Raw genomic sequence first — 60948 nt, 5'->3', positions numbered from 1 at the left:
AAGGATGACTCCAAGGTTCTTGGCCTAAGCAACTGGAAACATGGCATTGCAATCTACTGAGTTGGGAAGACTGGAGAAGCAAGTTTGGGAGGGAAGATCAGGAATTCAGTTTTGGTTATGCTCTGAGTTTTATTAGATTTCTAGGTAGAGATGTCAAACAGGCAGTTTTTCACAAGTTAGACTCAAAGTCTGGAGTTCTGGGATGGCTAGATATTAAATTCAGGAGTTCACAGAGATAGCTGATAATTAAAGCCATGAAACTGGATAATCATGGGAAGTAAGCACACATAAGAAAGAGGTCAAAGGAAAAATCTTCACCTTAAAAACCATAAAAGCAATTTTAGAGGTCTAGATTTAATAGTCCACAATGTAGAGAACCTCCCATACCCTGAAAGTTCACTTCAACTGCCTTCTGTCCAACTTAGCATTTTAAAGAAGTTTTGATTTACATATAAATGTAAGAAACTCCAAGAAGCCTCAGAAAACCCCTTAGGGGTCCCCTTGGCCCATGGGCCTCAAAAATAATACAGAATTTATTTTTCCAATGACATAGCCATTACAGGTTTTACCTTAAATTTGCTTCAAAGCAAATATCAGTTAATTCATTTAACTAAGAATACATTAATACATTATAAAAAGTATAAACGCATATTTGGGAAAACTGGAGCTTTGCTCTAATATTCTCAGAGTCCATCCTGAGAAATGTGGTGGGACACACCACACATGGTATCAGTCACGTGTTTCAAAAGAAGAAACAGTAAAGTCCTTTTAGGTTTCTATTACTGAATTTTCTTTTTACAAAAGCTTTTAATTTTGTATTCTATATACCCAAAGTTTTATACTTTTCTCTGTAAAAGAAATTTTTGGACTATCACCTCTCAAACACAAAACAAAAACAAACCAAAACCCTTTGAGTATCTGACTATATTATCATCTCAGTCAAATATAAAATGCTGCATCCTAATAGGTAATACAAAAATGACTAAAAACATGTAAAAGGATTTAATATTTAAAAGTATTCATATGCATATGAGTCACTCAACTGCTCATTTTGCATAGTGCCAATACTTGAATATTGACTACTTTGAACAAAACTATGATCGTTTGAATTAGTACTGTTTGATGGTCCTGACTCATTTATCATGCTGTTATCTGCACAACTGAAGGCTGATCCCTCAAATGCATCAGACTGTGAAACAAATGCAGCAGTATTGGAACTGGAGCCTGCTGACATACTGGAAGAGGACATCGGATGAAGCTGTCTTAAGTCTCCTGGCTCTAACAATGAATTACATGAGGAATTTTCCAGATTCATGCTCACAAGTCTCGAATTATCAGTCTCCCTCATGCTGTCATCACTGGGTGTTATCATATTCACAGGGCAATTAAGCAGCATATTGGCATCAGAAATACTATATAAGTCAGCTGGTGACATGGATGAGGATTCCATTCTGCCTATTTCATTAGTATTGTTATAAATGCAAGCATTAGAAGCATTTAGGTCACGCATAGGTATTTCTAGGAATGGTGAAATACCTTGTGAGTTAGAGGAAAGTGTCCCTGTTGAAAAACTATTCAGTGGATTTGTATTGCCTGAGTGTGAGGTGGAGTGGGCCACTGACGACCAGCTTGAAGAAGTCTGAGCTACCACTGCGGGTGTGACTGAAGCATGATGTGACAATGCCCTTGAGAAGGACACAGGTGGGGAAAAGTAGGATTCTGCTTGACTTGAAATCCCTGAAGGCCTGGATGTTTCTGTCAAAACAGCACCATGAGAAAACAAGTTTGATTCTGTGGAGAGAAAAATGTATTTTCATAAAACTAAAAGGAATAAAATGATAAAAAACCATTATTTCTACATTAAAATGGTATGAACATAGTAATAAAGAAGAATTTCAAGGAAACTGATATAAAATTTTCAAATAAAATTCTGAATAGCATTAAATTTAGTACATAGGTTCAAAACTGCATTCTGTATCACATACTATTTTACAAATACATGTAAAGTAATTTAGGTAAGTTATTATATGTCACTCTAGTTAATATAAATGTCTAGCATCTGAGGCCCTTTAAAGGTATTTTTGAAAAGTTAAAGATAAATATCAGAATTTCAATTAATAGGAATCCAAATAGCCAAAATAATTTAATATTCTCTACTTTTTACAAGAAAATGGAGGGATGGAAGAAACACTCATTAGGAAAGATCTAAAAATCCACATAAATTTTTAGATATATTAGGGAATAGCACTAAGGTACTACAAAATCTCCAGTCAAAAAAAAATAAGTATCCTGCGTATTTATTTACATATTACATGACTACATTTACAATGATTGTATGTTATATACATATATGATTTATATGCGTAACAAATGATTATATTAAATGACTATAAGTGAGGCAAAAGCACTACTTTTAAGAATGTAAGGAGAAAAAAATATTTCTAATAAATTCTTAGTTGAATTATATAAACCAGAGGTTGGCAAACCTTTTCTGTAAAGGGCCAGATAGTAACTATTTTAGGTTTTGTGGGCCATACAGCCTCTGTAGCAACCTCTCAACTACAGACAATATGTAATCAAATGAGTATGACTGTGCTCCAGTAAAACTATTTATAAAAATAGGCAGCCAGGCCAGATATAAACCATTTCTTCCATAACACATTGTAATTAGTAAAACTGCATTATATGACGAAAACATAATTTCTCAAACAGTAAATCCCAAGAACATAATAAGTTTCCAACATGACCCTGGAAGCTGACCTCAACTCATTCAATACTGAAAGCATGAAAATATTATAGGAGCAGAAAATACCACAGAAGCAGTTATTTATTCCTAAAAGAAGCAGTTATTTATTCTCTATTTCGTGCAAAGCACTAGTCTTTCTGACCACAAGGAATACACTGTAGGGCAAAAATAAATAAATAAATAAATAATATATATGTATACGTGTGTATATATACCTTTTTTGATGAATCGTCCTTCTCCAGGTCTTGGTCTTTCAGGAAAATTAACTGCTATGATAAAGTTATTCCATTATAAAATGTAATTTGAAAAGTAATATCAGTTAAAATTCGAAGAAACTGAATAAAGCAAATAAAACAAAATTATTTAAATAAGAATCAATCCATGATATTCTTACCACAATCCTGCCACAGTTTCTGGAAGAGCAGAGTTGTTTTTTGTTTCTTAGCTTTATTTCCATAGGTATCTAGTTAGAAAGGAACAAAGAAAGTTTGTGAATTAACATAAATTATGCTTCCCCTCCATTAATGTGTTTTTCATACTTAGAAAATACTGTAAATAAATATATGTGAAACAGACTTAAATGTTGTAGTGTATGTTCCAAGTCATTACTAAAGAGGATTCTTCTCTTAGTAAATAAGTAAAAATATTCATTGTTTTCTTATAATACCTAAAAGTTAACAATGTCAACTAATATGGTGAGGTCAGATAAGATTAGGACCAAGATAGAGACCACACTCTGCATAATAAGTTTCCCATCTACAAAAAGGGTACAACAAAGACCAAAATAGGCCCATAAAAATAAAATAGAAATTGTTAATAAACATTGTAGATTCTTTAAAATTATTCTAGATTAACTGAATCTCTTTCCTAAGAGAAATACGCAAAAAAAGTATAAAGATCAACCAGTTGGTCAAAAACCAACTGAAAATTTCCAGAAAAAGAACTATAAATTATGAATATACACAATTGTATTCAAATGTATCTTACAAGAAAATGTTATTAGCAGGACCAAATTTAAAACATACATAAAATCTTACCACCAAAAAGTCGTACCTTTTTCATCTGGCAGATATCTAAAATCCATAGATTCACTAACTTCCTGGTCAGATGGTCTCCGTAGCTGCATTTTTACTGTTACCGGTTCCATTATAGTTTTGCAATATGGTGGGGTCTTGAAAACAATGGCTACTTGGCGATGTACATCAGCTTGCGAAAAGATGCCTTTGGCTTCCCAATTGTTCAACACAAAACGAACTTCTATGTCATCTAGTGAATGAGAAACCAAAGAAATAACAACTGGGAAACAAAGTAAAATGCATCTATTAATTTAAAATTTTGTCTTAAAAAATATGTTTTTATTGAAAAATCTTCACACACACAGTCCATCCCCAGTATATAACCAATGGTTTACATAAAATATAGTCTTAATTCAATGAAACAAAACAAATAAAAATACCTTTCTGAACTTTGTCACAGAGTAGAAATATTTCATCTCCTCCTCTGACACTTCCACAGTTCTTGTTTACACGACAAATCCTTAATTCTGCAGTATTAGGAGCACCTAAATATAAAGGAATTTTTTAATGGGTTGCTACCCTAGTAATATATCGTATTCCTTTTTAAAGGGGAGAATTTTAAGAAACAATTTACAGAATAGATAAAAATCCTATTATACAGCTAAGTTAAAGACACTAAATACATTAATTATCCACATCTGTTCCTTTCCATTCTAACTGCATGGCCCCACCTGATCTTATTTATAGGCAATGACCAACCCCCTAATTAAATCTTCCTGCTTCTAGATTCTGATTCTTCTCATCTTTCCTACACAATATCCCCAGATGAATTTTCTTCTTAAGCGATGATCATATCCTTATGGCAGAATGCAATTTTCATGCTTACTATTATATGGCCAATAAGATTCCAACAACCCTCCCTGGAATTCCAACCTCTCCCTGATGAGAGTAATCAGATTTACTTTTTACTGTATGACAGCCTATGTCATACTATCCTCCTACATGCAAAACTGGCACACCCATACACCACTAGTGGAAGTAGATATATAAGTGTATATATACACACACACACACAACGTTTTGTAGGGCTATCTCATAATCTATGAAAAGTATAAAATTCATATCCTTTAATCTAGCATTTGCCAGCACTTCCACTTCTGGAAATTCACTCTAGAGAAATATCTACACAAGATGTGCACATACAAGAATATTTATTGCAGGATCATTCTCAAAGATAGACCATATGCTGGGTCACAAAGCAAGTCTCAACAAATTTAAAAAGATTGAAATCATACACAACACTTTCTCAGATCATAAAGGAATGAAGTTGGAAATCAATAATAGGCAGAGTGCCAGAAAATTCACAAATACATGGAGGCTCAACAACACACTCTTAAACAACCAGTGGGTCAAGGAAGAAATTACAAGAGAAATTAGTAAATACCTAGAGGCAAATGAAAATGAAAACACAACATATCAAAATCTATGGGATGCAGCAAAGGCAGTGCTAAGAGGGAAATTTATTGCCCTAAATGCCTATATCAAAAAAGAAGGGCAAAAATTTGGGAATTAACTGTCCACTTGGAAGAACTGGAGAAAGAACAGCAAACTAAACCCAAAGCAAGCAAAAGGAAAGAAATAACAAAGATTAGAGCAGAAATAAATGAAATTGAGAACATGAAAACAATAGAGAAAATCAATAAGACCAGAAGTTGGTTCTATGAGAAAATCAACAAGATTGATGGGCCCTTAGCAAGATTGACAAAAAGAAGAAGAGAGAGGACACAAATAAATAAGATCAGAAATGGAAGAGGAGACATAACCACTGACCTCACAGAAATAAAGGAGGTAAAAACAGGATACTATGAACAACTTTACACTAATAAATACAACAATGTAGATGAAATGGACAAGTTCCTAGAAAGGCATGAACAACCAACTTTGACTCAAGAAGAAATAGATGACCTCAACAAACCAATCACAAGTAAAGAAACTGAATCAGTCATTCAAAAGCTCCCCCAAAAGAAAAGTCCAGGACCAGACGGCTTCACATGTGAATTCTACCAAACATTCCAGAAAGAATTAGTACCAACCCTGCTCAAACTCTTCAAAAAAACTGAAGTGGAGGGAAAGCTACCTAATTCATTCTATGAAGCCAACATCACCCTCATACCAAACCCAGGCAAAGATATTACAAAAAAAGAAAACTACAGATCAATCTCTCTAATGAATATAGATGCAAAAATCCTCAATAAAATTCTAGCAAATCGAATCCAGCAACACATTAAAAGAATTATACATCATGACCAAGTAGGATTCATCCCAGGTATGCAAGGATGGTTCAACATAAGAAAATCAAGTAATGTAATACACCATATCAACAAATCAAAGCAGAAAAATCACATGATCATCTCAATTGATGCAGAGAAGGCATTTGGCAAGATTCAACATCCTTTCCTGCTGAAAACATTTCAAAGGATAGGAATACAAGGGAACTTCCTTAAAATGATAGAGGGAATATATGAAAAACCCACAGCTAATATCATCCTCAATGGGAAAAAATTGAAAACCTTCCCCCTAAGATCAGGAACAAGACAAGGATGTCCACTGTCACCACTGTTATTCAACATCGTGTTGGAGGTTCTAGCCAGAGCAATTAGACAAGAAAAAGAAATACAAGGCATCAAAATTGGAAAGGAAGAAGTAAAACTATCACTGTTTGCAGACAATATGATACTATACGTCGAAAACCCGGAAAAATCCACAACAAAACTACTAGAGCTAATGAGTACAGCAAAGTAGCAGGTTACAAGATCAACATTCAAAAATCTGTAGTGTTTCTATACACTAGCAGTGAACAAGCTGAGGGGGAAATCAAGAAACGAATTCCATTTACAATTGCAACTAACAGAATAAAATACTTAGGAATAAATTTAACTAAAGAGACAAAAGACCTATACAAAGAAAACTACAAAAAACTGTTAAAAGAAATCACAGAAGACCTAAATAGATGGAAGGGCATACCGTGTTCATGGACTGGAAGACTAAATATAGTTAAGATGTCAATTCTACCTAAATTGATTTACAGATTCAATGCAATACCAATCAAAATCCCAACAACTTATTTTTCAGAAATAGAAAAACCAATAAGCAAATTTATCTGGAAGGGCAGGGTGCCCCAAATTGCTAAAAGTATCTTGAGGAAAAAAAACGAAGCTGGAGGTCTCATGCTGCCAGAGTTAAAGCATATTATGAAACCACAGTGGTCAAAACAGCATGGTATTGGCATAAAGATAGATATATCGACCAATGGAATCCAATAGAGTGCTCAGATATAGACCCTCTCATCTATGGACATTTGATCTTTGATAAGGCAGTCAAGCCAACTCACCTGGGACAGAACAGTCTCTGCAATAAATGGTGCCTAGAGAACTGGATATCCATATGCAAAAGAATGAAAGAGGACCTGTATCTCACACCCTATACAAAAGTTAACTCAAAATGGATCAAAGATCTAAACATTAGGTCTAAGGCCATAAAACAGTTAGAGGAAAATGTAGGGAGATATCTTATGAATCTTACAATTGGAGGCGGTTTTATGGACCTTAAACCTAAAGCAAGAGCACTGAAGAAAGAAAGAAATAAATGGGAGCTCCTCAAAATCAAACACTTTTGTGTATCAAAGAACTTCATCAAGAAAGTAGAAAGCCTACACAATGGGAGACAATATTTGGAAATGACATATCAGATAAAGGTCTAGTATCCAGAATTTATAAAGAGATTGTTCAACTCAACAACAAAAAGACAGCCAACCCAATTACAAAATGGGAAAAACACTTGAACAGAGACCTCTCAGAATAGGAAATACAAATGGCCAAAAGGCACATGAAGAGATGCTCAATGCCCCTGGCCATTAGAGAAATGCAAATCAAAACCACAATGAGATATCATCTCACACCCACCAGAATGGCCATTATCAACAAAACAAGAAATGACAAGTGCTGGAGAGGATGTGGAGAAAGAGGCACACTTATCCACTGTTGGTGGGAATGTCAAATGGTGCAACCACTGTGGAAGGCAGTTTGGCAGTTCCTCAAAAAGCTGAATATAGAACTGCCATACGACCCAGCAATACCATTGCTAGGTATCTACTCAAAGGACTTAAGGGCAAAGACACAAACGGACATTTGCACACCAATGTTTATAGTAGCATTATTTACAATTGCAAAGAGATGGAAACAGCCAAAATGTCCAACAGACGAGTGGCTAAACAAACTGTGGTATATACATACAATGGAATATTATGCAGCTTTAAGACAGAATAAACTTATGAAGCATGTAATAACATGGATGGACCTAGAGAACATTATGCTGAATGAGACTAGCCAAAAACTAGAGGACAAATACTGTATGGTCCCACTGATGTGAACCGACATTAGAGAATAAACTTGGAATATGTCATTGGTAACAGAGACCATCAGGAGTTAGAAACAGGGTAAGATAATGGGTAATTGGAGCTGAAGGGATACAGATTGTGCAACAGGACTGGATACAAAAACTCAAAAATGGACAGCACAATACTACCTAATTGTAATATAATTATGTTAAAACACTGAATGAAGCTGCATCTGAGCTATAGTTTTTTTTTTAATATATTTTTTTATTTTTTATTTTTATTTTTCTCTATAATTTTATCTTTTTCTGTTGTCTTGCTATTTCTTTTTCTTAATTGATGCAAATGTACTAAGAAATGATGATCATACATCTATGTGATGATATTAAGAATTACTGATTGCATATGTAGAATGGAATGATTTCTAAATGTTGTGTTAGTTTATTTTTTTTTAATTAATAAAAGAAGAATATTTACTGCAGTACAGTTTGTTAGAGTGAAAAGAAAAAATGAGAAAGAAAGAAACAAAGTATCTTTTAGTAAGGTAATGATTTCATAAAATTATGATATAACCATATAATGAAATACACAGACAATGGAAAGAATAAGGTGAATGAAAGAGAAAGAGGTTCAAGATAAATTACTAAAAGAAAAAGTTTAAAAACAAGACCGGTGATTATTCTTCAAATAGCTGTCAAAAATATATTCTGTGAATAATGATAATGATAACATATTGCATAAATATGAAGAAAGTGGCAAAATATGCACCTGAGGACAGTGATTATCTTTGAAGAATAAGATAATGGTAGATTTGTTCTGTTATATATTTCTGCACTGTTTGAATTTCTCCTGAAATGAATATATTTTTTCTAATTACCAAACTAGTTTTTTAAAAATTAAGCTTTTAAAAAAAACTAAAGCTACAAATAGAAGAAATACTTACGGTTGTCATAAATTGGGTTAGAGACAACAGGAGGAAGAGCAGTTGTCAAATTACCATGTCCATCAGGGAGGAAAACTTGAAAACAGAGTCTCACCACATTGAGATCACAATCTTCAATATCAAGCAGCTGTTGTTCAGGTACTGAATAACAGAATATAAAATAATCACATAGAACTAAATCCCTGCTAAATTCTCCTACCTGTGGTTATATCCAATAGCCTTGAGAAGCATCCACCTCTGTACTAACAAAAACAGAATGAGATGCAATTTCAAGAATGCTATTTGTCATCATCATCAAGTGTCCACTACATAACAGTATTTATTAAGTTCTGGCCATGTTCAAGAAGTAACTATCCCTGTAATCTGGGATTGAGAATAGAATCTCAAACTGATAGTAAGAACAAATCAAATTTCAAAAAATGAATGCAGGTTGTATACAATGAGAATAGGCATGAATTTATTAATTCAACAAATATGCATTTGGTTCAGTTACTGTGCTAAGACCTCTCTGTAAATTATCTCCTAAATCTGTATATGAATTATCACCCCCATTTTACAAGTGAAGAACTGATTTTAAAGAGATTAAATTATTTGTCCAAAAATTATTTGTCAGTTTAACAGGTGACAAACGGTATGATGGGGATTCAAACACAGGTTACTGAATCTAAAGTCCAGGCTCTTAAAAACTGAACTCCACTAAAGAATTTTATACATGTTATGTATAAAATTGACATACACAGGAATAGTTACTAAAATCTAGATCAGCATCTTAGGGATGAAATACCAAGAGGATATTAAATGATGTAAGGTGGCTAGTTTCCATTAATGAATTTCAAGTGCAAATTAAGTTTGCTTTAAAAAAATCCTATCACAGGAAAATTCTGCAGTTCTGACGAAATAAAAAACCCATTTTCCACAACAAAATACAGGATAATGACAGTTTGTTAAATTGATATTTGAAAAGAAACCTAGTTCCAAAGGAAAATATTATTGCCTTTTTTCAAAATATCTTAAGCTGTAGTAATAAATATAACACAACCATATTTTTAAAACATGAAATACACATATTTAAATTACATACAAATTTTTATTATACAGAATACTAAAATGTGGAATATTAAATTTGAAAACACATGTTAAAACCTAAATTCCTCAGTATTATAGGCAATAGCTAGGAAGTGACAAAAAATTTGGATGGTTTTTCTTTAAAGTACATTCACACAGCCTCAGTAGCTATTACAACATTTAAAATTATCCCAGTATCAGAATTTCTAAGGCTAGCATTGAAAGAGTCTACAAGAACATATTTGTACATTAAAAGGTCAAAATGTTAGGCTACCAATACTTGCATCATAGCAGCATACTCTATTGGCATGATTACATAAGCAATGAGAGGCCTACCCCTTAAAAATAAATTTTTAAGCATTATAATTTTAGAATTCAAGATATTAACATGTCTCTCAATTCCAAAGATGATTAATCAATAGACAAAAAGAAGTAAGTAGCAGGGGGAGGGGGTCTACAATAAGTTTAAAAACAAACCTAGGTGAATAGATAAATTATGGTACAGTCATACAATGGAACAATACTTGACAACAAAAATGAACAAACCATGAATATAGCCCAACATCAATGTATCTCAAAAACATTAAGCTAAGAAAAAAAAAGCCAGAAACAAAAGAATATATGTTGCATGCTTTCATTTATATGATATCTCAGAAAAGAGTAATCTATAGTGATGGAGGGCAGATTATTGATCAACCAGAACCAGAAGCAAGAGAGGGATTAACAGGGAAGAGGCACAAGGAGAATTTTTTTTAGGGCGATGGAAATGTTCCCCATCTTGACTGTAGTGGTCACATCTTAACCACCATACCTAGTGGTGGTACACGGGGGTATACACATTTGGGTCCCTCTTATTGTATATAAAATATACTTCAATAAAAGTTTATTTAAACTCTTTTTAAATGGTGTGCTGGTTTGAAAGGAAGTATGCCCCCTAAGAAAAGCCATGTTTTAATATAAATCCCATTTCATAAGGTAGAATAATCCCTATTCAATGCTGTATGTTTGAAACTGTAATGAGATGTGATTTAGTCAAGAATGGTTGTTAAACTGGATTAAGGGACGACATGTCTCCACCCATTTGGGTGGGTCTTGATTGGTTCATTGGAGTCCTATAAAAGAGGAAACATTTTGGAGAGGGAGATTCAGAGAGAGCAGAACAATGTAGCCATGAGATGCAGAGAGTTCACAAGCCAGCAACCTTTGGAGATGAAAAAGGAAAACACCTCCTGGGGAGCTTCATGGAACCAGAAGCCAGGAGAGAAAACTAGCAGATGATGATGCCATGTTCGCCATGTGCCCTTCCAGCTGAGAGAGAAGCCCTGATTGTGTTCGCCACATGCCTTCTCACTTGAGACAGAGACCCTGAACTTCATCGGCCTTCTTGAACCAAGGTATCTTTCCCTGGATGCCTTAGATTGGACATTTCTATAGACTTGTTTTAACTGGGACATTTTCTCAGCCTTAGAACTATAAACTAGCAACTTATTAAATTTCCCTTTTAAAAAGCCATTCCGTTTTTGGTATATTGCATTCCGGCAGCTAGCAAACTAGAACAAATGGCATGTAAAAGAAAAGTAAATAAACTGGCTAATAGAAGTTTAAAACATTTAGTTATAAAATCTTTCCATAAAACAGAAGAAATTTTACCAGTTCTCCAATAATAACTTTTTAGGGACTTTATTTTGCATTCTCTCAATGTGTGGGAAATACAATTAGTGCTGTATCAGAATTATTTTAATCTCTGTGCAACATGTTTAAAAACCACTGACAGGCAAGAACCATGACTGATACCTGTTTTTACCCAATGCAGGATCCAGTGAAAGAAGGTCTGTATGTATCATTCAAGACCTAGCTCAAATGTTTCCTCTCTTCTGTGAAGCCTAACGTGATCCTCTGAGAGGGAAGGGGTTATCGCCCCTCTCTAAATCAGTATGGCACTTGACCTATACCTCTCTAAGGCATTTAAAGTTTTGTTTTGTTTTTTATCTTACATGAGAATTATTCCCATACACTTCTACCTTATTAGTCTAAGTTTCATGAAGGCAGAATGATGTCTGATGCACCTTTATACCTCTGCTAAGCATGGAACATAGGGGCTTACATACAATGGCTATTTATTAATTATTTCCTCATGTAATGAATGAATAAAGAATTAAAGAAAGGGCTGTGAACAATCAAAGATTTAGATATTTCTATAAGTTGCTGAAGAAAACTGCAAAGTGAAGAAAACTGCAAAGTGAAAACTGACAAAGGGAAGTTCTGCTTTTGGTAATGGCAGACTACAAACGTAACTGGGACCAACTCTACCATGAGAACTTAAAAAGGTAGACAAAATATGAAGCCAAGTCCTCTAAACACATCAGAGAGCTAAATAAAGCAACAGGGAGTCAAGATTTGGGAGGAGGAAACCCAGAGAGGCAAGTTCAGAATAAGAGACCACTTTTATCCTGTATATTTCCTGCTAATTCTGAAAAAGGTGGCTAAGAAGATGTGGCTAAGAAGATCAGAAGTTGAGAAGAACTCTCACTAGACTATATGGGAAAAATTAAGTTCAGGGTCTACACCAAGGATGGGTTATCTGATAAATGCCTGAGTGTGGCCCAGAAGAACTATACCCTAACAGTAAGGGTGAAATTGTAAATATATCAGAACTCACAGGGATGAAAGCACAGCTTCAAATAACCTTAATCACTCACTGAATTTAGGTGATCTGGAAGTACTACTGCACCTAGTGAATTGCTGGAAGAAAATTTTATGTAGATATCATTCTAGACCTTAATTATCTTTATGATTTCTCATATACAATATCTACAATTTTATTTTAAATAACCAGCATATGAGAAAACAAATTAAAGTGATTAAAAAAAAGAGAGGAAGAAAAAAGTGACAAGAAAAACAGACCAAGAATCCAGATAATGATGTTTTCAGACACATGATTTAAAATAAGTATAGTTAATACATCCATGGAGTTAAAAGACACAACTAAGAGTTTAGTGGAGCTTTTGAAACCAAAAAAAAAAGGAACCAAATTATAGAACTGAAAAATACAATGAAATGAAATGAAGAATTTCACCAAATTTATCATTTTATAAAGAAGTCTTACCTTTCTATACCTCAGAACTAAAATATATTTACCAATATTTTCTACCAAGAGATTTTAAAAGTGTTAGTTTACATTAAAGTTTAATCCATCTTCAGCTGCCTTCTTTATATGGTATGATGTAGAAAATTCAACTTAACTAAATAACCATTTTTTCCAGCTTCAATAATCAAACATTTCCTCCTGATCTGACATGTCATCTCACACATTAAAGTCCTATATTTTCCTAAGTCTGTTTCTAGGCTTTCAATTCTACTCTTATCAATTTATCTATCCTTGGTTCAATACTAAACTGTCTTAAATAGAACTTCGTCATAATAAACCCTAATATCTGTTAGGGTCAAATTCTTCTTGCCACTCCTCTTATATAGCAGTATCTTTTCTATTCCTATCTAAATCCATCTGAACATATTTAGTGAAAATTCCTGTTGGTATTTTGTCTGGAATTGCATTAAATCTGTTTATCAATTTGGGAAGAAATAACTCTTTACAGTAGTAAATCTCCATATTCATGAACCTCTCTATTTATTTAGGTGTTCTCTATTATCTCATAATAAAATTTTATAATTTTCCCTAAGGAAATCTTGATCATCATTTAGATTTATTCCTATGTACTTTATATTTTCTAACAATATTTCCTTTAAATGTTTTCTTTTTTGCTGATGTATAAAAATGCAGCTAACTTTTGTATATTATCATATCCATTCACCATACTTATTTCTAATATTGTATTTGTATATCCTTTTGGGTTTTCTCTAGTAAATAATATTTATAGCCTCAAATCATCACAGGTTTATTTCCGCATTTCAAGTCCTTATATCTGATTTCTTTTGTGTGTGTGTCTCACTACCTGGCTAGGGTCTCTACTATAATGCTGAAGAGAAGTGGTAAGAGTAGGCATCCTTTCTTCTTTCTAACTTTAAAGTGCATGCTTCTGATACTTCCCCCTTAAGACTGATGTGTGCTCTATGCTTTTTAATTGATAGATACCCTTTAACCGAACACTCATTTCTTACATGTAATTCTACAATACAAAATGCGATCTTTTTTGCAAGCTCTTTCCACAGTCACATATATTGAGGAGGTGTAACTGTTAATTCGAAATTCTCAGATACTGGGCTGTTTGTATATAACATGGTCTTTCCCTGAAACTTCAGGTGTATGTGTGACACCTGAGACTCAGAGTTAACGCTCTGAAGCTATGAAAGTCAGCATTACCCATACAGGAATGTTTAAAAAGTTGAAAAAGCGATCAAACATCGAGTAGAGATATGACTGAAGCTGATCTGGATAAGACTAAGGTATATCTAAAGAATGGGCAAAAGATGATATCGTCCACATTTTAAAACTTCAATTTCTGTGTGAGACTAAAGGGAGAGATGTTTAATTGGTACAAAATTTATATTTTGGGTAGTGTTATTTTCTAATTTAACTTGTATGATCAGTTAGTTGAACACCATAAGTACATGGAATCTTGAACAGGGCATGAGATTTTGATGGCTTGTCTAGGTTAGTGTGATGCCCCCATATGTCCCAGAGTAATTTTGGCAGTTAATAAAGAAATATTTGCAAAGTCCCCTTGAGGAACTGGGGAGAAAGGAAGAAATATTCAGCCTACCCATCTGAGGAATTCCTATATTCTCACAAGCAGTGGGGACAACGAAATCAATAGGACAAGCCTTTGGTCTTGGGGATTGCCCCTATAAATCTTATTCCTGCAAAGGATAGGCTAAGCCTACTTTTACTTATGCCTAAGAGTCACCCCCAAAGAAACTCTTCAGTTGTTCAGATGTGGCCTCTCTCTCTAAGTCAGCTCAGGAGGTGAACTCACTGCCCTCCCTCCCTACGTGGGACATGACTCCCAGGGGTATAAATCTCCCTGGCAACGTAGGACAGAAATCCCGGGATAAGCCAGGACACAGCATCAAGAGAATGAGAAAGCCTTCTTGACCAAAAGAGGGAAGAGAGAAATGAAACAAAGTTTCATGGCTGAGAGATTTCAGAGTCGAGAGGTTATATTGGAGGTTATTCTTATACATTACACAGATATACCTTTTTAGTTTATGGTGTATTGGAGTGGCTAGAGGGAAGTACCCGAAACTGTTGAGCTGTGTTCTAGTAGCCTTGTTTCTTAAAGATGATTGTATAATGAAACAGCTTTTACAATATGACTGTGTGATCATGAAAACCTTGTGTCTGATGTTCCTTTTATCTAGGGTATGGACAGATGAGTAGAAAATCTGGATAAAAAATAAACAAATAATGGGGGGGACAAAGGTTAAAACTGGGGAGATGGAGATACTAGTGATCAATGAGAGGGAGGAGTAGGGATATGGTATGTATGAGTTTTTTCTTTTTATTTCTTTTTCTGGAGTGACGTAAATGTTCTAAAAAATGATCAGGGTGAGGAATATACAACCATTTGATGATACTGTGAGCCACTGACTGTATACCATGTAAGGAATATTTGTATCTTAAGATTTATCAATAAAAATATTTTAATGCAATCTTTTAATAATGTGAAAAGTGATACTGGTTTGACATGAAATGTAGCAAAAAGCATAAGCCCAATCAATTTCTCTTAAAATGACTTAAAATTTCAGTTTTTAATTGAACAGAAGAATATAAGATAGCACTTGTTCTGTTTCCTTTTGATGTTGACTTTTAAATTCATTTTTAGAAATAAATACATTCCTTAGTCAAAAGAGCAGGATGTGTGTGCAGAAAATAATTAAAACATATTTCTTTTGGTAGTAGAGAGATCGGGTTTTTAAAGTCAATTATAACATCTACTAGCTCTAAATATGTGTGACATTTGTAAAAGTCTAATATTGCTAACATTACTGAAATAAAAGTTAAAAACGGTAAAAATACATAGTATACAGACTGACAATATTAAGAGTTATGTCTTATTTAAATAAAAATGTACAAACAATTCCTATTTATAATGATTATAAAAGTTAATATTTAAGTGCTTATGTTCCAGGCAAAAGGTAAATGGTTCTAGCAGTCTGTCATTAATTTATACATTTTTTCACCAAATTTACTGAAGAACATCTATTCATTATGTGCCAGAAACTAAATTAAGAACTAGTTACAGCTATAAAAAGACAGTGCCTGTCTTTCTAATGGGGAAGAACTAGGAGGGGAAAACAGGATTCCACTACAACTCAAATTATGAGATGATAATTTCCTAAATTAGGGAGATAACAAAAGGACTAGGGAAAGGGGAAAAAAACCAAAAACTAAATAACAACAATAAAAACATAAATATTGTGAAGGATCAATTGGCAGGATTGTTCTATGCCAAATCTACATTCATCTAGGCAGCAGAGAACAACAGTTAAATTCATGAGCTTTGAAGGCTACCTGTGTTCAAATCCCAGCTTCTCTAATCATCAGCTGTGTGACCTCAGCTTAGCTTCTCTGTGCCTCATTTGCTCATTTTTAAAATAGAGATAACGTTACCTATACTTCATAGTTTTTTTTTTTCACAGTAAGGTGATCATTTTTAATTTCACCATACACATACATGCACACAAACACAGACAATGCTTTATCTTTGAAAAATATGGTTTTGAGAATTGAAACTTTTTTCCTTTCAGTAACTACAAAAATACATGACTAGCAATATAATTTCAGATTCAAAATTGAGAAGTTAATTTTGTCAAGATAAAGAAGGTCCCTTTATCAGAAACTTGGAAAGCAGTTTATGGAAGTTTTTTCCTTTTTAAATTATCTTTAAAAACATGATATTCTTTGTTGATTCATTCATAATTCTTTTTTAAAAGGGGGGGAGGGGGCAGCGGGAACATAGAGAAAATTCAGCCCAACAATCTGATAGGCAGAATCATGGATTCTTCAGATTTCCAAGGTAACTGGACTTTAACATCAGAAACTTGTGATTGACTATGACTGAGAATTCAATTATATTAAAAGAAATAATGGGCATATTTCCCTATTTGAGTATTTTTACCAATTTCAAATAATCTCTTTTACTTAAATACATATCACATATGAATTGTCACTTTTTCCTTCTAAGGGATAAAACCCAAAACAATTCCTCTTTAAAAATATATTTAACTCCTGTCTTAATTCATCTATTATTTCTAATTGTTTTCAGTTTTGATATTTTCTCTTGCTGAAATAGTAATGAATGCAGCAAGGTTTCTGGTTCCAATCTTTGAAGAATATTACATAAACACATCTTCAAAGTCTTGCTTTTAAGAAAAAGATCATACAAGTTAGAAGATGATATAATTCTTAATTTTCTCTTCAAAACAGTATCTCTACTAGTATTAGCCATGTGCTGGATTAGCCAAAATGAGAAAAAAATCTATCAACACCTTAGGTCTAGATCTGTGACAACCACTGATGTCATGGATGTATGCTTTGCATTCAGGAGACTTGACATTATGTCTTCCCCCAATTCTTTCAATATTCCCAATTCAAGTGCTTGCTGCTGCTTGGGCTAGAATTTCAGAACATTACATATTGAGAGAGCCTTCACAATAACTTTAAATCTATCACTTGGATCTAAATTTCTACTACTGCTTCCTTTAATGGACCAATTAAATATTTATGAAGATGAATACAAAGAAGGTACCACCCCTTCATTATTGTTCTGGCACACTCATAATTAAACAGAATGACATTCATAGTTCATTTTGATCAAAAACTGTAAAAACACAGAAGCCATGTTTTCTCAGTAACATTGTCAAGAAGAAAATCAAGGTCATAAGATTTTTCCTCAACTGTATTATGAAATTAATCACAACCAACTTACTATCTAGGTTTCTTTGAAACTTACAAGTACAATTTCTACATACATGATTTTGAAAATAATTTGCTAATTTCAACAAAAAACTATATCCTAATATCATTACTTTAAATTAAAAGAAATGGTTCCTTACAAGACTAAAGTAACCTTACCAAGCCATGAGGTTGGTTTTTCCCTTTGTTTGGTGTGTTTAAACAAATGTGTACCACATGTCAATAGGTAAGGCAAATGCCATGAATGTGAAAGCTGTAGTTTGTGATAAATCACTTCTAGATCCTAGGGGATGTGAATTACACAGAAGTGTTATTCTAATTAAACAATCAGGTAACATTATGACAGGTTAGTTTGTAGCATCAAAACTGTCCATTTAAGTTTCTTTTTTCTTAATGATCAGAGGTATCACGTTGTCTCCAGTCTCCTCATTGTGCTCTGTGTGAGAACCATCACAGAGTGGGAACTTTTTGGACCTCCAACAACGATAGTACACAGCTTTACCTCCCAAAGCATGTACTACCTAAGGGTTGTCTTTCTGGATATGAAAGTTTACCACAACTTTGTTGTGATGATCTTTTACATAAAATCTTTTGTAGGCTAGATAACCAATTGCAACTGTTTCAGCAGCAATTATAACTGCTGCAATCCATTCAACTCCCATGCTAGAACTGGAAGTCAGACTCATGGCATCGTTGTTTGCAATGCGTGTGCACAGGATGCCAAGCACAGCCAAGACTAGCGAGGACAACCAGAGTCAAGGTGCAAGAGGCAGAAAAGGGCACGGACACCAGGCTGCTTCTGCACAGGCACCACCCCTCATAGGTTTTTATAAAGATTAAATGAAGAAAAATATTGATAGTACTTACTATGTACCAGGAACTATTCTAAGTGCTATATGAATGTTATTAATATCATGTCTGGTTTTGGACTACTTAAAAAAAATTCCCACAGATGGCCTCATATCTCAAAACCTTCTCTAGAGTCAGAAGACCAGGGTTTGAATTCCAGTTCTGCCACTTACATTTGTTGCATGATTTGACAAAGTTACATAACTAAAGTTTAATTTTCCCTTCTGTAAAGCACTGTTGTTATAACAATAAAATAAAATAACATGCATAAAACATTTAACATTTACTCTCTTTATTACTTTATTAAGAGTGCTTAATAAACAGTAGCTATTATTTATAATCTCCTTATTTCATACTGCATCTAGACCTACATGGCCTCTTTAAAAGTCTGCTCTTTTAATTTGACAATGAATAAAAAATTTAAATGAGCATGCTTGACCCAAATATTTTCCACTTCTGAAATTTATCCTAAGGAAATAATCATATAAGAGCTCAAATTATATAATCAATGGAGCTTTTTTAATAATATGAAAACAAAAATGTTCATTAATAGATAACTGGATAAACAAATTATAGTCTACCCAAACAATGGAATACTGATTACAAGAATAAAACAGATTTATAAGTACTAACATGGAAAGATGCTTAAGATACATTTCTGAATGGGAAAAAAGTAGCAGAAAGAATAGAAAGAATAGCATGATTACATTTAAATTTTAAAATGTATCTACATGAATATACATGTATAAAAATACCTCAAAAATATACATCAAATTTAACAACAGGCAGGTAAGACTGAAAGGGAGGAAGTGACTTCTGCTTTCAATATTATACTAGAAAGTATAAAAAATAAAAACCTTTAGAGAAGAAATGCAGAGCTTATGGTTCACAAAACACAGTACTCATCTGTGATCACATTTCTCAAATTATCATATCCCTTAAATTACTTTTACACTGCAAGGAAAAACACAGACCAACAATATAAGCATGTCTTAAACAGGACAAAGAAATTGACTCTGAAAATCTTACAGTCATTTAATTCCTGAATTTTGCATATTTAAATAGCTGCAGAAAACTTTAGAATGGAAACTCCATTAGCATAGGATACCAGCATACAACTTGGCAGTCATCTGTCTATTCAAACAAGTGCCATATCCCACACCAGAGGGTACCTTAAGTATAAATGCTTAATAAACATTATTTTATGATTCCCCAATAAAATCAACTAAAGAATAACTGACCATTTGCACAAACACACTATAAAAATATTTTGTGTGGCTTCTACTATATTTCTATACTTCTTTTTACACATGGGGATAAATTTTAAGTTTTTGCTGTTGAATAAGCCCTTGAGTTAAAAGCACTCCAGTACCTTATAACCAGAGCACCTATTAAACTTTCAGAAATGTCTTTAGGAAGTGACATTAAGACTACATTCAACAGAAGCAGAACACTTTTTGAGGTTTTCTTATAGAAAAACACTCTCTCTAATAATATCAGATAGCTTTTTGCATAAGAAATGTTTTTCCAACAACTGTGAAAACTTTTAAAAATATTTCATTCCTCAGATATAGATAAAAGTCTACAATTAGAAAAATGAACACAAGTTTTTAAAACTCAAGTTCAACATACAAATAGAAATCACTTACACAATGAGTCACACCTCCACTCCTGTGCCAGCTTGAAAAGATTTATGTACCCTAGAAAAGCCATGTTTTAATCCTAATCAATTTTGCAGGAGCAACCATTTCTTCTAATTCCTATTCAGCACAATAGGGTGGAAACTTGCTTAGATTATCTCCATGGAGCTGTGACTCCTCCCACTGTAGGTTGGTCTGAATTACTTTACTGGACTCCTATAAAAGCAGAAGCATTTTGGAGAAAGCTTGAGAATGACAACAGCAGCAGAGATATAAGAACTACACAGTCCACCAGCCAAAGACCCTTGGGTTTGAAGAAAAGAACGCCCCTAGGGCAGCTTCATGAAGCAAGAGGCCTTGGAGAGGAAGCTAGACGATGAAAGAAACACTGAACTTCATTGGCCTTTCTTGAGTGAAGGTAACCTCTTGTTGGTGCCTTAATTTGGACGTTTTAATAGACTTGCTTTAATTTGGACATTCTCCTGGTCTTAGAACTGCAAACTTAAAAATTAATAAATTAGCCTTTTTAAGTGGCTTTTTAAAAGCCATTCCATTTCTGGTATATAGCATTTTGGTAGCTAACAAACCAGAACAGATTTTGGTACTGAGAGTGGGCTGCTGCTGTGGTTTGCAAATACCAAAGACGTTGAAAGGCTTTTTAAATGGATAAGGTGAAGATTCTGGAAAAGTTGTGAAGAGCGTGACAGAGAAGGCCTAGAATGCTTTGAAGAGACTGTTTGTTAGAAATGTTGACTCTAAACATACATTTGACAAGGCTCTAGATAGAGATGAGGAACATGTTACTGCAAACTGGAAGGAAGGCGATCCTTGTTTTAAAATGGCAGATAATCTGGCAAAATTGACTAGTGGCTTTGGCTGGAAGGCAGATTTTAAAAGCCATGAACTTGGATATTTAGAAGAAAAGATTTCCAAATTAAATGTGGAAAGTGCATCCTGGTGTCTCCTCACAGCTTAAAGTGAAATTCAACAGGAAAGATAAGCTGAGAACTGAACTCTTGGGTACAAAGAAACCAAAAATTGATGATCTGGAAAATTCTGGGCTTCCAGGAAGGGAGACCCCAGAAAATAGTGCTCCTCGTGACGATTTAACCAAATGTGGAACTAGTCAGCCATTTCAGAAAAAGCCAGGATTGGAAATGGAGTTATCCAGGAAGGATTTGTGGAAACTCCTGCTGTCTGATTGGCACAATCCTTGCTTACTACATAAAAAGCCAATAACAGTGTTGTGGGACCTGTATAAACAGAGCTGCTACCAGTCAGGACTGGGGGGCTCAGAAAATGGACAAAGTAAAGGTAAAATAACTGCAGAGGCAAAACTATGGAAGCCAAAGTCTAGAGTCAAGAAACCTCAGACCAGGAGAGCAGACCCACCCAAGCATGTGGAGAGGATGAGTTTGTCCTGAAAACAGAGGATGGGCCTTCCAACTGGTTGCAGTGGAAGAGTCATGCCACCTCAGGCCTTGGAGAGGGTAGAGCACATTCCTTGGGGTTTGGGGAGAGCCTGGCTGCCACCACATGGAAGGGCTGAACATGTGCCCTGCAGATGGCAGAGAGCCCGGGTGCGGCCCTGATGCTTGGAGAGGGTGGAGCCAAGAAAAAGATGGTCTCCCCAATGTCCCCCAAGGTTGTTGCATTTGGAGAGAGGTAGACCTCTGCGTAGGCCCTTGGAAAGGGTGGGACTGCTACTTTCTAAAGCTCCGAAGATAAATGACTCTAAGACTTTAAAATCTAATGGAGTTTACCCTGCAGATTTCCAGAACTGTTTGCGTCCAGTGACCCATGTGTTCCTTCCAATTTCTCCCTATGGAAATGGGAATATTTATCCTATAACTGTCTCTCCTTTATATGTTGACAGCAAATAACCTGTTCTGAGTTTTACAAGTCCAGAGCCAGAGAAGATTTTTGCCTTAGGACAGACTATGCTTATAACTAAATTTGATGAGACTTAGTACTTGTTTTAACCTTATACTATATTTGTATTGTTACTGAAATGCATTAAGGCTTTCTGATGTATTTTGTAAATGAGAAAAACATGTCTTTTTTAGGGTCCAGAGGGTGGAATGTGCCGGTTTGAAAGGATTTATGTATCCTAGAAAAGTCATGTTTTAATCCTAATCAGTCTTGTGGGAACAACCATTTCTTCTAATCCCTATCAGCACTATAGGGTGGAAACTTGATTAGATTATCTCCATGGAGCAGTAACTTGTCCCATTTTGGGTATTAACTTTTGGATGTTAATCCATCCATTTTATATGGGTCTTGACTACTTTACTGGAATCCTTTAAAAGAGGAAGCATTTTGGAGAAAGCTTAAGAATGACGAGAGCAGCAGAGACATGAGAACTACAGAATCCACCAGCCAGTGACCTTTGGGGATGAAGAAGGAGAACGCCCCTGGGGGAGCTTCCTGAAACAAGAGGCCTGGAGAGGAAGCTCGCAGATGTCACCATGTACACCATGTGCCTTTCCAGTTGAGAGAGAAACCATGAACTTCACTGGCCTTTCTTGAGTGAAGGTAACCTCTTGTTGGTGCCTTAATTTGGACATTTTAATAGACTTGCTTTAATTTGGACATTCTCAAGGAAATTAATAAATTTGCCTTTTTACAGGCCATTCTGTTTCTGGTATAATTGCATTCTGGCAGCTAGCAAACTAGAACAACACCCAAATAATAGAAGTGATTATATAAAACATACTTACCATTGAAAGGATTGATTCCTGCCCTTATTCGTGAAACAATAGCTTCTTTTACTTCCTTTTTCTTTACACAACGAATACCCAAATTTTGAAAACTAGAAGAGAAAAACAGAACTTTTGTAAGTGCAGTAGAAACACAAGACATATAAATAAGGTTCTACTAGTGAATACTGTACAAATTGAGCATATACCCACTTCTGCAAAGCCATCATACTGGCAGATGGAAATAAAGCATGAAATATATTTTCAATTGTTACGATAAAAATGTGAGGGTATTTATATTTCTAAAAGGACTGTTAAAATATATCATTTTTACATGCAATATTTTATTATTATATCTTATTAATATGCCTTAATCAAATGTACCAAAGTAGATGAAGAGTAACTGAAAGCAATACCAGTAAACAAAATTTATCTCCCAAATTCATAACCAAATCAATAAAATCTACATATTTGATAATGTAATAAAGATTAAAAAAAAAATGCCCACAGGAAGGTTTCACTAAGCCCACAGAATGTTGCCCACATTCAAAAAAAAAAAAGTGTGTAGGTTGCCTACCAATGTTTAAAAATCAAGTAATTGCATATAAATATTGGGATCTCTGGCTTTTCTAGAGCATTTTAAGGTCTGGCAACACCAGGTTGACCCAAAATAACTGGCTGGAACAGAGGAGTTGCCTCATTTATGCTGGACTCTCCAGTTTGCTGGTCCCTGCCCCTCTCCACTCATTTATGCTGCCTGCTTGGCCTCACAGACTTTTGATTTTTGACTTCTGATTTCACTGCTAGCAATGAAATATAATATAGCTTGTGCCATACTATATGAAGTTATATGAATTTATTATTAGTAAATACTGAAATATGTTTTTATAAAAATTAGGTAGAGGTTTAGTACTAACAATGTTAAAAGTTTCAAAATATCATTTATGGAAAACTTCTTAATAGCTACAAATATAACTAATTTGCATATGTGCAGCACAGCTCATGGTGAGGGGACTCCCCCACCACTACCAGTCATACTTGCTCCCACATGGAAAAACCATGACATCATTAAAGTTAGGTGGGTGTGAATAAGGAAGTAAAACTTGTTTTAATAACATTACTGTTTGTTCAGACTTCACATGGCAATCTGCAACAAGTAGCTGTTTTGTGCACCCCACTTTGTGCTCATGCTATCTTATGTTCAAGCCCGCCCTTCATATGCAGCACATTTGTGATTTTGTTAGCACCTAAAATATCTTTGACATATCTTTCCTCTGCCTTTGATAATTAAAAGTAAATATTGAATTCTTAATCTTTTTTTGAAATCCTGAAACTAAAGTTTTCTTCTTCAAAAGTATTCTACTTCTTTAAAAGATTCCTAAGCTTGGTTCTCACTTTCTGACAAAAGAAGACTTCATTTTATTATTTAACACTACTGATTTTTTTTTTTATTAATTAACGGAAAAAAAGAAATTAACCCAACATTTAGAAATCATACCATTCTACATATGCAATCAGTAATTCTTAACATCATCACATAGATGCATGATCATCGTTTCTTAGTACATTTGCATCGGTTTAGAAGAACTAGCAACACAACCGAAAAAGATATAGAATGTTAATATAGAGAAAAAAATAAAAGTAATAATAGTAAGAACAAAACAAAACAAAACAAAACAAAAACCTATAGCTCGGATGCAGCTTCATTCAGTGTTTTAACATGATTACTTTACAATTAGGTATTACTGTGCTGTCCATTTTTGAGTTTTTGTATCTAGTCCTGTTGCATAGTCTGTATCCCTTCAGCTCCAATTACCCATTATACTGATTTTGTTTTATCTGAATAATCATATGTGACTGCTACTTATAGAATATTAAAAATAGTGGGGAATTTTGAAATTTTGACATGAGGAAACCACGTCTCATAGAGATTAAGTGACTCGTTCAAAAAGAATTTATCAAAGAGCAGCTGAGAATCAGAAACACCCAAAGAATCAATTATTCAGTCATCAATTATTCAATTACTCACAATCATTCAACAAGTTTGGAGCTCCTACTATATGCCAAAAAGTCCAGAAATCACTGGGGAAATACAATCCCTTCCTAGCATGGGGCATATAGTCTAGTACAAACTATAGCTAGGTGGACCAAATCTGGCCCACTGCCTGGTTTTATAATTAAAATTCTATGGAACCAGAGTCATATTCACTTGTTTATATATTGTCTATGACTGCTTTTTGTGCTATAAAACATAGTTGAACAGCTGCAAACATACCTGAAATATTTACTATTGTCCATTTACATAAAAAGTTCACTGACCTAAGATCTAGTGAAAGAGGTAGATATAAAATTACCACACCAGAAAGTGCTAAACTGAAAACATAACAATGTTTGTGAGAGAAATATACATGATGTTATGGGAGCCTTATGATGGGAGGGAGTTAACCACTTCAGGAAGGGCAAACAGGTTTCCTGCAGAGAGCGATACTATGAAAAAATATATATATATGAGGAGGAGAGGAAAGAGACTTTCGGGGAGAAGGAACAGAACACGAAAAGGCTCTACAGAAGAGCCCTGGAGGGGGGCCGCGGTGGCTCAGCGGGCAAAGTGCTTGCCTGCTATGCCGGAGGACCTCGGTTCGATTCCCGGCCCCAGCCCATGTAACAAAAACGGAGAAACAGAATACAATAAAACAAGAAAATGTTTCCCTTTCTTCCTTCCTTCCTTCCTTCTATCCTTCCTTCCTTCTAAAAAAAAAAAAAAAAAAAAAAAAAAGAAGAGCCCTGGAGAGCACAAGAAACAAATGGAGGGCCTGTGTGACCACAGTGTAAAGAAGAGTACTGTACGAGAAGGGTACAAGCACAAGCGGACCACATGGGCCCCACAGGCTGTGTAAGCAATGCTGTTCTCATTCCAAGAACTACATAAACTCATTAAAATGTTTTAAACGGGGGGGGGGGGGGGGGGGATAACAATTCCAATTTCTCTTTGAAAAGATCACTCTGATAAAAGTGGAGGACAGATTAAGGGAGTAGCGGTGGGAGAGGCAAGAAGGCAAGTCAAGAGGTTATTCCAGTATTCCGGATTTAGACCACAGTGGTAATGAGATACTGGTAGAGTTCACAGAGAGAAGCTAACAGAGTCAAGAGCTATTTAGGAGGTATCTATGAGTAGATTCAACGTCTGTGTATTCATGTGACAGATTCTGAGGATGAAACCTGTGTCTGGGGCTTACAGAGCAACGAGTAAGGTAAGGGACATAGAAAGAAGACCAGTGTTGGAGGGAAGAGGTATGCAGAGGATAAGATGATGGTTTGGGTATGTTCTGTTTGAGGTGCTTTAGAGACATCTAACAGAATATGTCAAGAAGACAATAAAATTAAATACTATTCCTCACTGGAGGGAACTAGGGTGCCTTACAAAAAAAACTGATGCTTAGAAGGCTGGGACAGAAAAAGCACAAGTAAGCCTCAAACAATTTGATGTATTACAAAATAAAGCAGTGCACAAAGAAGGATGCAAGCACGTTGAAAGGACACAGGAGAAAGTTGAAAGGGACTTGCATTAGTCAAATTTGGGTTGATTTGAAAAATACAAGAACAATGTCCATGATGGACTATATAATAAGCTAAATTCAAAAATAAAATCCTCGAGGGATGTGTAAGGGTAGTTCAGTGGGAGAATTCTCACCTGGGAGACCCGGGTTTGATTTCTGGCCCATGCATTTCCCAATAAACAAACAAATAAGAAAAGAAAAAAACAAAAAATTCACCAAATGGTGCTACAACAATGGGATACTCACATGGAAAAAGAATGAAATGTGACCCCCACCATACAGCATACAAAAAAAGAGAAAATCCTTGAGTCCATAGTGGTATTTTTTTTAATGGAGAAGGGGAAAAAGGAAAGTTCTTCCTTACAATATACTGTCAAATAACAGATGTAGAAAAAAATTATTTAAAAAAATCATTTTTACAACCACTATTGTAATAGCTGATTCTTGTAGTAGTCATCAATGGATGCCCAAAAGTTACTGGAGAACAGGAGAGGGTATCATTCATGCAGCCTCAAAGTAATAATCCACAGATTATTTATTAATTAAAAAGGACAAAGATAACCTGGTATTAGAGAAATCCACCTTACTCAAGTAATCAAGTTTAATATCACCAAGAAAGAAAAAAACTGGCAACACATGTCTCTTGAAGAGATATTTTGAGAAGGATACAGTATCACCTTTGTATATTTATCACTGAAAATGTTTAACACCATGAGCAACCACTCAGACTATTCCACAGTGAGGGACAATCTCCAAAATAACTAATCTGGATTTTTCAAAAATGTTATCTCGAAAAACTATAAAAGGCTAGAGAACTGTTCTAAATCAAATAACAGGCAAACCAGTCAAATAAAATGTATGATCATTAAGTGGATCCTGGATTAAAGGGACAGCTATAAACAGCATTACTAGGACAATAATTGAGGTCATTAAAATTTAACTATCTATAACCAACACTGAGGAGGAAGAATCAGAAAATCAGGAGCATAACAAGAGAGTGGTCTCACAAAAATCAAGGAATGAAAATGGTTCAAGAAAGGAGTGTTGAAAGTATATACTGCTGTTGGAAGGTCAAATAATACAGATAGGAAAAAAATGTTCATTTCTTACCGTGTGTATTACTAGATGCTTTACGCTGTTGTGACAAAAATATTTTTCAAGTATATGCTCTAAATGGTTACTACTAATATATAAGGAGGCTACTGATTTTTCTTCTATTGAAATTGGTTTCATTTTTTCCCCAAAATGCATATCCATTACAAAAATGAATTATAAAACACACATTAAAAGAAAAACATTAGAAACTCTACAATCCTACCTACCAGAGAAAACCATTAATACCTGTGTGTATATACTACCATGTATATGTACAAATTTACTTTAAACAAAAATAAAATTATTCTCCATATATTCTGTTTTAAAACCTACTTCACTCATTTCATGTTGAGAATAACTTTTTATTTTAATAGATACATACCTGCAGTGCCTTTTTTAAGGCTAATAGGAGTATATCGCATTCATGTACCAATTTATTTAACTAATTCTTTTTGGGTTAGATTACTTCTAACTTTTTGACATTATAACAGAACTACAATGAACATCATTCTAGCTAAACATATGAACATGCTTAATTAATTATTTCCTAGTTGTCAAATTGTCCACCAGAAAAATTTTATTAATTTACACTTTCACTAACATACTGAACATCTACTGGGAGACTGAACAACACGTCACATAAATTTTTTATAGTCTAACATTCATTATATTGATTTTTGTATGTTAAATTTATAACTGGCTTCTTACTAAATAATTTTGTCAGATTTTCTAACATCTAGCAATTTTTAGGTTCACTAAAAATGAAAAGATAAATTGTTCAAACTAAAAAAGAAAATTAACAGCATAAAATAAATTTATATTTACTTTTATTAACAATAAAAAGTACTCCTGGAGCTGAAGGGATACAGACTGTGCAACGGGACTAGATACAAAAACTCAAAAATGGACAGCACAATAATACCTAATTGTACAGTAATCATGTTAAAACACTGAATGAAGCTGCATCTGAGCTATAGGTTTTTTTTGTTGTTGTTTGTTTTTTTTTTACTATTATTATTACTTTTATTTTTTTCTCTATATTAACATTCTATATCTTTTTCTGTTGTGTTGCTAGTTCTTCTAAACTGATGCAAATGTACTAAGAAACGATGATCATGCATCTATGCGATGATGTTAAGAATTACTGATTGCATATGTAGAATGGTATGATTTCTAAATGTTGGGTTAATTTCTTTTTTTCCGTTAATTAATTAAAAAAAAAAAAAAGTACTCCTGGGCCGGCCATGATGGCTCAGCAGGCAGAGTTCTCATCTGTCTGCCTTGCATGCAAAAAAAAAGGACTCCTATTACCATCATGAGCTATGTCTTCCAATGAAGAATGAAAAGGTAGTTTTATATATATACAAATGGTAGTTATGGTACAAATGTTAAGAAAATAAATGTATATACAGTAAACAGAAGTAGAATTAGAAATTATTTTATTCTGCTAAAAAATAACAGCGGTCAGGGATAGGAAACACAGGTACCCATGCTTATCCTATTCTTGAAGGTGTCTATGATTGTATACTCACAACAAAGGTCTACGTTCTTGTCCAAATTCTGCTTCATAGTAGCCGTCTCTGCAGTCTTTTCCAACCAGATCATGAGGATGAGGTTTATATGGGTCATTCTTCGTTACTAATGTGATTCTCACTTTTCCTTTTCCATAATAGTTCATAATCTGAAAACGGGGGAAATGAAATATATGAGCCATAAATGCATCTCATTAAGAACTAATCTACTAAATGTTAGCTAAGTTTATATAATGTAGTTAGTACTGGCTAAATAAAGTTCAAATTACTGGCAGTAGGGATGAAACCTTCCAGAAAACATCAGTAGGGAAGACTTTACCTCTCAGATGATGTGACCTATTGAAGTTAAAGAGAAACTACATGCCAAAGAGCTGAGAGTTTGACATGTCGTTTCTCTCTAACTTCAGTAGGTCACATCATCTGACTCTGCCCATTTTCCTTTTGAAACAAGTAAAATTATTCCAAAATCATATCACAGAGCGATCAGGAAATATTAGATGTTAACTCACTGAATGCCCTGCTCTTAGATGTACTGTCATACCAAATACATTCCTTGAAAGTATTTATTTAAGCCACACTGTGAATGGTAGCATGCCAACATGATCATTTTACTTAAAATGTGTTATTTCATTACACAAAAAATATTTGTTAATCAGTAAGAACATCCAGAGTGTTCAGTGCACAACAGGCAATGAGTCAAGGTGAGTTTTAACAAGATAAAGTTTCATGCAGAAAATATGTGTTGAACATGAAAGTAAAGAGAGTTTAGCGTGGAAGAGGAGGCACTGAGCAGGGGAAGAATTAATGTTTGGTTTGAAAGCTAGCAAATTTGCAAGATCAATGCAGGGAATATAAAAACCAGCATACCACAAGGAAGAAAGGCAGTTAAGTAAGACTGGGAGGCTTAACAGGTGGAAAAAATTCAAACCCATAACTCTGAACTTAAATTTCTTTGAACAGTAACCAGGAAGTACTGCCTTTAGGGATGAAAGAAAGGTATTCAGGAGTATTAGACAGGCTGATCTAGAACTCAACTGTAAAGTGTTTCATACTAACTGGACTGGTAAAGACACAACAGATCTTATATTTTAGAGAATGTATAGAATAAGATGAATTATGGAGAAAACAGATTGAAAGAATTGTGTCTCTTATTCACCTTTTACTAGCATTTCTTCTATTTTAACATTTAAATCAAAGGATATAGATAACCCAAATCTGTATTGCTGCCAAAAATGTGATAAAAATTAGGAATTCAATATATAATTTGCCATTGGCTTATTCTATAATTCAGCAATCCCCTTTATGTTCAATAGAATAACATTTGTAAGTAATCTAACTATAAAATAATGAATTAACATCTGTTGATTAAAGAGTAAGAAAAACATTTTTCAAAATCCACTCTGTCATTCAAGTTTTTAACTGGCATTTAAAGGTTAAAAAGTTCATTAAAAATAAGTCAAATAGTCCCTCATCCAGATCAATCCTGAAATGTAGAGGGGCCAGCCCTTCCAGAACATCAACTAGTTCCATTCCTCTATCCCATATTATCGACAGCCCTTCCAACATGAAAAAGTTAGAATGGGCATAGCCCAAATACCCCTAAAGAGTGGAAGAAAGATCAAAGGTGATGGTGGAGCTACACAAAGAAGGTCGGGTTTAACAAATGCGTAGGAGTGCTGAATCATTATATTGATACTTATTTTAACCTTCAGTACCACAGAACAGCTAGAAATAAAAATCTAAAATTGTGGAATGGCAACACATACCAAACTCTGAAATCTATTCTACAACTAATTGTTGCGATATACTTTAAAATTTATTGCTTTTATGTAAATATATTATTTAAAGAGAAGGAAGATCTAACAGGGAGGATAGGATTTAACAAATGAGTATATCCGCTAATTCATTGTACTGATATTTCTGTTGGTCTCCAGTGTCTTGGAGCAGCTAGAAGAAAAAACAAAAAATCGTGGAACTGTAACCCATTCAAACTTTAAAATGTATTCTGTGACTATTTGTTAAAATGTACTTGGAAATTTTTTACTTTTTTGTATACATGTTGTGTTTCACAATAAAAAAAGTTAAAAAATAAATAAGTCAAATAAATAAAACATACTATATTTTATAAATATATAGTACATGTTACTAAAGTTAAGTTGGTTCATAAACTTCTAAAATTTACGCTAACATTTTTCAAAAAACTGTCTTTAAAGAGTAAAATATTTCAAATTAGTTGTTGCGAAACCTAGAGTATCAGGGACAAACAGTATAGGTAAGGAAAGAGGAGAAAAACATGTCGTTCTCCTTTTCCATAGCCTCTAAACTAAGTAATTACGGAGAAGAGGAGTGCTAACTGAGTTTCCACATTCACATTTTCAGTCTACAGGACAATTTCATTCACCTCTGGAAGGAGAGAATGCTTTTTCTTCATCCCACGAAAGGGGTGACCATCCACAAGCTGCCAATGTGCACTAAGCACTGCGAAGCACTTTACTTAGATTTAATACCCAGCAATGACGGCAATTCATGATTTATCTGCTGAGGCGAAGAATCCATCCTATATTTAAGAAATAGACCTAGGCATCTAGCTATCTAGTATAGGTCAATTTTAAAAAGAGGAAGAAATAAAAGACTTGGAGATTACCATGAAGAAACTAGACCTTTAATGTAACTGTTGTAGCTAAAATATAAAACAACTAAACATGAGATACACACAAGAGAAGGGTCTATTACCTGGATAGATGGGTAGGTTCGGTTGTTGTCTGTGCTGTGCTCTCCTGGAATGCTGCCTGCTGATCGTCCTTCACATTTGTATCTAAAACGCATGCCCCTCTGCCTGGGTTGTTCAATTATCTCTATATATGGGTTATAGCCACCTGAAAATGTTTTTTAAAAGTGGGGGGGGGGGGGGAAGTGGTTTGAGATTAAGATAGCAATAATAATGGATTTTAACCACTTTTTTTTCAAAACAGCAGATTAAAATAAAGATTTTTCCCTCCCAACATGAAGTAACAAGTTTGAAATGCAATTTCCATGATTGGGTAGGAGAGACACTTTTTCCCCCATTCAAAAAGCTCCTACATAGTGTTAACACAAGTCATTCAAACCATATTGATTGGTTAGTACTTTATCACTTAATAGCAATAGCTGATACCAGTATGAAGTTCTGAGATAACCACTTCAGAGATAAACTACTTCCCACATGAGACCAAGTAGAAGGGTTTCCCCCAAGATTTCCCCAGAGGGTTAAGAAGATAGTATTCAGAAGTATAATAATGTACTCTAAAGTGAGTAAAATGTAATTTTACTGCTTGATTTTACATTAGACTCTAAGAATAGACTAAAAGACCATTCACTGAAACTGAAAATCCATTTAAATTCTTGCAGAAGCATATGTAAGCTTTTCACATCTTCACTGGAATCTCAAAAGACTTATACATAGTATATCAGAACAAGTCCTAAGAGATTTCAGGCTCATCAGAATTTTCAAATTAAAGCTTTTCTAAAGTATAAGACACAGGGAAGAAAAATTTTAAAATTGCTTTCTAAATAATTCAAAAATGCACCTTTGGAATGAACTAATACAATATGAATGAATCTCAAAATAATGATGCTGAGGAAAGCCACGCCAAAAAGAACACAAACTATTCTTTTTGTCCATTTTTATAAAAATGTGGAGATAAAATTAAATCTCTTATACTCCTCTGTAAAGTGGGGGTAATATTAGTACTAGCCTCACAGAGGTGTTGTGAGGATCAGAGATGACGTGTTATCTTTTTACCAAGTACCAGGTCTTGGAAAGTGCTGATTTATAGTGATACCACAATGGACAAAGCACAACTGCTACTCTAAAGGACCTTACAGAATAGTAAAGGCAACAGAATACAAATTATTATATGATAAAAGGGAGAAAAATAGTCACAAAATTAAGCATAAAGTGATAAGAACAAAAGAATCAAAAATGCCTCATTATGTCAGATAGGGGGAAAAAAAGAGTTAATTAAGAGGTGGGGAGAGAGATGGGGGAAAAGGCAGAAAGGTAGGGCATTCCAAGGAAGAAAATTGTGTCCGCAGGTATGGCAGCACAGAAGAGAAGATCTGTTTGAGAATCACCACATTTACTCTTAGAAAGAGAAACGAAAGTGGAGCCCACTGGGGGACTTGTATTTCATCCAATTGGCAACAGAGCATCAACAACTCTTGTTAAGCAGGGGAAATCAAGTGATCACTGGATTCTCGATTAACAATTCTGGTGGCCATGAACAGATGTGAGAGAAAAGAGAAAACAGGATTACCAGTTTAGGGACTATTAAAATAATAGCAGCGAGGCAAGTATCTCTGAATATGGTAGAGGTAACAATGATGAAAGGTTATTTAGAAGATAAAATTGATAGTACTTGGTGACTGAGTGAACAATGGTGTTAAAAGAAAGTAAAGGATCATTGAGAGCTTCAAGGTCAATTGACCTTCAGTAACAAAGTAAACTGTTATTACTATTACCTATAGTTTTATTAGGTTTGGTTCAGACCCCTTCTGCTTGAATCTACTACTTATTTGTTCATTCAAAATGCCAGGGAAAACTGACTTTTTCCTAAGCAGTTTCATAATATTTCAATTTTATTGAAAAACAGTAAGACAGACAGACATGCAGATAAACATTTTATACACTCAAATTGCTCTCATCCTTTTATATTCTTGTAGGAATATTTAAGAGAAAGTACATTTTCCTCTAAATAACTGATAAAATCAACAGTATTTCTTACATGACATATAAAACAATTTATGTGGTTGAACTAAAGGTCAAATAAATCCCTGCCCATTACTTATTTAAAGGTGCCTTGATGAGAAATTGATACAGAATGATATCATCAATGGTAAGTGGTTAACATTTTGTGTGTGTGTTGTGAATAAAAGTGCTAGACTCATAGTGAGCATTCAAATAGTTCCTTGGCCACACAGCACATCTTTAAACTAGGTAATGATTTAAGAAAAAGCCTACTTATAAAAGAACAGAAAAGCTGCTGGAAAGATCATTTTAAAAATGTTTAAATTATAAAAACTGGCATAAATATTATCATATAATAGAGTACTTATAAACCCTCCCTTGCAGAAGCTCTTTATTGATAAAAAGTCTAACAACCAACTATCAGTGTTTACTGCTAATATTCTATATTGCCTCAGTTGGAAATAATCTCTCCCTCCTCTAAACGTCCATAGTATTATGTTTAGGACAATTATTACATATAACTATAATATGAGGAAGTCCATCGTTTTATTTCTTTTTGAAATAAAGCTATTTGTTTTATCTCTTCAAGCCACTTGAAGGCAGAAACTGTGTTATTCCTTACCGTCTTGCACATAGGTGTTTACTAAATGTATTACATCCTACTACAATGGGAAAAAAATAGGGCTTTGAAGGTACTAGAATTTTTACACTTCCATACTTCTGCATACCCAGACTTATTCTGATTTATCTGTATTTATGATTTTAAAAATACTTTTGAGTTGTAAATCATTTATCTCATGCCTCAGTACAATGTACCACTTACTTCTTCAGTGCTCCACAATGAAGTGACATTCTTCCTGAATATAAAAAGTACTGAAATAAAGTCATCCATGGAGTAGAACAAGGTAAAATATAAATCAAGAAACTGTAGGGAAAACAAGTATTTCTAAGATTATAGAAATCACTACAGTTTTGAAAAGCACTGAAATGTCTTCAGAATAGGTTCTAAACAAATTGATTACTGTATTTTTTAACATTAGTACTAACCAAAATTGTGATGACCCCTGTATCCTGGACAGTATTTTGAAATGCTACTACAGAACAAAATAACATCTGAGACATAGCAAAAATGTTTGCAAGATATATTTATCTGCACTTGGACAAAAAAGGATGCTATTTTAAAACATAGTGCCTAGCTAAGAAAGTTATGGGTTTTTAAGATAAACAGAGAATTTACAGTAAAATAAAAACAGCTAAAAACAGATCAATCATCAAAAAATAGACAAATAAAATCTTACAGCTGGAGTTAGGAACCAGCATTAAATGTACAGTGAAAAAATATTAAGTATAGCAATTTATAATTATAACAGATTTAAAGCACTTTCATATACATTTCTCATCTGATCCTCATTTACAACTTTAATCTTTATTAAAAACAGAACAGGAATTATTCCGTTTTACAGATGATAAAACTAAAGTTGCAAAATGCTAAGTGACTTGCTCAAAGTCATATAGCTAATAAGGAATAAAGTCAGTGCTACAAAATCATGAAGTTACAAAAAAATAAAGTACCGAATGTCATTAGCTAATACCACAGTGACAACTTGGATCCCTGGGTGCCAAATTTAGCAGCCAGAGGTAAAGTAACAATAACTGATAAAGCAAATAACCTGCAATATAAAAATAAATAGAACCATGCTCGCTTCGGCAGCACATATACTAAAACTGGAACAATACAGAGAAGATTAGCATGGCCCCTGCGCAAGGATGAACACGCAGATTCGTGAAGCATTCCATATCAAAAAAAATAATAATAGAACCTAGTTTATGATGACAGTGCATGTTGGTATAGGCAAGTGTATATATTTTAGATCCAAAGAAATCTTTAGAACAGAGTTCATACAAGGGTGTACCCCAGAATCACTGAGGTAGCTTTTTCAAAACATACATGTGCTGACCTCACCTGAGATTTGATGAACAGAAATAGAAATCTTCAAACATACAGCCCAGACACACTCTAAAAAATGTCTTACAGGCAATTCTACCAAACCCTCCTGATTAAAAATCATTGCCCTAAAACAAAAAGAAGCAGAGAAACAATGTGCACATCTAAAGAAACAACACAAAAATTGAGATACACATACAGGCTGTGTGTATCAAGCTAAAACAGGCTGGTAAATCCAGCCAGTTGTAATTTTTATCTCTCAATCAAAAAAGCTTATCCAAATGCAAGTGAGGGGAAAAGATATTAATGTAGGGATAGTTTGTAATTGCTCTGCTTTAGAAAGTAAATTGTTTGCAAAATTAACATTTTAACTATTATGTATAATGCATGTCTTAAAATACAGCACAGAAATGACTGTGAGACACCAATGTGTCAAAATAACACAGTGGAGAACAGCTGACTAGAGAATACAGATCCTTTACAGAAGTACTGGGAACAGACTTCTGAGACCTAAAGGGACAAATGGGCAGAATATACACTTTTCCTCTCAGGAAAAAAAAAAAGATCTCTTCTTTCCTCAAACCTGGCAACCCAACACAGGTGAGTTTTTTCCATTTCTTCCTACTACGACCGAAATTTAGAGTAACCATTTCTTACAAAGACAGAATGTACTCATTTAATAAGGATGTAAAGAAAATTTAAACCTATTGCTATAAAGGTAGAAAAAGGCTAACAGAAGAAGCAAAAGAAATAAAATGAAGAATGAATCATGTCAATCAAGTTGGCAAAAGTTAGTTAAAAATTTACTAAGCATTTTTTATTTTCCTCTTTTTTTCTCAAACGCTTACCATCAAACTTCTTTTTCCCTTTTTAAATATACATAAAACCACTTCAGACTGCTTAAAGGTCAATGAGCATTCTTTTCTTATATTTTCTTTAAAAATATATTTTCTATCTAGCATCTAGTTTAGTCTATTATTAGTTTTGGAAGTTCTAGAATGTGAAGGATACTTAATATTAATTACATGCTAAGTGTTTCTAGGAGCTCCTGTCTCCTGGAGACCTGAGTCCTAAAAGTAAGAAAACGAACATTTATGGGGCATGGATCATGTCATATGTTCCTCACAACAAACCTTGCACTGGATATTATTTCCATTTTTAATAAGGACACTAAACCATACATCATAGTATGGCAAAATGGGAATAAAAGCCAATGCAGACCTACAGTGGGCTAGAGAATCCAGGTTTAATCCAATATATCAGGTTGACTCAACTGGGCCTTAAAAAAGAATCCAAGTAAAGGAATTTGCTGATGATTATTTGACTATGAATGTATTGCAAAATAAATAAAAGATGTAAAGGTTTTGGCAACAGAGATCTCATGGCTATGGGGGAAAAAAAATCAAGTCATGAAAAAACCTTTTAACTGCCAGTATGAAAAAAACAGGAGAACATTCTAAATAAAAATACATGGTAGGGCCAAATCATCTCTCTTAGGATTAAGATGGTCAGATTTAAAATTTTAAATTCAGAGTACTCAGTTAAATATGTATTTCAGATAGATAACAGATAAATATTTAGTATAAGTATGTCTCATAAAATATTTGGGACATAGTTATACTAAGAAATTATTTGCTGTTTATCTGAAATTTAACTTTATCTGTATTTTATCTGACAACCCTATTCCTGATCCCTAATAGCTTGATTTCTTACATAAATGTAAAATTCAGACACGGCTTAGATGAGAACTCAAGAAAGTAGGAAGATATGATAAAAGTCACGTGTCTACAAACATAACCATTTGCAGAGAACACAGATGAAAGTTAGAACAAAAGGAAAATCTGAGTCCTTTAAGTTCTATTAGAGAAAGACACCACCCTAGATGTTCCTAATTATGATTCATCTTATTCCTCCCCAGTTATTTCATTCACTCTTTCCCTCCACTCTGTCTATCATATATCACCTTAATTCTTTTATATCATTTATCTCTACCCTTCCACATGTTGCATTTCTGAAACAATATTTATGTTTACATAGACAGTTTTTTACTTAAAAAAACAATAATTTGCTTTAGCTATCCATTCTTAACTTCCAGCTCTAGCATTAAAAATAAGTTGAATCATATCTACAACCCAAGAGGAAAAAAAAGTTGCCTTGAAATTCATACTATAATCAAAGAGTTGGTAAAGTAGTACAGTTTACAGAAACAATTTCTTTGTGTAGTTCTTTCATTATGTGACATAGCAAAACTTTACTAAGGAAATTTTTTAATAAAAAAATTATCTAAATTTTAAAACATGTTTTATTAAAGATGGTGCTAGTTATTAGTAAACAGAGCCACAAGCCACACAAAGACAATTTGCTTCTTTTACTGGAACAATGAAAAGTTTTGAATTCACACATAAAATAGCTAATTTTACTTGTATTCAATAGAAAAAGAATGATAAATACAAAAAAAGTAATAATTGTCTAATATACATATCTTAGACAGTTTTAGGAACATTTTTCTTCACAATGCTATTCTAATTGTGTCCACAGACTGGAATCAAGGCTTTGTGGCTGTTTTGCTTTTTTTCAAAGCATTGAAAAACAGTTACTAGAGACAGAGCTGAAACCCTGAATAATTAACCTGATGACTGATCTGAACAAAATTCAGAATCACATACACTACCAAAGTCCCAGTTACTCTATCTTCCTCATGACACTCAACTAATTTTGCTTATGAGATTATGATCTATGGTACTTTTACATTATACAGAGCATATATTTCAATTACAAAAATTTGTTTACATATGACATCCGGTAAGGCCTAGCAGTTTTCAAAACACTGGATTACATTTTTAAACAACTTGCAAAATTTTAAATAATCCCATTTTAATGCAACTCTTGAAAAAAAGCAAAAAAAAGAAGAAAATCACCCTTCAACTTTCAAATTCCTCCCTGCCCCTCCAATTTAGGTAATTCTTAGTCCTCATAAAAGCAGATATAGTATCATTAAAAAGATATAGTATCATTAAAAAGCACACTTTTAAATCATGTGGTCTTATAATACTCTATATAAAAATGGCCAATTCTTTTCTCTTTTGAAAGAATTAGAAGTATTACAATACATTCATGCAATAAATTAATAAAGTTTGATTAAAACGACAGCCGCCTGACATTCTTTACTTGCAACGATCACCATTCTTTACTACTTTCATACAAAATCTCTTTTTTGATAACCAATAAATTAGCCAAACACTTAAAGTTATCTTTGTACTTTCAGTCTAAATGTGCTTTGAATTTATGAACTTAGAAGAATATCTGAAAGTTGGGGTCACTGAAGTGGGTAAAGGGAAAGTTGAAATATTTTAAACTATACTTGTATTCTCACATGAAAACCACAAAGACAAATTGAAATCAAATGTCATGTGAAACACCCCTATTTCCTTTTCAGCCTACCGTAGTATTTAAGCATTGTTCAGTTCAACCCTTTTACAAGGTCCCTTATACTTTCTACTTCCTCTTCTCTAGGAGACATCAGCCTTCTACTGAGGGTCACTGAAACAAAGTTGGGAGAATCGGAGGGGGGGAGGGTGTCGAGCATAAACAAGCCCCCTCCTCTCCAGCCTCCCAGTACAGTATTAACTGTAGTTTTAGGCTTCCCAGCGTCTTCTCAGGTGCTCCCTCGGCCTGGAAAGCGACCCTGCCCCCATCCACCGGACCAAAATCTTGGCAAAGGTCCAATTCTAACGCGGTCTACTTAATCTATCCCCTAGATTATTCGGCAGACTTGTAGATTTGAGACTCCCTTCCTTGTCCGTAAACTGTTTCCTACTAAACTCATTTCCTCCGAAACAAGAGTTTCAAACATTTACTAACTGGAAATAAACATTTACATAAGTGATATAAAGTTGTTTTTACTCCTATCCATATCATGGAAGCACAAGTACTATAAAAATCCTCTTTTCCCCTTACTTTCAATAAAGGGCGGGGGGGGGGGCAACTCGGTAAACTAAAAGCCTACTTTATTTCACAGTAAAAATCATCCCCACGTTGTTGAAGCAACATCTCCACTTAGGACAAATACCACTGACAAGTTTTAAAGCCTCGCCGCATATTGTACAACTGTCAGCACAACTGGGTTCACCTCTCGACATCTGAAATTTATTCCCGGCTCTGAAGGTTCCTCATTCCTGTTCTAAAATCTAACACTACCATTTCAGTACAAATCAGTTTTTAATGCCAGCACGACGCGTCCTCCTTGATTTAGGGTCTTCCTTCCCTAATTCTGAAATCAAGCCGTTAGGAATTTCTAAGGTTCCGGCTATTATAATAGTATCAAATTACAGAGCGTGGCTTTGATTTTGCACGCAAACCCTGCACCAGGAAACTTTTTTAAACGCTTGACAATCTGCCAGGTAAGGCGATTTTTTTTAAAGACAGAATGAGCTACAACCCAAACTCAGGAAACCAAGAGGCTCCCGCACCCTCCACCTCATTAAGCCCCCACCGTCAGAGGAGGAAGACCCCCCGGCCGAGCTCCTTCCCCTGAGCCCTTGCCCCGACATCCCGGCCCGGCCTCGCGCCACGGCCCTCGGTCCCCCTTGCCTGAAACACTCACCCGAAGCCATGGCTCCGCTCACCGCGCCTACCCGCAGGCAACCCCAAGCGTCCGGGCAGGAGGCCGCCGAAGCCAATCAGCCCGTCAGTCAGTCAGGCGACCGCGGAACCTCTGCCGGCGGGACCCCCAGTTCGCCGGACCACCCCCGGACCCTCCTCTTCTTCCCGCCCTCCCTTGAGTTTGCGGCTCACACCTTCCCACCCCCTTGATTCTCGCGCTCCGGGTCACCCAGCGTCGCCGGTCCTGGGTGCGGGAGCCAGGGGCAGGGGGCGGAGCGCGATGAGAGCCGAGAACCAGCCGGGCCGAGGAGGCGGACAGCAGGGCGGGAGGGGGATTTCCCGCGGCTGACGTCGGCCCCTCGCCACCGCCTTCCCCCGGGAGCCGGGGGCAGGGCGTTCCCGCGGCGAGCGCGCGCTCCGCCCCGCCCCTGCCACCCGCGCCCGCTCCCCGCCCCCGCGCGTGCGTCCTCCTTCTGCAGCGGGCTCGGGACTTGCGTCGCGGGAGCCCCGGATCCCGGAATGCAGAATCTTTGGGAGCGCAGGGAACGACGGGAGCCAGGAGGTGACGGTCTCGAGCGTGCGGAAGCCGCGGGCTCCGGAGAAATCCCCCTCCTCCAGATTGTTCTCCTCTGCCTGGTTTAAAGTTCAGGAGCGGGTGGGACGAGGCGGTGACGTCGAGAGGGCCGGCCGCCGGGGAGCCCTTCGGGGCGGGGCGGGCGGCGAAGTGGGGCCGGCCCACCTGAGCTGGGCGGAGGACGGTCCGGGGTTTTTGATAGGTGGTTCCCCCTCTTCCCGATTTCGCACATGCAAATCGCTGCCCCCGCGCCGGCGGGCGTCCGGGTGCGCGCAGTAGCGCAAGTGCGGAAGCGGCCGTCGCCTGTGTGCAGTATTTGTAATTCACGTATTTGCATACGGAGACCCTCACCTTCTGATTCTGCCCGTTATCTTTAAAATGCGCGGGCTCTGTTAACTTTACGTATTTTACCTACTAAAACTTTTTAAACGCGAAAGATGCGCACTGAGAATTCGTGCCATGGGTGACATGAATTGCCTCATCGTTACGCAGTGTGTTCAGGTTCAGTGAGGTAAGTGCAATGAAGTGTCACAATATCCTGGGATTTCACCGATACCCACGAGGAATGGGAGAATGGAAGAACATTTAGACTGTTATCTAATATAATTTTGTTTCCTTCACTTGTGTCAGATGCTTTACTTACCTCACCTGTGAATATTTTATTACCCTCATTTTTTATATGAGGTCATCGGAATGCAGAGAAGATACGTGAAGTTGCCCAAATGTCAGAATGCTGTTAAAAGGAAAAATAGAATTTAAACCCAAAGCTCCAGACTTTTTCCACAACCCTTTACTTCCTCAAATAAGAATAGAGAGAGAATAGGGAACATCAGCCTGCCACACAAGAGCCTTCAATTGGAGAACCCTGTTGGGGACAGAACTAAAAATAAAATCTGCCGATTCCAAAAATACCATCTTCACAAAATGTAGACAATAATGAAACAATTTTATTGAATAGGCGTTAACTCATTCTGTGATACACATCACAGGCAACATCACAGACAAACATCTAAAGAGATTATAAAAGCAAAATGAAGGAATTCATCCTTTTGTAGAGCCAGGCAGATAGCAATCCTTGCAGACCTCCTAATTTTCTTTATCCAAAGGAAAATTTAATTAAAGTTAAAAGTTTATTACTCTAAAGCTGATAGGCAGCTAGATGTTGGGGATTGTAGAGAATATATATGTGTGTGTGTGTGCTTGAGGGCTTACAGTTCTGGATACTGTTCATTCAGTTCAACAAATATCTGCTCTGTGCCAGGTGCACTTCTCGGTTGTAGCACGTACACTAGTAAACACGTGAAGTAAAATCTCTGGCTTCATGTAGCTTATGTCCTACATAAAAGACAACACGCATGTAAGAATGTAAGATCATTTCAAATACTGTTGTTAAAATATTTTACTTTATTGTTATAAAGGAAGTGGGGCAATGAGGTAGAAGATGACAGTAAGAGGGATGCACCGAGGAGGTTATGTTTGAGCTCAGTCCTCAGTGGTATAAAAGGCAGCCACAGAAAGGTTTCAGGGAAAGAACATTACAGATAGAAGAACAGCAAATGTCAAGTTCTTGAGAGAGGAAAGAGCTTATCTGAGGGACTGAAAAAAGGGCCAATAGGACATGAACAAAATGAAAGGTTGGAGTGGTAAGCAGGGCTAGATCATGTACCGCTTTGTAGACCATCATAAGGAGGTTGCATTATATCCCAGTTGCACACAAAAAGCTGCTGGAGAGTTTTAAGCACATCATTAATTTATAGTGACATTTTGTGCTGTTTATTTTTGCTGATGTATTAAACTGTTAGGATACATTAAATAGGGGCAAGAGTAAAGGGAGAGTAATTAGGAAGCTGTTGCAACAGTTTAAGTCAGAAGTGAAGTATGTGGACCAGTGTTTTAGCAGAGAAGATAATGAAGAGAGGCATTTTACAAAGTGAGATAGCCAAGTGGCTAATCATATAAAAGATGGCCTGCATCATTTGTCATCCAGGAAATGTACATAAAAAATGCATATTCCCAACAGAAGTAAGTGCATTACCATTAGATGAACAATAATTTTTAAGGCATGTTTATTCATAGTAACCAAAGATTGGAAGCAACCCAAATATTCATCAGCATTAGAATGGATCGATAAGCTGCCTATATTCATGCCATGGAATTCTCCCCTATAATAAAAAAAGAACATCCTATTGCTACACAAGAAAATGAATGAGTCTCACAAACATAAGAAATGGAAAATCCATACATAATAAATGGACAATTCATACATAAAACAGTACATCTATATGAATTCATTCAGTATGTTCTGTTCAATGTATTTGTAGTTGAAAACAGATGAAATGAAATTATGGTGATAGAGGTCAGAATATAGGTCCGTGGGGGTGGATATTGACTAGAAGTGGACCTGAGGAAACCTGTATTACTGGGAATGTTCTATATCTTGATCTGCTTGGTGGGTTACACATATTTAAAAATTCATTGAGCTCATGCTAGGACTTGTGCCCTTATGTATTTATACTGCAATTAAAAAAAAGTTGTAAGAGATTTTTGAATGTCTTTCCCCATCAAGACCATACACCCTGCACAGCCTCACCTTGAAGACTCTGCTCACCACCCACTCTTCTTCACCTCCTAAAACACACACTTTTTACTTAGTCCATCCCTCCCCATCCTTCAAGACTTGGCATATAGAAAGCCTTTCTAGATTCCCCTGAGAAATCGACTGCCCCTTCTCTGTGCAAAATAACAACCAGCAAATATTTATCATTTTGTTTACCACACTGAATTACAGTTACTTAGTTGTGTACCTGGATCCCACACTAAACTATAAAATCTCAAAAGTAGGGACTCACTTATTCCCAGTGGCAGCCACTCAGTAAATATCTGTTGAATAAATTATCCTTTGTTCCTCAGGCCTGCTTGGCTTATTGAATAGCCCACTCTGGTGAGCCTTTGGTGCCTGATACTTTGGTTCACTCCTTTGAGCCTATGGAAAACCAGAAAGTTTGATTTTATTCTGAAACTTTGTTATAACTGTAACTACTTTGTTCTGTAACTACTTGTTGAAGAGTGCTTTGAAGATTATTGCTTTTTTCTTTCTTTGCTCTGTATATGTGGTATATTATACAGTAAAAGTTTAAAAACAAAAAACTCAAGAACCAAGGTAATAGAAGAGGGCTAGGAAACAATGGATAGTGTCAGGTGAGATTAGGGAAATACTTGGAGATGGCAGGGGAAGCCCCAGGTTAATTATGGGTTACCAAGGAATCCACATTAGATGGCAGGGTGGACAGGAAATGGCAGAAAGGAAATGGCATGTCACCCTGCCAGGTGAACATCAGGACTCAGGGGGCCACAATTTAGTGATTAAAATGAAAACCCAACATCCTATCTAGATGGCATCTGTTTTTCACCACTAGGTGAGAACAAGCACAACCCTGGAGTTGGATCGGAGACCTTTCTTTTGAGCAGAGTATATAGTTCTTCTGTTAGGTGTGGTGTACTCCTTTCCCAGGTGAAAGCTGCTTGTGAAGGAGGACTGCTTAGTGATCAAGGAGATTCAGCAAAATAAGAGTCTTGAAGGATATTTAATGGAGGCTGTGAAAAGAATCTGTTGAATTATTTCTGTCCCATAACACACACCTGGATTTGAATCTCACCTTGGCCACTTATGAACTGGGGGACATTGGAGAAGTCACTTAACCTCTCTATGCCTATTTGCTCATCTGTAAAACAGAGGAAATAATACAGTACCTGCCCACAGACTTGTCAGGACTAAACCAGATAATTACAGTAAAGTATCTGATCCATGGAAAGCACTAAAAAATAATACAGCTTTTTTCTATTTTATTATAAAAATTTTCAAACATATAGCAAAATGGAAAGAATTTTGCAGGGAACATCTGTATACACACCACCTATATCTACATTTAACTTTTAGTGTACTTGCCCTATTACCTGTGTCGCCATTTTTCCATGCTTCTCTCCCTCCATCTATTTCATTTTTTGATGTACTTCAAAATAAATTGCAGACACTGGTAAACTTCTCCCTAAATACTTCAGCATGTGTAAGCAGTTCTTTTTTTATACTACTCTAATAACCGGTTGATCCTGTTCATCAGATTATGCGTCTCTTCCTCAGACATTTCTAGATAAACATTGACAAATTATCTCTCTTTGCTAACCCCCATCATCTGGGTTACCTTGACTCTGTTATACAATTTATGTGGCTATTTTACTTATAAATTAAGTGTCTATGATTTTTTATTGGGACTACACTGTAGTCCCAATTAGAGTACTGCAACTTCCTGCTCAGCTGGCAGTCGTGAGGGAGGTGTTCATCCATAGCTGTACTCAGACATTATGAGTGGATTTTGCCTGTGTGGTTGCCAGTCTTCACTTCTACTCCCCTGAGTACTTACTACATGTCTATTGTTTGAGACCTCCGAAATTCCCTTCCATCAGTTTAGGAGGTTGTAAAAGAGAAAACACTCATAAAAAATAGGGATTAAGATCTGTAAATCAGTTTTTAGTAGTCCTGGAATAGTTTCCACTTTCTTCAGCGTACTGAAGCATTCTTTGCAAATGAAGGGAGGCCTCATAAAGAAAAGATGAATGTTGGAGAGACCAGGAAAATTGGAGCTGAAGGTATGTGGCAGGCAGCATTAGCTGACTTCTGTTCCTTTTCAGTATGAATTGTGGCCTGATTCATGGTTGTGCAATTGTATTACATCTCCCAGCTCCCCTGGACCACCCTAAGCAGAGGCCGTAAGGTGGTGGGTCTGTTTCATGTGCTCTTTCTTTAAATTTATTTCTCATAGGCCAGAAAGAAGATGTCCCATGATCTAGATTCAACTTTTCAGTTGAGGACAATGCTCTTAAGGTACTCATTGAGAAACAAGAGGGAAGAAGCTAAAACGATGGCATGCAGCAGCCTGGAACTCAGTCTCTGAATTGAGAAATGAATTCTATCTTTTTTGAGCAATTGCGTTTTGGGACTCTGTTATAGCAGCTAGCATTATACTAATTAATATGGGTAGATTTTAGGAAACAGGAGTAAATGAGGTTAAAATTGGGTAATGAAGGGGTTAGAATGCTAGGAGTAATGTGGCTTTCCTCATAGACTATGGAGAAATACTGAAAGTTCTTAAACTAGAAAGTACTATGATAGAGGTGGTGCTTCAGAAAAATCAGGTTGTAGCATATAAAGCCTCCATTAAGAGACTATTACAGTGAAACAAATGTGAGCCTCTAACATACTGAGATACTAAGTTTGGAGATGAAGAGAAATAAAAATAACCAACTTCAAAGAGAAGCTAGCTATAAGCCTCGCTGACCAATCAGATACAGGAATGAAGGAGAATTGGGAGTAAAAAAAAAAGTTTCAGATTTCTAACCTACAGCAGGAATAACTGTCTGGAAAACAGAAATATATAGATTAATTTTAAAAATTAATAAAGAGTTTGGAGAGTGGCAGCAGATTCAGATCCTGTCATCATCAATTTGCCTATTCTTTTTATCCTACATGAGTCCATCTGCTACCATTTTTTAAAGCAAACTTCAGGGGAAAGGGACAGTCCCTAAAGTAAGAACTATAACTCTGAGGAAACCTGCCCCACTCACCTATTTTAATTTAAGGAACTGAAACAAAAGGTTAGTGAATACCCAGAGAAATGAAATCTTATTACGTGAAAACTCCAAAAAGCAGTCATAAATTATTCATTTTTAAAAAACCACTCCTGTTTTTAATCTTTATATTGTAGAGACCTATAGTGTTACATGATCTGGTTTTTCATGGTTAACACTGCTTGAAAGTGTGGCACAGTGTGCTGACTTGGCTTTTGTAATAGTAAGATCTGATGTTTCACAAACATGAACTCCAATAATGAATTATTAAGGTTTAGAATTAGCACTTTTCAGAACTGGTAATATGTCATCATCATCTTGGGGTCATTTGATGTCTGATGCCTTTCAACCAAGGATAGTTAATTTTTAAGGTTAAAAGGAGGCTTATAGATTGTTCAGTTCTACTTCCTCAGTTTATGTGAGAAAACTGAGGCTCACAGATTTCAGTACTTTGCCCAGGTTCTTATAGCTAGTTAGTAAGAAGTTGGAGGTTTGAAGCCAGACCTCCAGACTCTTAGTTTGGATCTTTTCTCACTATGCCACATGGACTTTCAAAATAGGTCAATTATAAATAGGTTTATATAAAGTGGTAGTTAGATTAAGTTGTCAACTTGGCCAGGTGAAGGTGCCTAGTTCTGTTGCTGTGGACATGAGCCAACGATATGTGAATATCTGTTGCTCATTACATCTGTGGTCAGCTAGGAGATGTGCCTGCTGCAGTGAATGATGTTTGATTTAATTGGCTGGTGCTTAAATGAGAGAGGTCAACGTAACACAGTCCTAGCTGCTCAGCATACCTCATCTCAGCCCTCGCAGCTCAGCGCAGGCCTTTGGAGATGCAGAAAGAAAACACCCTGGGGAAAGTTGTTGGAACCCAGAGGCCTGGAGAGAAGGCCAGTGGAGATCACCCTGAGCTTTTCCACGTAAGAAAGAACCTCAGATGAAAGTTGGCTGCCTTTCCTCTGAAGAACTAATGAAGTAAACCCCCTTTTATTAAAAGCCAATCCATCTCTGGTGTGTTGCATTCTGGCAGCTAGCAAACTAGAACATAAAGCAATGTAAAAATATTTGTTAGTGAAATAGTAGCCACAATCTTAATAATAAAAATGCTAACTGATGCAATGCTGAGCGTTCATAGACTGTACCTTTTAAGATTTTCATGTTTTTTCCCCCCAAATCCTCAAGTTCAGTAACTCTGTAGGAAGAGTAGGACCCAGTCCTTTTTTTTTTTTTCATTTTGGGGGAAAGTGCAGGGTCTGGGAACTGAATCTCAGTCTCCCACCTGGCAGGCAAGAATTCCACCACTGAGCTACCCTTGCACCACCAGTATTGATTTTATTAATCTTTTATTCCCGATAGTAATTAGTACAGTTCCCTGAATAGTGTAGATGCTCAATAAATGGCTAATGAAGCATAACTTGTTACACACTGGATCACTCCATGAGTGATCATATACCACCATCAGGCATTAGATACCATAAGAAAAAAAAGAGGCACAAGGCTCAACTTTGACCAAAGAGACATTTAGGTAAATATGCTTGCAGAGAGGCGTAATAATACTCAAAGTCCTTTATTTTTTTCCTAAAATTTTTGCTCATTTAAAAATGTTTTAAATAATAACCTTACAAATATACATATAAAATTGAAGAAAGTTTGAAGAAAAGAAGAAAAAAATCACATTTTATCTCCCTAATACAAATATCATCTGTGTGTGTGTATGTGTGTGTTCCCTTCCAGAGCTTTTTCATATGCAGGCTTTGATTTATTTCTTCTGCCATTACTTGATCTTTGTAAAAAAAAGCAGAGAAAATGAGAGTAAACTAAAATGACCCTACTCCCACCCCTACCCAAAAAGTATACAGAATAGTTTGGATGCATGCCTTTTATTGCAAAAATGACTGTACTCCCGCCCCTGCCCAAAAAAGTATATAAAAGTAATAGTTTGGATACATGCCTTTTATTGCATATTTTATATAGCTACAATCATGAAACTATATATACTTAAATTTGGTAGACTGTTTCTTTTTCTAACATTTTATTCACATTCTCCCAAGTTGCTACACAGTTTGTTTTTTCTAATTAATACAGTTTTTATTTGTCTTCTCTATAAAACCCTGAGCCAACCACTTTCCCCAGGCTGCCTGGGGAGTACAGGAGAAGGAACACAGTGCAGACGAGACACTGGAGAAAGAAGAATTATGGGAGGTGGAAATGGCTCCTTCACATGGCAAAGAGGATGAGAAAGGCCACCATCAGGCAAAAGAGCCCATGGCCTCCCAGAGCTCAAAGCCCAGAATGGTGTAGGAGAAGAGTTGTTGCTTCAGAGAAGGGTTCCTGGCATAACTAATAATGAGGCTCTCAAACACAGTCCCAACCCCAGCCCCAGAGCCAGCACCCTGACTGTAGCAGCGCCAGCCCCAATGAACTTGGCTGCTGTGTTGATGTTCCTTGAGATGGTGCTGGTTTGGAAGCCGCAGCTGGGGCTTAGTGAAGTCAGGAATGTCGGACTGCCAAGCTGCTGAGCTCTTATCTGTCTATGTGTCTCAGGTCATTGCAGCACTACAGAGAATGCAGCTGAGAGGTGCTCCTGACCAGGGAGGGAGAGGAGATGAACTTGGTACAGGTATACATTTTCAGGGGGTGAGAGGCTGCGGAAGGAGAGCTGTTCTCAGTGCAGAAAAGACAGGGAGGCTACACAGATTTTATAGCAAACTCTCTAAGAAAGGAATTTGGGTCGGGAGTGGATATCCTAGGAAACAATAATCCCAAGACTTATAGGTCCTAATGAGGTTAAAAAGGAGTTTTTATGTGACCATGGAGTGAGAAATTTGGAAAAATTGGAAATTATGTGTGGGAAGTTGGGCTTTCTAAGCTTTTGAAAGGCTCTTATTTAGTAACAATTGATATTGAACAAGTATAACTTTCATCAAATGATAATATTAACAGCAAACTATCAGAAGCTCTGAGATTCAAATATATTAAAAGTTTATTTTGCATATTCCTATTAAAACTTTTTCAGAGTAAACATAAAACATTTGTTTGTATTTGGTGCTAATTAAAAGTGATAGATCAATATAAAGAATGATAAAATTATTTGACTTTCATAGTACTGGGTATATTCAGAATGCTTTGCTTTGCCTCAGACTTGTGATCTTGATCACATCACTTCTTCAAGTGGTTGTTGGGACTGTGTACATTAATGAAATTTAACTTAACAAATGTGTATTGAATTAAGCAATAGTTAACTACTTACTACATATCAGGCACATGCTAGGAGTAGGAATACAAAAGAGAAATGGTGTACTAGCATCAAGGACCTTACAGACTACCAGGGATACAGATATACCATTCTAATAAAAGGTAATTAGTGCTGAAATAGGAAGTAAAAAGTGCAGTGGAGCATAGAGTCTTCTCTCCTGCTTTGCAGAGAACAGAAGATGTCCCCTGGGGTTCTCCATGTGTTGTGGTCTGTTGAGAGGCCAAGAGCTGGCCTTCGGACCAACAGTATATTACAGTTTGTCCCCTAGTACCCCCAAGTGACTGCTTGTGCCTAGAGTCTTACAGAATCTGTCCATCATTATCTTCTGTCCTTAGCCTCTTCCTCCACTGTGCCTCCAAACCATTATCAGGCTGATGGTAGCAACAGATGCCATCCCATCTCCTCCACTGACCTTGCTTTCCCATGTGTCTCTTGAGCAGCCCTGCATCAGAACTCTTTCATACCAAAACAAAATTCATCATTTAAATTAACTCATGCTGAGGAGGTGGACAGTAGAAGTGGCCTCTAACTCCATTTATCCCAGCACCTGAACCTCATTGAAAATTCCCTAATAATCCAGAGAAAGGTCACCCTCTCAACAATGTGGAAGATGGGTTAGGGAAAGTGCAAGTCTAGAGACAGGCAGATTAGTAAGAAAAGTTACTTTAATAATGGAGGGGAAAGAATAATATGGGCCTGAATTAAGACAGTGGCTTTGGAGAACAGACATTTGGGAGATGCAGGTAAAGAGAATTTATGGGTTTCTGCCATGAACAGCTGTAGCAATTGTGGTGCCATTCAGTGATGTCAGAATTGCATGAGATGGAATTTCTTATTTATGTTATAGTAAATCTAAATATTACAAGGCCTCTATCAAAAAATTGTTCTTTCTCTCCTTTCCTCTCTCTAATAGAACTTTGATTTTGTTTAGGTAATCCATCTGCTATGAACACTGTATACCTCTCTAAATCAATCATGATAATCCCATTTGTGAGCCAGAGATCAGTTTAGGAATGGGCAAATGATACAATTCTGACCAAGGGAATGTGATGGGTAGTTTGCTAGAGGGCTCCTTGAATAGGTGTTTTGTTTTGTTTTCCACTCATTAAAAGAAACATCCAGGAATTCACTGGACTTTGCTCTGTCTATATGTGTCAGTTAACCTATAAAACCACATTAGGGGGGTGCAAGGGTAGTTCAGTGGTAGAATTCTTGCCAGCCATGCAGGAGACCAGAGTTTGATTCCCAATTCATGCATTTACCAAAAAACAAACAAACAAAAATTCAACAAATGTTGCTGCAATTAAAGGATACCCACATGGAAAAATAATGAAATGTGACCCTGCCATACAGCATGCAACAATAAAAAATAAAACAAACTGAAGATGTGACAGCAGAAAGATCTAAAAGAAGGCTGAGTTTTTAATGACGTGAGTTGGAACCATCCAACTCTTTTTAATCACAATTGGCTTTTTTTGTGAAAAATAATATATACAAAAAAGCAATAAATTTCAGAGCACAGTTGCAGTACAATTTTACATTTTTACTTCTAGCTGCTCTAAGATAATGGAGACTAAAAGAAATATCAGTATAATGATTCAGCAATCATACTCATTTGTTAAACCCTACCTTCTCTGTATAACTCTACCATCACCTTTCATCTTTTTCCCAGTCTTTAGGAGTATTTGGGCTATTCCCATTCTAACTTTTTCATCTGGGAAGGGGATGTCAATAATATGGGATGGGGAATGGAACCACTTGATGTTCTGGAGAGGTTGGCCTCTCTACGTTTCAGAACTTATCTGGTCCAGGGACCCATCAGGAGGTTTAGGTTTCTGGAAAGTTACCCTAGTGCTTGGAACATTTGTAGAATCTTATATAATAGTCTAGGTGTTCTTTAGGATTGGCAGGAATGGTTTCGGTTGGGGTTTGGCAAGTTATGATAGGTAGCAACGTTTAACTGAAGTTTGCATAATAGTGACCTCCAGAGTAGCTTCTCGACTCTCTCTCAGCCATGGATATCTTATTTGTTACACTTCCTTTCCCCCTTCTGTTCAGGATGGCATTACTGATCCCATGGTGCCAGGGCCAGGCTCATCCCTGGGTATCCTCTCCCATGGCAGCAGGGAAACTTTCACCCCTGGATGTCATGTCCCATGTAGGGGGGAGGGCAATGGTTTCACTTGCAGAGTATCCAACTCTTTTTTATATGAGATAGTGAATATTCCCTTATAAATCTAAGCCAATTGAGGTGACATTCCTGTTATTTGTAGCCCAAACAACTTAAGACACTCAGAATTGTTCCTAAAAGAAAAGAATCCTAATCAGACCTGTACCCATTGGGAAATAAGACCTTGGGGATAGGTCCTCAGTGGTCCAACCAGTGGCCCAGGGCAGTCCACGTTAGAAAGCAGACTGACTCTCTGGGGCCTGAGCACCTGGAAAATAGACTTCACTAAAATTTGTATTTCCTTATAGTGGGTATTTAATTCTTCTATCAATGTTAAGTTTAAGACCTAGTATTTTAACTTTCACTTCCTGTATTATTCTTACAGTTACTGTATGCATGCTCTTGCTTAAGACCACTGGCAGATTCAGAAATAGAACACAGTGCCTGGGCCATAATGGTAGTTTGCAACTTTGACAAAGCCCCTTGACATAGAGTGCAGGAAATAAAAGCAACCAAACAGGAAGTAGGCCGAGTAGAACAAAGTAGCCGGAAATATTTGGGCCTGGCCCAAGAATTAGTCTATCTACAGAAAACAAGTACCAAACAAAATATTTTGAGGTGAAATATTTGATTTGTAAACATTTTAAGGGAGTCATGAAAGAAGTGGGGAAAGGAAGTACTGGAAAGAGAAGCAGAAACCGAAGAGTGAGTCTGTTTTCTGCATAGATAGTAGCAGTTTTAAAATATTTCTGCCAATTCTTTGACCTTTCATCAAGAAGTAGATTCTATGGCTTCTCCCTCTGAATCTGGGCCAAACCTTAATGACAAGTTGACTGGTAGAGTATGGCAGAAGTGAACGCTATGTGACGTCAAGGCAAGATCATAAAAGATGATGCAGTTTCTACACGGTTGACTGGATCCCATGCAGGAGGGCTGAGCCACTGTAAGAGAAACCCTACCACCCTGAGGTCACCATGCTGACAGCAAACACAAACTAACCAGTGCAGAGAAATAACATGGAGAAGCACTGACATGAAGAAAGAGAGATGCCCACTCATCCTGTGGTTCTCCCCATCCCCACTCTGCCAGCACCTCCCACTGCCTGACTGCGACTGCATGAAATCCTATACCAGAGCTGCCTGGCAGAACCCTTCCTGAATTCCTGGCCCACAGAAACCTTGAGATATAATAAAATGACTTGTTTTAATCCACTAAGCTTTGGGTGGTTTATTATGCAGCGACAGATAATCAGAATAATAGATGAGATGATTTAAGTAGAGTGCCTCCTCAATAAGTAAGGAAAGAACACAAGGGTCCATTAGAACTCATTATAACTAATTATAATAAGACAAGCAAGTTAAAGGGCTGGTTTCCAGGCAGAGGACCTATTACCAATAATAAAATTAAATAATTGATTGATGAGGTCAAGTAAGATTTGTTTGATTTTAAATCTTGATTCTAACAGAACTTCACTTTAGTTAGTATAAAATGTTTAAATATTTTGCCATATTTCTCAAGAGCAATTTGTATAAGTGAATTACTTTTCACCACTTTTTCTTACTATTTGATTCATATTACAAAAAAAACTATGACAGATATTTGAGATATTGAATTTAGAAAACCATAATCTGGGAGGCTTGACACCCTTTGCCACTAGGTATCGATTTCCTGGCCTTGGAACATTTCATCATTTAACCTTTCTGTAGGGAAAGTCTGGGACGTTTTTGGTCTACATAGGACAGGGCTGAGTGTAGCCAATGGGCCACTCCTGTGTGCTAAATTTTAAGTCATGGGAAAGAGACCAATGTCAGAGAAGTCAAAGCCTCCCAAGGCTCACACTTGTGTTCATTCTTGCTGGTCTTGTTTTAAATGATTGAAAGAACATAAATAAAAATTAAGATCTATCAAAGCAAATGTTAAAAAGTAACGTGGAGGGTGGGCCATGGTGGCTGAGCAGGGAGGGTTCTCACCTGCCATGTGGAGACCTGGGATCGATTCTTCGTGCTTTCCCATGCAAAAAAAAAAAAGTTAATATAGAAAATTTATATGAAATGTCCATAATCGGCAAATAGAGATGTTAAATAGATTAGTAATTGCTTAGGGCTGGGCAGTTGGGGAAAATGGGGAGTGATTGGTAATGGGTATAGGGTTTCTTTTGGGGATGATGAAAATGTTCTGAAATTGATAGTGGTGATGGTTGCAAAGCTCTAGATATATGAAAAATAATTGAATTGTATATTTTTAATGGTTTACTTATATGATATATGAATTATATCTCAACAAAGCTGTTATATTAAAAAAAGGTAACATGGAAAAGGCACAGGTTTCCTGCTAGAGCAGGGGTCAGCACACTTTTTCTGTAAAAGACCAGATAACTATTTTAGACTGTGAAGACCAAGAGACAAAATCGAGGATATTAATTAGGTACTTACATAACAAGACAGAAAACAAAATTTTTGCTGATGAAATTAACATTACAATAATTGAGCATATTTTTTTTGCAATACAGATTTCCTAATGAGAAGAATGGGATTCTTTTTTGGGAGATAACATTTTGCTTAATTGAGATTCAGAATTAGTGTTCCCTATCATCAGACTGATTGCAGAAGCTCTTTTGCAAAAATATTCTTAACTTGCAGGCTATACAAAAAAGGTTGGCTCTTTTGGCCAGTGGGCCATAGTTTGCCAACCCCTGCTCTAAAGGAATAAATATCTAAAGGCTGATTTCCAATGTTAGTCCCCCATCCAATGCACTTGAGCAGAGAGCCCTGGAGAAATTTTAGGCCAAAGGTGTCCTCCTTATTATGTACCTCTTAGGACAGTGATGTTATTGGTGACCCCTAGATTTATCTCAGTTCTTATTCTGGGGAGCACCTACAAACCTGGCGTAAACCCAGAGTACCATCTTTCATTGTCCCCACAGTTCCAAATACCTGGTCATGTATAATATGTTGGTTTTTATTATCTTTTCCCTGAATTTAACCCACTGACCACAGACTGCAGACCTCCCTTTCGTAGAACATGATATGAACCAGTAAGATGACATATCATGTAGGATAGAGGACTAGGTGCCTGCTGCAGGCAGGCTGATCCACAGAGGAAGAGGAACCTAGGCTACCTGGGGCTACCTGTAAGTCGCTCTCCCTTGGGAAGGACTGAGTATTTCAACAGGAAATGGATGGTTACTCAAAGAGATAATTGAAGAGAGTTGAAGGGATTATTTGCAGGGTGTGGGTAAGGTTAGGGTTTCCAAAAAGGGATATAGAAGCACCCAGGAACCAGATACTGGGAAGTACTAGTAAGGACAAGGGGAGGAAGCTGTTACCAGAACTGGTGAGAGTTGCAGCAGAGGAGCTACCAACAGGAATGAGGCAGAAGAAACACCAATGCCAAAACCGTGGTCTGACCAGCCAGGGGTGGAGTGGCTGTGTGTGTCTTGGGGGAAGGGGGGATAAATATCCCAGCCTACTTTCTCTCCCTTGTGAACTCCCTCCTATTGGCCAAACCCACCAGAAACCACAGTACTGATAAAACTAGGGGATGCAGTCTGTAGCAGTAAGCTTGCCCGGGCACAGAGCAGGTCACGAAGAGGGGCAAGAATGTGCCAACAGAAAGTATCCAGCCAAGATAGTGAGGGCTGGACAGGACAAGAGGTGTCACTCTACTTGTCCTGGATCTGCTGTCCTGCTCCACCTTCATGAGGCTGACCTCTCACACCCCATGTCAACCACTGCTCCTTTGGGACCATCCTCGAACCACGGATGGATAGCTTCGCCTTCGCTCCTGGAAAGTTCTGAAATGGGATCAGAATAGTTCCTTAGTTAAAATTATCTGCAATGCCCCACTGCATCTTAGGGCAAAAACTCATCACCATTCTATTTTCCTGTTCCATATTTGCTCAGCTGTTTTGTCCAATTGGCTCACTAGAAGATTTGCAGTAGGATGGCTGACGGTATGATGTTTGACAATAATGCAATAAAATTAAAAGGACCCAATTTGAATAGAATGAACTGCCATCCATTAGAGTAGTTCACTGATTTGAAGATGTGCTTTCCCCCCATATTTAACTTCCGTGGTATTGAGATTCATATTACAATCTTAGCAGCCAGGCGCAGCTATGACGGAGTTGTCATTGGCTGCACACATGCCTCAAAACCTCCAGAATGGATATCAGCAGCTTGGAAGCAAAGCCCTGCATAAGCAGAACATTCTTCTTAAATGGCCTGTGACTAGTGCTGTTGATGACACGGAGGATGATACTATCCCAGGTGCACACTAACCATTCTGAATTAAAAAGTGATTCAGCCTTAGAGACAACGTAGATTAGTGATGGCCAGGGGCTGCAGAATGAGGGGAACAAAATGGGGAGTGATTGCTAATGGGCATGGGGTTTCTTTTGGGGTGATGAAAAATGTTTTGGAATTGGGTCATGGTAATAGTTGCTTTGTGACAATACTAAAAACCATTTGATTATACATGTTGAGAGGGTGAATTTTATGATATGTGAATGAGATCTCAATAAAAAGAAAAGTGATTTAGAATATTGGGGGAGCTGGGGACAGGTCCGTGGAAACTGTTCCATTTTTGCAGTATGTGAGTCTAAAATTATTTAAAAATAAAAAGTTTAAATTACCCTTGGGAATATTGTACAAAATGGAGATCTTGTATAGAAAAGCCTGTATTCAGAGTTTTTTATACACTATGTGTGGACTCTCTTTTAGGGAAAAAAATTAAATGATATTCATTAAAAGCTGTCTTCCAACTTTGAAAACAAAAGTGGAAATATTTGGATTCTGACTATAAAGAGCTGTAAGAATAATCTAAGTTATTCTGCTTATATTTTTCTTTCCATATATGAGAAGAACAACACTTGATAAAATCTAGTTTAAATGTCTTTTTAAAAAATATTTTTATTGATATATCTTTATGCACTATCCAGTCCATTCAAAATATACTATCAGTGGCTCACAATGTCATCACATAGTTGTGTATTTATCACCGTGATCATTTTTAGAGCATTAAATAAGTCTTAAAGAGCTTTTTTAATACTATTTTAAAAATACTATAAATATTTTAAGTGAGGAAAAAGCATTGTGTCAAAGTTTAATGGGCAATTTTCGCCCTTTCTTGGTAAAATGTTAAACATGATAAAACACAGTATTACATTCCCAAAGAGGAATAAAAGTTTCCAAACCAAATGCCCCTGCTCTTGAAAAGTAAGTCCACAGTTAACTCCTGTACCTGTTTAGCCTAAGCCCAGGGCCTCACTCAGTATCTGGGAAAGGTGGGGGGCCCTTAGCAGCTGCAGCAAAGTGTGTTCCACCTTTGGAGTCCAAAAGGTTAACAGGACATAAAAGATTATCCCTGGACCAGCCCCACACCTAATAAACTCAGAAACTTAGAAACTGTGAGCAAATCTGCTGGCCCCTACAGCAGTTAGACCAGTTGTATCAGTCCTGTTTCTAGGTTGTGAGCAGCAGAAACCAATTCTGCCTGCATTTAGCAGAGAAGGGAATTATCAATAGTCCACTGGGCAGTTAGAGGAATTGCAGGGAAGACTGGAAAATCTGGTTTTGAGTAGCTTGACTTACAGAGCTGGTCCGGTGAAGACACTGTTGTCATCAACTGAGCTACGGGGCTACTGCCATGGTGAATTCTGGGCTGCGGCTGAATTTATGCATCACTGATTTCTGATTGCAAGTCCAAGGAGGCTGTGTCTCACTGGCTAAGTGTTGGTCATGTGGCTGCAAGGGAAGCTGGGAAAGTGAATAAGTGGCATTTTCCACTTCCATAAATATCTCCATCTCCCACTAAGTCTCCTAAGTAGGGGGAAGAGGTTCAGATGATAGGTGGCCAAAAAGCATGACAAATATCTACTTCATCAATCCAAAAAAAAAGGCCTCAACTTTGGATGGTTTATAGTATGTGTGAATATATCTCAACAAAATTGTTTTAAAATAAAAGGCCTCATGTGCCAGTTTGAAAGGGTTTATGTACCCTAGAAAAGCCATGATTTAATCCTAAACAATCTTGTGGGGGCAACCGTTTCTCTTAAGCCCCATTCAGCACTGTAGGTTGGAAACTTGATTGGGTTATCTCCATGGAAATGTGACTCAATCAATGTGAGTATTAAACTTGATTAGACAGAGATGTTTCCCCACCCATTTGGGTGGGTTTTTATTAGTTCACTGGAATCCTATAAAAGAGGAAACATTTCAGAGAAAATGTGAGAGTCTGAGAGAGCAGAGAATGATACAGCCATGAGAAGCAGAGAGTCCACTAGCCAGCAACCTTTAGGGATGGAGAAAGAAAATGCCTCCCAAGGAGCTTCATGAAACAGGAAGTCAGGAGAGAAAACTGGCAGATGACGCTGTGTTTGCCCCGTGCCTTTCCAGATGAGAGAAACCCTGACTGTATTCACCATGTGCCCTTCCACTTGAGAGAGAAACCCTGAACTTCATCGGCCTTCTTGAATCAAAGTATCTTTCCCTGGATGCCTTAGATTGGACATTTCTATAGACTTGTAATTGGGACATTTCCTTGGCAAACTTAAAATATATTTAATGTAAACTTAAAACTTACTAAATTCCCCTTTTTAAAAGCTGTTGCATTTCTGGTATTGCATTCTGGCAGCTAGTAAACTAGAACACCTCATAATCCCAAAGCACACACGTGGTACTGACATCAGATAAGACCTTAACAGAAGCCCAGCAGTCTCTGGAGGAAGGAGGGAAAACCAAGAAAACATGAAAGAAAAGAGAAAAACTTCCAGATGCCAACCTTGTCTTAATGCCTTTCAGGTTACATCAGTTTTCCATAGTTCTTGACCTGTGAACTTTATACTGTATTGGGAGAAGTCATTCATCAAGTCATTCATAAATCAAGAGATTAATTATGTCCTGGGTTTATCATATCATATTTGGAAACTGAAACATTCCTAGCCTCTTGCAAAATATAGAAAATTACAATGGCACTAATCCCCAGTCACCAAGACTTACTCAAGGTTCCTTTTTTCCCCATTCAATATATTAAAAACCCCTTATATGGATTCTTGTTAAACCAAGGACACAGCCCCAATCCTCTTGCAATGACGTGCTGACTCTCTAAAGAAAAGCCCTGATTTGTAGCATTTGCCTATTTCCTTCCACCATGGAAGATTTCAAACAACCAAAATTGCGGCTTGAAAATCACTGAATATTTAATTTTAAGCTCTTGTGAGGCCCCTATCTGCCATTGCCTCTTGTTTGGAATTTCTTAGGCCAGTAAAACCTGCCTCTAAGGAGCAATTTCCTAAATTGTTCAATCTGGAGAATCACTCACAGAGGATTCCTCAACTAAAGTTGTAATTGAATATACATCCAATGAGGGCATAGGTCACAGTTTTGTTCACTGCTTTACTCCCAGGGCCTAGATCAGTGCCTGGCACATAGAGGGTTCTTAATCCACCTTTGTTTGTGGTGGTGATGCTGAGTCTCTTCTGTGGAGTCCGGTGAGCACAAATGCCTCCTCCATGTGCTGTCAGGAGCACGGCCTTTCTCTGCCGTGGGTATAGGAGCTACGTCCGAGGCAGCAGAAGTCTTCCTATTTTGTATCTTTTTCTGTGAAGTGGAACATATTTCTAATCATCTATTTGCTTCCACTTCTCTTTTCAAGGAAGCCTTGGCCACATTATACACATTTAACTTGCTTCTTACGCTAATGGTTTATCACGTCAGTCAGTGCTCTTTGCGTATTGGTTAGTGTTTTCCCTCTTTATTTCCCTTTGCTTTGGGATCAAGACATTTTTATTCTAATATACTCCTTAGATTCTGTCTTGTGGGGCTCAGTTCAGTGAGCAGCATGAAGGTAAGAAGTTTTGAGTCTGCTAAAAACATGGCTGTTGAAACAAATCTTGTCCTCCTTTATGTGTCTTCCTGGATGGGTGATCCCTTCTGGATAGTGGTGTCCTATAGGACCAATATCTAACCCTGGACTCGCTCACTAAACCATTGAGCCTGGTTCCCCGACTGCTCATTTCATCTTCCTGTGCCTCCCCTGAAAGTCACCCTCCAAAAGTTTCCCAGGCATGTTATCTCTCAAGACACGCACAATCCTGCATCCCCACCTATAATAACTGGGCCCCTTGACTCAAGTTTGGCCATAGCTGCCTGGCCATCTGGTATAGTTGTCACAGTCTTTAAAAGGTGATTCCCCAGTTAAACTTATTGTTGACTCCTTTTCTGACCTTTTCAGAAGTGCTTCTCAAGAGCTTCCTGGAACTGTACTCCCTGGTTGGGGATGGAGGGGTATAGTTATTCCAGTCTGTTCTCTGAAATCTCACCTCCTTCTATGAGAGTCTTTGGACTCCAGCCACTCTTTCTGGTTAAGACATAAACAAAATAAAAGAGATTCCAATACTCTCCTTGGGAGCAATTAGGTCCAAGTATATCTCCTTTCACCTTTCATATTAAACTAGCTTGGCCTCCAACAAACAAGGTGTGACTGGCTGACCCTCAAGCCACCTCCACCCCCCACCAAATTATCAGCCTGACTCCTAGATTTAGCTTTCTCTCTCCAACTGTGCTCATGCTTACTTCAAAATCAAAGTTTCCAAACCAATTCAGCTGTTTCTTAATTCCTAGAGAACACACGTTCCAGGC

The 60948-nt window shown here is 36.5% G+C and overlaps 1 protein-coding gene, 1 non-coding gene and 2 pseudogenes across 5 annotated transcripts; 1 reads left to right on the top strand and 3 right to left on the bottom strand.

The window, feature by feature from the left end:
• Positions 1 to 337: 337 nt before the first annotated feature.
• Positions 338 to 41012, bottom strand: REL (REL proto-oncogene, NF-kB subunit). 4 transcript variants are annotated; one of them, XM_077134301.1, is made up of 10 exons: positions 40686 to 41012; positions 32145 to 32287; positions 29412 to 29560; positions 23249 to 23340; positions 9099 to 9239; positions 4203 to 4307; positions 3800 to 4012; positions 3141 to 3209; positions 2962 to 3015; positions 338 to 1791 (listed from the first exon to the last, which is right to left on the bottom strand). In XM_077134301.1, the coding sequence occupies exons 1-10, from the start codon at positions 40693 to 40695 to the stop codon at positions 1010 to 1012; spliced, it is 1758 nt and encodes a 585-aa protein (XP_076990416.1). In that variant the 5' UTR covers positions 40696 to 41012; the 3' UTR covers positions 338 to 1009. The 4 variants fall into 4 exon arrangements, with proteins under 4 accessions (XP_076990416.1, XP_076990417.1, XP_076990419.1 ...); XM_077134302.1 differs by having other exon boundaries at positions 2962 to 3012; XM_077134304.1 differs by lacking the exon at positions 40686 to 41012 and adding an exon at positions 34957 to 40614.
• Positions 13243 to 20736, bottom strand: LOC143660868 (CDGSH iron-sulfur domain-containing protein 1 pseudogene; annotated as a pseudogene).
• On the top strand, positions 35833 to 35940 carry LOC143661869 (U6 spliceosomal RNA). The gene has a single exon (XR_013164904.1). It is a non-coding gene; the product is annotated as a U6 spliceosomal RNA (small nuclear RNA).
• Positions 41013 to 48999: 7987 nt separating the features above from the next.
• On the bottom strand, positions 49000 to 49559 carry LOC143661555 (ATP synthase F(0) complex subunit C2, mitochondrial pseudogene; annotated as a pseudogene).
• Positions 49560 to 60948: the final 11389 nt, after the last annotated feature.

This window comes from Tamandua tetradactyla, chromosome 17 (genome assembly GCF_023851605.1).
Source record: "Tamandua tetradactyla isolate mTamTet1 chromosome 17, mTamTet1.pri, whole genome shotgun sequence".
NCBI classification, from domain to species: domain Eukaryota; kingdom Metazoa; phylum Chordata; class Mammalia; order Pilosa; family Myrmecophagidae; genus Tamandua; species Tamandua tetradactyla.
This window is presented reverse-complemented; position numbering and strand designations above follow the sequence as displayed.

Excerpts from the sequence above, each read along its gene's own strand:
- REL (XM_077134304.1), bottom strand. The coding sequence starts at position 35,029 with ATGGATGACTTTATTTCAGTACTTTTTATATTCAGGAAGAATGTCACT. Across the intron at positions 4,013-4,202 it reads CTGTGACAAAGTTCAGAAAG|ATGACATAGAAGTTCGTTTT; the intron begins GTATTTTTATTT and ends CTCATTCACTAG. Across the intron at positions 3,016-3,140 it reads GAAACTGTGGCAGGATTGTG|CAGTTAATTTTCCTGAAAGA; the intron begins GTAAGAATATCA and ends ACTTTATCATAG.